Below are 67,473 nucleotides of genomic sequence, written 5' to 3'. Positions count from 1 at the left end.
TCAAAATTTTTATATAGAACAAGTGAAATTTTCTCATGTAAATTAAAAAAAAATTGAAGGGGGTGGGCAAGGTCCCTGCGACCCACCCCTTGGTTCCGGCCCTGCTTCCTTGGTACATAAAACGTTTCACCTTCCATCAAACATAGAACCAATCTCATCTTCATGGTGCTCAACCTCAAATTTCCTAACTTCCTTTTCGGTTTATTGTTGAAGAGATGATTGATGGGTAATCAGTATCCATTTAATCCATAAAAGTGCAGAATCAATATGCAAGTTGAAACATAAAGTGAGTGTCGCCTTCAAAGCATGCCTACTACCCTGAGAAATGGAGGAGAAGGGTGTTGATTTTCGTACCTTTCCTAACCAGTAAAGTGTTCTCTTCCATCCCTTGTTTGAGCAAAAACATTTGTTAAATGCTCTAACCGCTTTCACCATGAGTGATTCGATTACCATCAGTGACGGAAAAATTGATGGTAAAACAAGGTCAGTAGGGTGGTCAGATGCATCCGTTGATGACTTGCCTCAACAATGACAACTCTCTGTTGCCGATAATAAATTTGTCAACGGCAACGATCACTGTAACCTGCTTCCTCATTCATTACTAAGTCACGCGGATTCCGATACAGTAGATATGGTAACTTTAAAAATTGTAGCAACGGTGATACAGTAAAGTATATATATATATATATATATATATATATATATATATATATATATATATATATATATATATATATATATATATATATATATATATATATATATATATATATATATATATATAGTAATTCAAGGTATTCCTCGAGTGATGGAAACAACAGAGTAGGAAATTTGATTTGGTTGTTCAGAGAACAATGAATCAGAGCTCTTGATTATACAAGCAAGACAAACTTTGTGCTATGAATGCATTCCATGATCAAGTTGAATCATGAACCGCTGGACATATTTGGAACCATTCATTTAAGCACATGTTTGATAGCCTTGAATCTTATATTTGAGACAATAGCTTTGCAGATCTACAAGATGTGTTTGGGGCCTTAGATCCTTGGACTTGAGATCCATAGTCTATGTTTGCTAGTACTTAATGTAAAATCCACGGTTTGCTCCAACAGTGGACGTCATCCAATGCAGATTTGAGAACGGCCACAGGTAGGGTTGGCTCAAGTTGGGCCAGCTCGAGCTCGACTTGGCTCAGAAAACTTGAGCCCAGCTCAAATTCGACTCGATAATATAACATCGAGCTCGAACTCGACTTGTTTAATTCCTTCATGTTAAGCATGTCTCGTTTCTCTTTTAACTCATTTAGTTGCTATTAATTTAGTTATTTTCTTATTGTAATTCAACATTTAAGTTAACTCATACCTTGTTCGGCTCGAACTCGACTTGCTCATGCTTGAATCGTTTAAATTCGCCTACCAACTCCCTATTGGACCTAATCTCTTTCCTTCCTTTTAAGTTTTGAAAATTACAAAAACTAAAAATAACATAGATTAAAAGAACCTGCTCAAGTTTAATTGAGTCGAGTTCCTGTCTCAAACTCAACTCATTTATAAGCTCGAGTTTTCAGTTAAGTTTGAGCTCAACTCGAGTCTAACTTAATCAAACGAGTTTGAGTTGTGCTCAAGTTGGCTCAATCTTTTTCTTAAATTTCTTAAACTAACTACCCAAAAATGTGATAATATGATCTTAACCATTGGCACCTTAGTGTCAGACTGTTCTTCCCTAAATTTGTTTTCAGATGTCAAAAATGAACGGCTATATCTGAAGATCAAAAAGGAGGAGAAGGGAACTGCTTGTGTTCATAGAGATGGGGTTCTTTCTGAGCACGCAAGAAAGTAGGGGCAGGAAAGTTGATCCACCAGGGTCAGATCCAGGTTTGACAAAATTCACCTTCTGTAGGGACCAAGCGGCGTCAGAAAGCAAAGAGTCATGTCTGCATCTTGGCGAAGCAACACTGCCTTTTCTTCAAAAGTCCAACGGCCAGTCAACTCAGCCTACCATTCTTGTTGGTGTCTGCATCCAATTTGGATCCTTGACCCGATACAAAATCCATAAAAGCCCCAAAGAGATAGAGAATGGGCTTTCAGTCTGAATCAGATCCGAGAAAATCACAATCTGATATGTCCTAGCAGATCTGTGGAGCAAGAGGAATGGTGGATCGAATGAGCGGACCATGATTTTGGATCCAAAGCAACTAAATACAAGAATAATCGAAGGTCAAACTGTAGCAAAAATTTGGGATGCCTTCGTTTAGGATCTAAAGTCAAGGCTTTCCTGACTTTCCGACCTAACATCTAGACCAAGCTCTTCAACAGACAGACCACTTTATATGTGAGCATTTTTCCAACTTTTAAAAGAACAACTTAGTTTTTTTTATCTATAACTTAAATTTCATCATTTGATCTCTTTATAGCTGCCACCAACTTACATTATTCCCATTAAAATGTAATATATGAGGGCTAATATATATATATATAACTCTGTTTTTTTAAAGTCACTCAATCATCCAACTAAGTATCATGATGAACAATTAAAAGAAAAACAATGAGAAAGCTTGATGAGTATTTTCGTTATATAGTATTAGTTTCTATATTTTTTCCATGTTTTTCTTTCAATCATCTATTTATATCAGATAGATGACCTTGATCAGATGGTTGAATGACTTTGAATAACTAACAAAAAACCAAAAGACTGATTCGAAATATTATTTCGAACAAAATATTTCATGGTAACATGATTGTGACTACCAACTTGCGGTAAAATATGCTTCCATTCGATTTGTTTTTAGGAAAAGTGTTAATTTTTCTACTATTACCATTTTCACGTTATAAGGGCGGCTGATTTTTTTTTTATGACCAAAGAAACGCTTTTAAACTCGAAAAACAATGGACTTATTACATTTATATCGAACAACTCTTGAGATCATATTTATAAGATCAGATTGCACAAAAAAAAAAAAAAATGCATCGACAATATGTTAGAACGGATCGAGTTGTGCCGGTTGAGAAGAAAGGCCACAAGAGAGTTCGTTCCTTGATGATGAGCCTCAACGACCAAGGAGACATAAAATAGATTTAGGTGCTTAGGATCCAAAGTCCAAACCGTGGTCAGGTACCTGCTTAGGTACTTCCACCACACACAGAAGGCCATGTGTGAGCCTGCCGGGTCTGACACGCACATGGGGTTGGATACGGGCCTCATAGGATCCCACTTCATACCAGATGAGCCCAACCTTTATGCTGAGCTTTTTCTGCATTTAATATTGTCCTTCTGATCAATCTCTGCTTCCAGGCCATCCAGTTTTTCTCTTGCTTAGATGATGCAAAACGATGTCGACAGCAGCCAATTCATAGAACCCATGCTGCCCTTGTCTTCTTCTCCTCAACATGTCACAGGCTGCTGGTGCACCAACAATGGTCTAGAGACTCTAGACTACTGTTGCCAAGTGTTAGAGAATCCGGCTGCATCTGATCAAGTTGAATCCTGTGGTAGCTGGATCTAGATTCGTTTTTAAGAAAATGGTGCTTAAATCTCAATCTTGGTGCATGGGATCCGAGTAGGATGTGTCTGGAGAAGGCAGGATATAACCAGGCTATACACGAGCCAAGTCGAGCTCAAGCTCAGTCAGCTCAACTAGACTCGAGTCGACTCGATAGAATGAGTTTCAGCTTGAGTTTGCTCGTGTAGCAACTCCTCATTTGTCTTGATCTTTTTCGTTGGTTTTAAGTTTACAAATTACAAAAAAAGAAAAAAAAGATAACTTAGATTAGAAGAGTTTACACTTAGCTTAATTGAGACGAGTTCATTTGGCTCGAGCTCGACTCATGTATAAGTTCAAGTTCTCGTATGAGCTTGAACTTGACTCGTTTACAAAGAAGTCCAGCTCGAGTCGAACTTCATCGAGCCAGTTCGAGTTCAGCTCAAGTTGGATCGACCTATTATAGAGCCCTACGTCTATGTACCTAGTTGCAAATGGGGCGAGATTTGAATTAAAGGTATTGTCATTACCTATTATGTATATTGAATCTGATTTTAACTACGCTTTTAATGTATTCTGCACCTCCATTAAATTCACCCACGTTTGGATCTCAATTCCAGTAGGGGTCACGTTAATGGCAGTTCATCTTCACGAGCAGCAGATGAGGCAACCAACCTTTTCTCAGTTTTTGATCTGCAAACCAATGTTATCATTTCGGGGACGTGCCACATAACGTGAGCTATCTTATCATCACTTCATTCAACAAATTAATAGAATAAATGATCTGTTCTGCTAAAAGGGCCCCGATTCAGGCTGATTCGATACACCATACACGGGGAAGATGAATTCTCTGCAATATTGACTGCACTTCTGTGAGATGTTGGTAGGTCTGTCCCCTGAGAAAGGGAATTCCCAAAGATAAAAATGACAGGGGATTAGTGTCAAGCTAAGCAAATTATCTTCCAAATTTCGTCGCTTGCTTCCTTAGGATGATGGGACCGATGCTTCCAATAATTTGATTTGGACACAGTCGCTTCCTTTCTTTTCAAGAATTATTTGGTCTCTCCACTTTGTGTCTGACCCATTGTTGTTCAGCTCCCTTGTTATCTGCTCAGATTGATTTGTTTTCGAGCCACCGATTCACGTGGCATCACATGGGGCTCCCACCACGGTGAGCAATCATTCTTCTGTAATGATTTCCTTGTATTTCCTTTAACTCCTGCAATTGAATCCTAATCATTAAGCCAAAAAAAATGGCTGCCCATTGCCAGTTGAGTCCCATAACACAGTGTTGTCCCTCTCAATCTTGTACCTGATCAACATGCCACAGAGAAATTGCTATCAACATACCAACATCGGGAAAAAAATGTTCTTCCCCCCCACCGGAAGCCATCTCCCCCGAGACAGTCCGTCATTATTGTTACACTGCAATTAGCGGCACGATTTCTTTTTCCTTTTTGCCAAATGCAGATCATGTCGACCTGCTTGTAACTGATGTTCTAGGTTATGTTCGATTCCGGCGGATTCCGGCGGCACATCACATATCAGGTGTTGGAGATGTAGCGGGGAGGTGAGTGTTTTAAAGCATGGGTGGTGGGATCAGGGAAATAGCGTGAAGCTGGAAAAGGCGTCGACAGCAGAAAAAGCAAAATTTGGAAAAAAGGAGGCGCGTTAATTTCCTGGGACTTGTAGTGGGAACCCCAGATTTGCAGTTATGTAACAATACAATCTGAATTCGCTACTAAGGATTGGTACAATTGTTGGTGAACAATGGATCTCGTTTTCCAGATATCATACGGCGGTTTAACAGATTCTGGTTTGGAATGTTAGGCTCCAGTTTGCAGAAGATCTTGAGAAATTTCCAGTACCAACTCAAATTTTCATGTATGAACACTTAAGTTGATTTTGATCGTGACCGGTAGAAGTGAGTTGGGATCCATGACAGGTTAGAAGTGGGCGGCCTCATGAAACCAAAACTATTTATCATCCATGACGACGTTAGAAAGCCTTTGACATCAGCAGCAAGATTATGGTGGGTCACTGATAACTGTACAGAAAGCTGCATAAAGAGAATAAAGGGCCGCCCTTAGATTATAGATCCTCCAAAACCATCTTGTTTTTTTACATGTAATAGTGGGAATCAAACGAAAGGACTGACTTCTGTTCCTTCATTTGATGAGAGAACCTGATCAATCGAACCCATAGTTCTGGTACGATCAGAAATTTTTTTACATTCCTCTCTTTGGATGACACAGACCATGCTAAAGAAAAAATTGGGTAGGGGACAATGATTTCAAATTTGTAAGTCTGATACCTCTGGAGGCCGCCAAAAAGAAATCCACGACTAAAACCTAAGTTTTAACAGAAGTTATGAGTTTCGACCTAAGGATCATGCATGAAATCCTTTGCATTTTGCATGATTGAAATGCCTGAATATGATCAGTGGGAAGAGGATCTATCTCAAAAACGGAGTTCTTCAATTCAGTAACAACCAAAGGCAATCAAAGGCTCTTTTTATGTCAAAATAACCATCTGAAGTTGGTTTTGCTTACAAAAATCAGGTTACATGGTTTTGCATCGTCCACAAACGGGCCCTTTGAGTGTGTCTTCTGCTGTGACATGACAGACTATCCCATCTTGTCCGTCCATTTTCGCCGTCACTTCTGCAGGCATTCGTCTCAGAGACGGAAAACGGAGCTAAAAGGGCATGGTGGCAGATAGGTGGAGACTCATAGCTGGAGGCAGGAACTGGTTGTGCTGGACGGATGGCTGATCTTAGTTCAGCGAATCAGAAAAAAGAAAAAGAAAAGAAACAAAGGAAAGACGTATTCAGATCAAAGCGATTGAACATCAGCAGTGATAGTTTGTTTTTTCAGTATCACGTGACACTACAAAGGCCATGCGTGTCTGTTTTTCTTACATGTTCTTACAGAAACACAAGTGGGTTCCGCACCTTTGTGTTCTGGCCACCATGTCGAGGTGAGTTGCTGTCTCAGTGGGGAGAACGACATGGACAGCAACAGGATCCCTCCCCTGTCCGGATTCGATTCCCATCTTCCTTGCTTCGAGTTTCTGTTTCCACTTTACAGAGAGGAAACACCAACAACTCATTCAGAAATGGTGTTACTGTTAGAGGGTCAAGTATGTTTTACCTCTGTAATAATCACTTTAAAAAGTAAATAACAGTCCCCGCATCCTTACTTTTCTCCTGCAAGCAGACAGAAGCCATGATTTATACTCTATGAATCCCTGTATCTCTGTTTGAATGAATAATTTCCTTGTATTCAAGTTCCTCCTTCTTGTACTTCATTTAATAACCTTTTTTACCCACTTATCCTCTCTTTTTCCTTTATCTTTCTTCAAGTACATGGATGGATCTGTTGGTAAAATGCCAAGAACACATCCTGAGGAAATAATAAAAGAATACATGGAGATCAGTCGTCAGAAGTCCATGAAGTTTGCAGAACATGCTGCAACCAGGCAGAGGTTGCGTGGCCAGACTGGTTGGGTTGGTGGGGGTGTAATCGGTGAGATTAAGCAATCGTCTATGTTAAAGGGAGCTTTGACAATGCAAGAATATGATTGCCCATATAATGCTCCTTCCATAAAGAACTTTAGAAAGAATAATGATGTGCTGCATTATTTGTCATGTGGGTGACCCTCTGCTGCAACCAAATAAAGACAACGTCGAGGTAAGAAAAAGCTAACCATGCAGCATATGGACCACCATTGGCCATTTATGCTCATGCAAAAGTAAGTTGGAATTTTGGAGGGTGCCCAAATGATCTACTGTAATCCCATGGACGCCATTAATGACCATGTGCTCTGCAAAATATGTTTATTCATTTATGCTTTTGAAAATGATAACACTGTCTTCTTGCTAAGCTCAGGAGGCCGCAAATAGGCCAGATCTGGAACAAGGGCTTTGTCATTTTCAGCTGTAATCGATTCGATTCCAGGATTTAACCTGTTTGCGGCTGCAGTATAATGAGGAATTGGCTAGTGAGATTTGCAGGGGGGAACAAGAAGACAGCCTGCAGAGTGATCGAGTCAATGGAGTTTTCCTACATTCTGATAGAAAGCCACCTTTTTCTTGGATCCATTAATGAGGAAGACCAAGCAGAAAACGATGGAGGAAAGGGGAATCGGCTCGAGCGAGTGCTGTAGCCTAATTGATAATTTGAGTCAATTCAAAGACATGAGAGGGAAGACCAACTTATGCTGAGTCTCCATGATTCAGTGGTGGCAGCCATTAACGGCGTGTGGGTTCAAAGCGGGACATGCCATTTGACAAAACTGATGTAGCTGGACGACTTCTTGGCCTCTGCCATGTTGATGTGGAACTTCATTCATCCACTCAGCTGTGATGAAAGCGATTGACACCAACTTCATTTTATAGTCGCAAGCAATGGCACATGCATTTATATCGCCAGTAGGTCAAATATTCTCAAAACTTTTTATCTTGAAAACACTTCATGCTGCATTATTTGTCTAAAAAAAAAACTGTTGCTCTACAAGTTTTTCAAGAACCATCTTGTGGGAGAAGTTAAAGTTCAAATCAGAAAGTTAAGTTGCACTTTGACCATGGGTCATGTCAATAAATCAGATTTGAATAAGATGTACCCGAGATATTCATATATCTGGATTCGAATTCAGAATACAAATAAAAAAAATGTATGTAGTTAAGAACCAATTTCCAAAATAAATGGACACTGAATATAGATAGGATAATGTTTGAAATTGAATCTGAATTTAAATATATCAGAATTTTACTTAAAACTGAATCCGAGTATAATGGGGTATCATTTCTTAAATCTCAATCCATATCCAACTTCTTAATCCATTGAAATCCCTACCAGTGGTGTTAGAAACTTAGAAAACATGGATATTCTCAACAATCTAGACGACCCACTGAGCCTAATCTAAGGTTGAGGTGGGGAGAAGAGAACGGTCCACACCTATGAAATTATCATTGTTATTTATTTGCCCAGTCCACCTTGTCCGGACTCCAATGTCCGGGACTGCCAGAACGGGGACAGGGCCGATTTGGTAATTTCCTTGGAAAAAGAAGGGGCAGTTGCCATGGGTCGTCCCAAGAAAGGGAAAAGGAGGTGGGACTATGGGGAAGGCTTGGTGGCGGGGCTGGGCCGGAGCTGGAGCAGAGGCGGGGGGTGGCGTGGGCCGAGTGGGCCAAGCGCGCCTCTCTCAAAGGGAACCTCCCGTACGTGCAATTGAACCGCCGCCCTCCAGCCATTCCCTCCCCTCTCTGCTTTTTCCTTGTGTTGTCTTCCTTCACTAGATTTGAATCCGAGGCCTCCATTTTTTTTCCTCCCTTGTCTTGTCTCGTACGCTACTCGCCATCTCTCTCTCTCTCTCTCTCTCTCACTCTTGCGGTGGCAGGGGCAAATAACAGAGTCGTTTCCGCTGTGTCTCTTTCCTGCGCTTTGTCTCTCAAGAGGAGGCTCGTCGCCAACAGTCGCATGGAGTGTGTGTGAGGATTCGCGTTATCTGGTACAGTGAGCGTGTAAGGAGGGGGTTGTTGCAAGCGTTGTTCGGAGGACGGGAGTTTGAGAGCATGGCTACCGGAGGTTACAGGAACGGCGCTTTGAGGGGACAGATGAAGATCGATCGCCCCCTCTCCGTCAATAATGCCGCGAAGTCCGCCACCAAGTCCAGGCAGCCGCCCGCTGCCCTCCGGCGTAGTACCTCCGCTTCAATCGCCTCCTCCAAGGACGACTCCGGCGGTCCGTTTTCTCTCTCTTTCTCTGCGGGGGGAAGTTTGGTGCTTACTAGTGGAAGTGGGGAGTTAGGGTTTTGATTTTGAACTAGATGTTGGAAGAGACACATTGCTTTCAAAGATCTTCTACTTAGAGCCTTTGGTGGGTGAAACGCTTCTTCGGTGGAGAGAGAATGTGCCTTGGGGGTTTCCTGGTTCTTGAAGTTAGATCTATGTAGAGGGAGTTCGTTCGTCGTGGTTATGCTTGAATCCTGTTTCGCGTGCTCGAGCTTAGTTGTCGTGGTTGATGTCTAAGGGGTAATTTTTGCAATTTTTTGTTCGATACCTACACAATGTCAGTCTTGCCTTAGTTCTCTTAGTAACAGGTAGGTTGCGGATTTGATCTGGTTAGTGGCTTTGGTATGATATGTGCGTAGTGGGAACCACTACGTTTTACCTCCTTTCTTTGTTGACTTGTTTCCTTTGAAGTCACATATAGGTTTGTTAAGCTTCTCTTTCTAATGGGGAACTTCTAATCCAAATTACCCATTTGCGTTGCGTTACTTCTCAAGTTTTGCGAGTTACCTAACAATGTAACGTCGGGAATCAAGTGTATTTTTGTTTTGTGGCTTGTGTCTATCCAGTTCCGGGAAGAGTCAGAGTGGCTGTCCGGCTACGACCTCGCAATGCAGAGGAGTTGGTTGCAGATGCGGATTTTGCAGACTGTGTGGAGCTGCAACCTGAGGTTTGATTCTTATCATGTCCTTGATATATCAATCCAAATTAGGACTACAGGTCTGATGTTCGCCAATCTGGTGTTTCTGATCAACCTACTTCATTTGTTCATTGTCTTTTGATTCAGCTCAAAAGACTGAAGCTACGGAGGAACAACTGGGATTCTGACACTTATCAGTTTGATGAAGTTTTTACCGAGTTTGCTTCACAGAAGCGTGTTTATGAAGTTGTGGCGAAGCCTGTTGTGGAGGTACGCTTTGTAACTAATATCTGAAGTATGAAAACATGTTTTGAAGTAGAATGATTTTTGACTAGGTGTACCTAGTAGTTAAACAGTTAAGGTCAAAATCATATCAAATCTTTGACACTGTTGCAATGCCAAATATCTTCACTCTAGAATGTGCAACGATGACAAGGCCTTGTAGTCCATGGTGGGTAGTCATTGTAATCATCCAAGGATCTCATCTTTTAGCACCTATAGGGTGTGTCATATAGCTTTTGAAACAAGTAGACAAAGGCAAAGAAGATATACTAGGTAGGGATGTCAAAAAGTGGATGGTTTATGTCCCATTAGATTGGCAGAGGATAGAAAAAGCTTAAAATTCGAAGAAGAGAATTTTGAGAAGAAATAAGTAACATGGGAAAGATCTCGGAGTGAACACATTTATTTTTTGGCATAAATATAGGCACGAAACCTTATCCTAGGACCTAGAGTAAGCATTTTTAGCTAAATAAAGCATGGACGTCATTTGAAGGGTATATAAAATATATAAAACTGGCACATCAGCATATAATTGATATACTTTGTTAGAAGCAGGAGATACTGATCCAGGACAGAAGTTAAAAAATAATTTATGCTTACTTTGTAAGAAATTGTGGTGCTTTTGTTTTAGCAAAAAATTATGCATTTAAAACCTCAAAAAAGGGAGCTTTCTTTCTATTTACATGCATTTGATAGTAAGTAGTTTTGTGTGGTGCCACATACTTTGTTGATGAGTAGTTTCAACCTGCCTATAGACCAACTTCAGTAATCCAACTTTTCAGGAAGTATCTTTAGAAGACAACAAAAATAATGTAAAATATGAGGGTAACTTATAACTACTAGAATAAAGCAATGTGGTAAGCATCCTACATCAGGGGGTCATATCTAAAATACATATCCTAACTAAGTTGTACTTCTACAATATGATATACTCCCATAACTAGATATGGGGGTATATTTTACCTGTATTATGCAATATCTTACGTGTATCGTATGATACAATGCAATATTACCCATACATGATCAACTGAAAGAAAGGGCACCTGAATCATGATTTTTTACTTCTGGTTTTAAATTGCCCTCTTCATCTGACTCCTATACACTGTTAGGAGTTGATTATGAGAGTAAACTTGCTATTTTTGACTGAGAAAATGTCGATTTGATGTTAGACTTGCACATGGGATATCGATTTTTGTGGTTGAAGAAAGAGAAGTTTCCGACTTATTCTGATTTCTTGCGGTTGAAGACATTGATCATTTGTTATTTGCATTGAACAATTTCATCTTGTGATATACAAGGCTTTAAACTTATTTGTTCATGTGTTGACTTGTGAGATTATGATTATCTTATGTTAAATTGGAGAATATTCATCGGTATAAGCCTATATTTATGTATGACTTACTTTTCATAGAAAACATATTTTTCTGATTGTCCTGATCTTTTCTTTATTTTTTCTTATTTTTTTCTGCTTTTTATTTTGTAACATTAAAAAGTAAATAAAATTTTTCACGATAAGTTACAATATGGTGTAACCTATGTCACATAGGTACGGGTTCAGGTGCCGGTACGAGTGCTGGTACGGGTACTGGTTTGGCCTATTTTCAAAAAACTTGGGTACGGGGGTACGTATGTACATATATATATATATATATATATATATATATATATATATATATATATATATATATATATATATATATACACACACATATATGTGTATATATATATATATATACATATAACCTAAAATAGGAATTCAAAGAAAATAGCGCATTCATGATTCAAAATTTATAGTTTCTAAAGAAGAAACTATTGAAAAAAATATGAAAACACAGCTTTGTATGTGTTTCCTGAGTGTAAATGGTGTACAGTCCTGGGTACGTTGACCGTACCCGGTACTGTTTGACCGGTACCCAAGAGGTACCCAGGACAGTACCAGTACCAGCACCAGTGTCGTACCTGGCCGGTACGGGTACGCTGCCTTTACAGCAGTACCCATGTGACAAAGGGTGTAACTCTTGGCACGACTGATACACATTACAATATGCTTTTTACAGCATTCAAATACAGTATTTGTAAAAATAAAAATTGAAAAGGTTTGAATGTAAAATGGAAGTCCAAGGTAGGCAACTGGCAAATTCAAGCTTGGCAAACTTTCGGTTTTCAACTTCTTTATGGCATGTTCTCCTGCTAAGCCGTAACTGATATTGTCTTTTGAAAAAAATGTGTTACCTTCTGCCTAAGGTGTTATAAAACAAAAGTAAATGCATAATTCATATAGTTTTTGGTAAGGTCTTCTCCGGAACTTTCTATGTGGACTTTCTTGGGAAATTCTTGGAATTTTTTGAACTCGAAGAATACAAAGAACAAAAGGAAAAGTGTAAGATAATAAGGCTTTTAGTTTCTTGCAAAAATAAAGGAGCAAGTAGAAAAGCTTTTTGAAAACAAAAAACAGAAAAGAAACACAATGAAAGAAAATCACATGCTTGAAAATATGAAAAGACTTTTATAACGGACTTGGAAAAATACTAGGAATATCTTGTGGCAATCCATGATAATGTTGCAAGTTGCAACGGTTTGGTAATGTTAGGAACTTAGGATACTTTCGCGACTATGTCCATAATAGCAGGATATTTTCAAAGTATGGTGACTATGATTAAATGTTTGGCCTAGTGAATAATGATATCAAGTGATTCCGTGATCTGTCCTGCTGGTAGTTATTCTCTGAAGTGTCTTCTAGGACTGATTTTTTCATTAATCTAGTGTCAGTTTTCGTTGATGCTCATCTTGTGCTGGGTTGTGTTTAGCAATGGTAGGTATCATTTTAGCGTTGACAGGTCGAAGTATGTATGCACAAATGCTCATCTTGTGCTGGGTTGTGTTTAGCAATGGTAGGTATCATTTTAGCGTTGACAGGTCGAAGTATGTATGCACAATGTATAATAACATCTTGGCAGTGGTTTATTCTGTTTGCATATTGAATTATTAAGTGTGCTAATGTATCCTCAAATCCTCAAAATTGGCTACCTAGTAAATTTACGCCTGACCTTGTTTCATCCATTCTGTTTACATTCAGGATAGTACCTCTAATATTGGGTATAACTGCATTTTATCGACAAGTGTCTGTTTAGATGAAGTGTGTGAACTGCAATGGAGATGAGACAGACCAAGGGGATCTTATGGACCAACAAATGCACATAAAGTGTCTCTAGTTCCTGAGAAGACTTGTTAGATGTACAGCTCCTGAAGGCTAGTCGCACACTTGCATATCTGTTCCTACCATCAAAACCCAGTTCAGCCACCCTTTCATATAGTCCTAAGTCCAAATGTGTAAAACTGATATCATCTTTTTTAAAGAGAAGATTTGTGTTAAAGAGCCATTTTCTTGCAGAGTGTAATGGAGGGTTACAATGGAACAATCATGGCATATGGGCAGACCGGCACTGGAAAAACTTTCACTCTTGGGAGGCTTGGGGAGGAAGATACTGCAGCTCGTGGTATAATGGTTCGTTCCATGGAAGGCATTCTTGCTGATATTTCCCCTGAGACTGATTCTGTATCAATTTCCTACTTGCAGGTACTGTAACATATCCATTAAAGAGTCTTAAGACACTTGTTTTTTGTGAAAGACAAGGTTACTTAATACTTTATGTATTCTTGTCTGTACAAAGTGGTAGTTATTTTGTTTTCATTACTTTTGTATATGGATAAGTATACAATTGTCTTACTTTTGGCATGATTTGATTTGACTTGACAAGAATGGTTGCTTATGTTTCTGTTTGGTTGAAATTGCGCAGCTTTACATGGAGACGATCCAAGACCTCCTTGATCCTGGCAATGATAATATCTCTATCCTGGAAGATCCAAAGACGGGTGACGTTTCATTGCCTGGGGCTACTTTGGTAGAAGTAAAAGATCAGCAAAGTTTTCTGGAGCTGCTGCGGTTAGGGGAAGCACATAGATTTGCAGCCAATACTAAACTGAATACTGAATCTTCTCGTAGTCATGCCATTCTCATGGTGACTAACAAATTTACTTTAGATTTTTCTTCTTTTAGTTATTCAAAGATAGGTACAGGGGAAGGTTAAGGGAACCCCTTCACCTGACACTGTAATACCAATTTTTTTTGTTTCATTTATGTTTAGTAATGCAGTCATTTCTCAGAGGTTAATGCTATATGCATGGCATTTTGTAGGTACATATTAAGAGGGCTGTCAGAGGAAGGCATGACCAAGAAGGTTCTCTTCCTGGTGAAAATGGTAATAGTTCACTCGCACTCAAAGGTTTGCGGCCAATGCTGGTTAGGAAAAGCAAGTTAGTTGTTGTAGATTTGGCGGGTTCAGAACGCATTGACAAGTCAGGTACTGTTAAGCTGTCATGGATCTCTCTGTTTGATTGTTAAGAATTCAATTTTAAAGTATGCAGTTTATCTGTTATGTTCTTAGTCCTACAGTTTAAAAATCCATTCGCCTGAATTCGTCTGTTTTTGTCTTAGGACTTGGCTGGATCAACTTACTGAAATAGCTGCTATTAATAATTTCTACTTTATGCATAAAAATATCACACATTTTATTTGTATAAACAGATGGCATGTTTTTAAAAAGGAGTTCCATACATTATTTATGGTGTAAAAAATATTAACATTTCTCCTCACCACATCCACACCAAAAGTTTTTTGAAAATTGTTGCATCCACACCAGCACCCGTACCCATATGACATAGGGAACTGTGGAAGAAAACATCGAACACTTGCAATGAGACAGCGGCAAGTGGGTATGGACGGTTGCAATGTGCCCAAAATTATAAACAGAGAGATAGAACAAGGACTGATGAAACTGAAGAGAAATGTTAATATTTTTGACACCATAAATATTGTATGGAACTCCTTTTACATTATATATATATATATATATATATATATATATATATAAAGACTTTCCTTACAGGCTTACGCCAGACCTCAGCTGAGCATTTGCAAAAAAAAAAAAAACGAGGGGAGGACTTTCCCTGCTTCCCCCTTGTAGAGGGAGAAGGAGGCATGGGCCTCCCCTGCCGGTGCCCTCATTGTCGCCCGACTTGCCCCTCCTGCCCCGCTGATGAGGGAGGGGCAACAGGGAGGATGCCTCCCCTGCCCTCGAAAAAGGTTTGCTATGATTTATTATTATTTTTTTTTAGGGGCAGTCTCCCCTACTGCTGGTGGCTTCCAAACCGCCCCTTCAAAGAGAGGGGGTAGGGGGGTAGGGGATGGGAATGTTGCAGCAGCCCTCCTGAAAATAAGATAGAAGGAGGCTTGTTTTCTCCCCTTTTCCACTTCAAAGAAGGAGAGACCAGCGGAGGCCTGCTCTCCGCCCCTTCTCTTACCGGTGGGTCACCGCTGACCGGCCGGCCCTCCAGCGAGAGGCTGGAAGGCTTCCTCGTCCCTCATGACGAAGCGACAAGTTGCTCAACGCCTCATTTTTTTTTCCTTTTCTTTAAATGCAGGCTGTCCACATGAACAGCAAAGGGCAGCCGAGTTCTTGCTTGGTTGAGTCTCTGTGTAAGCAAAGGCCTTCTAAAGCGCTGCCACACCCGCATCGACACGAGCTGGGTGCTGGTACTAGTGCGGCTCCGGCATGGCATGTTTGCTGCAGCCAGCCGAACTAGGCCAAAACTGACCTTTTTAGATGCACACCTGACTAAATTAGTCCTAGAATAAATGCTTATAACGACGAAACAAAAGTGTAAAATATAGTTAAATAAGGTTATTAAACAGTTATATATATATATATATATATATATATAAATCTGTTATATAGTTAATTAACTGTTTATTAGCCTTATTTAACTATATTTTACATTTTAGTCATTATAAACATTTGTTCTAATCTAATTTAGTCAGGTGTGCATCTAAAAAGGTCAGTTTTGGGCCTTTGGCCTAGTTCGACTGACTGCAGCAAACGTGCCGTGTTGGAGCCGCACCAGTACCAGCACCCAGCTCGTGTCGATGTGGGTGTGGCAGCTCTTTAGGAGCGCCCATGTTATTAATTCCCTGCTATACACAATCTCTGCTTATGACTTTTTTGATCGCACGATATTTGCTGCACATAAACATTTCTTTCAGCAGCTATCTAGAAACTCCATTTTCAGTTGTACACTTGCAATTTGTTTATTAGCTTTTTAGATCTTTCCTTTTCTTAGCTGTAGAAAGTTATCCCACATATTCTGTTAGTAACTTAGTATATCTTCTTCAAGTTGATCATTTTGTCATTCAGTGGATTCTAAATATCATGCTAATAATAGTTGAATGTGGATCTTTTATTTTATGATATTTTGATTAGCTTCTACCTGAACTTGCATTTCCATCTAATTGGCTCATGGAAAGTTTTATTCTTTGTGTATCTTCCTTGTGTTATCTCCAATTTCTACCCTGTGAAGAATATACCTGAGAGGACTTCCTTTTTGGAAAAAAGCTGCCACTCTCCAAGTTTTTGAACGCTCACGGTTGAAATACCCACAAATATTCATTCTTACTGTAGTAAAATCTAATTATTGAAGTTGCCGTATTTGGATCTGTAGAAATACTATTAAAGTCTCTAGTTTTGCCATTGTCGCAGATATGGTTCTTGGGCTTTTATTGCATGGGGAGTTTGTCTTTTCTCGGGAAATGCTGGGGATTCAAAAAATTAAAAAATATAAAAAAGTAATTAGAAAAATCATGAAAATTTGAGTTTTCTAATATTTTTTTCTAGTCAAATTACAAAATAATTATTAAAATATTAAGATGAACATACAAATTTAAATATATGTAAAGCAAATTTTGTGGAAAGGGAAAAATACAAAGATGAGATAAAACTTCAAAGCATGTTCTTTTCATTTTGGTGTTTCTTTTCCAAAATATCATGCTTTCCCTTTTTCTGCATTTTTCTTTATTTCCCCTTTTCACATTTTTTGAGAAAAATGGGGAATATTTGAGAGTTGAGACTGGTTTTTTTTCCTTTTTCTTCTTTGACTTGTTTATAAGCATCGCCAAACTTGCATAGCTTGCACCTGGACATATTTATCTTTTCTAATTGAGTAACTTACAGAATCATGCGTAACATTTAAAATATTATCAAAATCGTATACTGACAATTAGGAGATTCACAAACGGATTCTTCTTAAATGGTGGTGGAAAGAGCATAACCCAAATAAATTCTTCTAAATTTATAGTTCTTAATTGAGTTCTCTTCCTGTATTTCTCCCACCAATAAAGGAAAGAGAATAACCCAGGCGTTGCTGTTTCCAAAGCATAGAATGTTGACAGTTCCTAACACTGTGCAAGCATGCCCAATGTGTTGACAGATACCACCATCATGAGGATGGTAAACAGGATTCATGCTTCATAGTAATTCAACACACTAAGGCTGGCAGTTCCTCTTGACTTGGTGCTTCTAATAAGCATTACCTACATTGAGCGTCAGGTTTTCTGTCTGATCACTACTAATAACTGGGTCAATAATGGGTTTACACTTTTATTGGCACCAGAAATCATGGTGGTGCTGTTGTTGGGGTTGTGCAAAATGATGGTGCACTGACCAGGGTTGCTGGCGAAGATGCTGTGGTCACTGGCATGGTGCAATGTTTTAGATTATGGCTTCAGATTTTATATATATATATATATATATATATATATATATATATATATATATATATATATATATATATATATATGAGAAAAGCAATATAATTTGAGATAAAGTATTAGAGTATCAAGGTCATTTTAATTTATTTACTCAACCCTATCCTTGGATAAGTAAATGACAGTTGCCAAAAGCAGTCGTTTGAGAATTAAGTGTGGAAGTCAGGTTGTCAAGCATAATTTTTCGAATGCTGGGCAGTTATTGGTAAATACATCTAATGTTGATCGGGCATTTATAAATTTCTCCTCCTTTATTTTGTTGCCAGTAGATTTTCCATGTTATGGATGATGTCCAGCTTTATGTTTTTCTCTGTCTTGTTTTCTATCTTATAATTCTTAAAAATCGACAAATAAATTTTCTTCTGTTTGCAACTAAAGGAGATAAATCTGCTTATTGCCTCTTATTTTACCTATCTTGATTGTATTTTGTACTAAGCTATGTCTGATCTTCATGTCATTGCTATGTCAAGGCCTGGGATGCTGGTCTCACATGGCCTGATTTACCATCTTTCAGTCTTTTTAATATATGCATAGTGGAGGTTTATACATTATCTTGTTTGAGTCTTAAAGCCCTTGATTTCATATTTTCAGTTTTGTAGTTGTGTTTGTCCCTTAATCATGATAACAAAGTTTGGTAAAATATGTTTTTGCAGGAAGTGAGGGGCATAACCTTGAAGAAGCAAAATCAATTAATCTGTCATTGAGTGCCTTGGGAAAGTGCATTAATGCACTTGCAGAAAATAGTCCACATGTACCTGTCCGAGATTCAAAATTAACAAGGCTTCTTCGAGATTCATTTGGAGGTTGAATATCTTTCACTTTAGAATCTTCATTTACTTGAAAGACAAGTTTGATGGGAACATCCTGCTATAATGTTGCTTGCCTTGATTGGGTGCTTTCCCCTATTTGTGGTGAACTGCTCACTTCAAAGTTCAAACTTCAAATTAGCCCTTGAATGGTAGATGGTCACCATTATTATTATTAATATTATCATGTGAATTTTCTGGGGAGAAGCTTTTTATCTTGTATGTCTATGAGGTGGATATATGAAGTTGTAATTTGAATGCTTAATTTCAAAGGTTAACAGTAACATGGAACATCCATGTGCAGACTTTATATCACTCCTATCTAGTGATTAGTTTCCTTGCTTTTTTCTTAGCAATGTTGAAATGTTTCAGGTACTGCAAGAACTTCCTTGGTTATAACTATAGGTCCATCTCCACGACATCGAGGAGAAACTGCAAGTACTATAATGTTTGGACAAAGAGTGAGTTTCTTGGATTCTAGCACTAATTATTTTTTTTGGCAATCTGCTAAGAAATAATGTTAGTTTAACTGCAGATTTAGAATAGCCTCCTATCTTGCTACAGTTTAACTTTCATAGTCTATCTATCAAAATAAGCTTTTTATAGTAAGTTGTAGATGTCTTAGACTTTTAGTTATGGAGGTTGGCAGATCATACCAGTAGGTGTTCCAGTGAGCAATAGTTGTCTTCCTCAATTTGGATGTGTGTTCCAGTGGACAAACATCGTCTTATTCAGTTTGAATAAGTGTATGGAAAATGAAACTTCTTATCTGTTGCCATTTACTGATATGGTAGGGATGAACCTATGTCTTATCTATCAAGTCTAGGGGCTTGGTGGAATTTATCAAAAAAATTGGGGTATGGGTGTGGCATCTACATATTTGAAGCAATGAAACGGTACCTTTTGCTTTCTGTTGCAACCTAGGAGGGATTATGGGATGGGACCAGGACCAACGAAACTGACGTTGAGCTGTTATCTACAAGGTAAACTGAAACAGAGAATGAAATTTGTGTTATGGTGGCATGTGGTTAAGAGGATTGGAATGAGGAAGGCTAACCTTAATAAGATCAGTTGGGATTCAGAATGTTTCCTGTAACCTATAGGCTCAAGACATAAAAGTGAAAGGAAAGTCTCAATAGTAACTTGTAATTGCACATTGTAGATTCATCTCTAATAATATTATGTCTATATATGATGTTCTTTTGTAACCTATGAGGCTTGAGACACGCAAGGGAAAGAAAAAGCATCATTAGTAATTGGAATTGCATAGCTTGTAGATTTACCTCTGGCTGTATTGTGTCAATGTGTGTGTATATATATATATATATATATATATATATATATATATATATATTGCTTGTGGAAATGATTTGATGGATCTATCACTTTCGGATTCATTTGACAGTACTTGTTGTATTTAATGCCCATAGTTGATTGTACCTGACGCGGCTGATGATTGAATTTGTTGAGTTGGAGTCACACAACACTTGCACTAGCACCTTCTGCGAGTGTGACATAGTTGCAGCAACCTCCATATTACTTAGAAGTGGAGGTTTATCAAACCATAAAGCTTGAAATTAAGGGGTGAATGCTATCATAACTTAATGGTAAGCTTGTGGAAGTTCAAGTAATTTCCTCTAAAGGATTCTAGAATGATGATGCCTTTTTGTATGATGATGAAGTGGGCAAAAAATTCAGTCTAGCATTTTCTTTATCTTGTTGTTTGGTCTTGTCTTTATTATGATTTTACGTATTCCGAGTAGACTTAGGATTTCGAGGAAATTAGCTTTTATGCATTGACTGGGATTCATCAGCACCTTCATAGTTTTCATGATTAGGGTATCTGCTTACTCTACCAGGATCAAGTTATTCAGTTTTTGATGCTTGAAGAAGTTGATTCTTGCTTATGAACTATTTTTCATGTTTTCTGGGTCACTGGATTTTCCTTTGTTGAAAATAATGGAGGTTAGAATATGCTTCCGATGACTATGTATGTTTGTATCAAGCCTTCCCTTGGTTTCTAACAATAAGGTTGCTTCCGGACATTAATTTTCCGATATTGAAACAATGGATAATTTTTTCCTTCTTATTGTTTATTTGAACTTTTTTTATGTGCTTATTCATATATGTGTTTTATGCCTTCTCTGAGTATAATGTGCTTTGATAGGCGATGAAAGTAGAGAACATGTTGAAGCTGAAGGAAGAATTTGATTACAAGAGTATGTGCAGAAGGCTAGAAATACAATTGGACAAAATCATTGCCGAACATGAGAGACAGCAGAAAGCTTTTGAAGACGAGGTTGAAAGAGTCAGTCTCGAGGCACAGACTCGTATTGCTGAGATTGAAAGTGAATATGCACATGCCTTGGAGGTTGGCCCCTCTTTGTGCTTCTGATTTCATTAGTATAGTGGCATCTAGATGTCTCTTCTTCGCTTTACATGAACTGGAAGGCGGACCACATACTTTTGATGGACCACAGAATTGATTTTCTGGCTCATTATTTTTGTGACAGCACATGTTTTTGTTCTCTTAAATGTATTACTTTGTATATTCACTCATTGAACTTATGTTTGAAATTCTCTTCATGTCAGTTATGCAAATTTTTGCGACAAGTAGACTGTTAAAACACCAAATTAAGCTGGAGAATCCTAACAACTACAATGCTAGGATATCAAATGAAGTCAAAATCGTTATTGGTGCTAAAAACTGAAAAGTAACATTTTTTCTGATCTTGTTGTGCTGTGCAGCTTTGGGTATAATTTTCCTCATTAATCTTTAACTTGAAATATCCTATCTGGTCTTCTGGTATTGGAGCTAAATAATCATATTACACAAAAATCATTAGCTTTAGCATGTATTTGTCCATTTTATCTGTGCCATACATAATGTGGTTTATTATCAGATACATTACATTGCATGAAATTTAAGAAAACTAATATATTGCACCTCTGAAACTAGTTTTAGTCTTTTAGAGTTATAACTATACTGTGTTGGGTATAACTTATATTTTACACTACAGTACGATGGAGGGTGTATCTAACATTACATCATCAAATTACAAACAGAAAGATGACAAAAAGGTTTTTTTTTTTAATTTTTTATTTTTAAAATGTAATGTTGCATACATTTCTTAGGGCTGAATATTAATTTTGACATGAATTGATGAAAGGCATTCTTAGTTTCTTAGATGTAAAGCCAAAAAAAAGGGACTGATTTTATGTCACAAAACTTGGGTTTTCCTATCTAAGCTTATTTCTATCCTCCAAAATAAAAAAATTCAAGCTGCTGATAAAAACATTCATGTGGTAGGTAGCATCTATGTCACATGGATGTGGGGTGTGGGTGCTAGTGGGGCTGCGGGTGTGGATGCCAGTGCCGGTGCTAGTGCAGCACATCCTAAAAAAATTGGGTGCGGGGGTCTGGCGAGGGTGTATATATATATATATATATATAATATTGTCATTGTACATATATAATTATATGGTTGTTTCTTAGCTTAATTTGTCCTTTTTTTTTTACTTTTATTACTGAGAGAGAGAGAGAGAGAGAGAAGAAAAAATAAGAAGGAAAAAAAAAATTAAAAGAAAAAACATGGGGTGCAAGTCGGAGCCGCACCGCATCCACACTCACGTCGCATCGACGCGGATGCTGCATCCTGTTTAAAGAGTCCGTACGACATAGGGTAGCATTTATTAGTACCTTGTTATGTTTATGCAGCTCACGGTTTTCTCTGAACAGTATCCCTTCGTATTTCCCATATTTCTCAAATTTTTTTTGTGTTTTCCTTTTCTAAAGTTTCACTTTTTTGTGATTTGTTAATATTAAAAGATTAAATTTGCAATTTCTTGCTTTATAGTTTTACTTCTCTAACTCTGGGCCTGACCAGTACATTTTCTGTTGTGCATTGTACAACAATGAATTTCACTTTCCATCTACTGTTTTTGTTATGTAGGCTTTCCATGTCTATAGGCTTTCCGTCTCCATGTTTATAAAAAACATCCATCTTCCAGTTAAAGCTCTCAATTTATATATGCATTGTTGGATTCTTTCTACTAGGAAAACTGCGTCAAACTCAAAGATCTGATAGTCATTTCTACTGTCTGACCATAGACAGCATTTTTCTTTGGCTTAAAGATGAGGAAATCCTCATAAGTTGAAATGAAATTTTAGAACCATTGAAAAGCCTGTGTATTGGTTGGTTGATTCGAGGCATGAACGTAATTTTTCTCCAAAAAGGAAGTTCTTTAGATGGTGCTTATTATAGCCATTGATGAAGTTTCTACTGCATGAATTAATAGAAAATATTTGTTTTTGGTAGAATGAGAAGCTAAAGTTTCAAAAGGATTATCTGGATGCAATTAGGAAGCTTGAAGAACAATGTGTGAAGAATCAACAAAAGTTAGCTGATGAACGAGCTGGAAATAAATGTCTGGACAAAGCATGCTCAAGCAAGGTTGGAACAAACATAAGATGTTTCCTATTCACGATAGTTTTTTGATGTGATGAATTTTTGTACAGATGGTCTTGGTTGTGTCGTGAAGTCAAAATAGCAACTTGGACAGCATCTATAATTTATGTTTAACATTCAATGAGATCTTTTAGTTGTTTATTTAGGAAGTTTTCCATTAGGTTGTTTCAGACATCTTTGTGTTGCATATTGCAGGGATCCTCATCTTCTTTATCTGAGGAATTGGCCCACATCAAGGAATTGCTGCAGAAAGAAAGCCAACAAAGGCATGCTGCAGAAGAAGAGGTCAAGGTCCTCAAAAATCAGCTTCTTCCATTGAGAAGGCCAGAGGTATGAACAACTGCCTTTTTTACTAGCACAATTATCAGCTCTTAGTGCTGATGGGAGTACTTTTAGAACAGGTTGCTGATAATAATGAGATTTCAATGCTACGGAAGATGTTGGAAGATGAATCAATTCAGAAGGAGAAACTTGAAGAAGAAATTGCAATGCTTAAGAATCAATTGTTGCAACTAAGTTTGGAAGCTGATGAGGTATGATAAGAGCTGTTTTTCCAAGTGCCTGAATCTTGTCTGTAAGTTGTATATGTCTATAATTGTTCTGGTCTATCTGATCTGCATGCATAAACGCTGCATGGTTTCAGATTCACATTTTATCTGACACAGTTCAATGTTTTCAGACAAGGAGAAGTCTTGATAGAGGAGCAGCTGGAAAAGTCCTTGCAGGAATGGATTCACTTATGGCTGCAATCAGGCGTCCCCATGCAGAAGAAGCAGGAGATGGCCAGAAAGCTTCAGTTGCCAAACTCTTTGAACAAGGTGAATTTCTGGGATACATAAAAATTAAATTTGATTTTGCCACCTATTCTTACGAGAATGAGGCTTATATTAGGGACATAAAGGGTATAGTATGGTTTTGAATTGGACTTACGTCCAACCTTGAATCCCTGAGTGAATTTGATGGAATATCAATTAATAATTGGGTTGGCTTAGCTGTGAAAAATTACCTTTTGTTTGCATTTTTCACCTGGGGTTGATCGACATATGCGAATCTGGTTGGACTCTGATTGCATCTGTAAGGTGTCTATGGTGCATTTAGAAAGGACTAGTGATGTGTATACACAAATGTTATTTCAGTAAGAAATTGGATGCTATTCATAAACATGTTCCTTATAAATGTATCCTGCTATGAAACATTACTTGTTAACTTAAGCATCATGCAATTGTTTCTTCAAATCTGTCTCAGGTTCAAACATGGTTGGTCTTTCATCAAGAGTTAGACTCGGATACAGTTTAAGCTATATTTAACATAAAGTTTATATCTAAGACAAACCTGATTGGGCTGGCCAAAGTGATCTGTCCATATTACTACTCTTCATTACCAGTGCATGTAAGCTTTCCGACTTCCTCATGGTTTTGTCTGTTCTTCTCTGATCTAGTTGGGTTGCAAAAGATATTATCGCTGCTGGAGTCGGAAGATGCAGACGTTCGTATTCATGCAGTTAAAGTGATTGCGAACCTAGCGGCTGAAGGTATTTTTATCAATCTGATGTATTGTTTTCTTAGTTTGGATTCTGATGAATTTCCTGGGACTGATTTTAATTTTGGAAGCTTCTATACATAGTGTGAAGGTTGATGGTGTCTCCTATTAGCTTTCTGTTTCATTTTCAGCCTTTAATTTCTTCTGGTTGCAAGTCTTCAACTTCATTGTTTTATCTTGAACAGAATCAAACCAGCAGAAGATTGTTGAAGCTGGCGGTCTGGCTTCTCTATTGGCACTTCTTAGAAGTTCGGAGGATGAGATAATACGGAGAGTAGCTGCTGGTGCAATTGCCAACCTTGCAATGAATGGTAACCTGGGCTTGGGCCATTTATTCTATATAGCATGTTTGGTTCTAATTGAACTGCTAAACTTTTTCTTTCTCTGTCATTCATAAGTATTTATTGCCATTAATTCCTTTCTACAGAAACCAACCAAGAGTTGATAATGGCACAAGGGGGTATTGGCTTGTTGTCACTGACATCTGCTGAAGCAGAGGACCCTCAGACACTTCGGATGGTTGCAGGAGCCATTGCCAATCTCTGTGGCAACGGTATGAAGCTTTTTCATATTCACTTTTGCTTTTCTGAATGGGTGTTCTTTCTTCTGAATGATTCAGGGTTCAAGTCTATGTAGATTTGCAAATTTTCCCATGTGATTCTGGAGTTAACTGCAACAAGGATTAGGTTTACTTGGTTGTTGATTTAACTAGTAAAATTTGGTCACTGAAATTGCTCGGTCACTATCATACAGATCATATGAGCCCATGTTATCCTTCAGGTACATGGGTTACTGTATGTTTTATTTGCCTATTATCTTTCTGGTTTCAGATTTGGGATTGGGATTAATTAAGATGGACCTGAGTCCTCTTTAGTCTGTTTTGGATTCATGGATCTGGATTAAGTTTTGTCCTTTTTTGTCGTCTTGTTGACATTTGGAATAACCCATTTGGTTTCTGAGCCGCTCAAGTCTCCTAGTCCCGAAGAATAGGGATAAAATTGATTTTTGGCTGACATATTTCTAAATTTAGAGAAAATGAGAAATGGGAAAACTGTGTAAATTTGTCTTCATGCAGTTGATGGGATTTGATGGTGTGACCATGGTAACTGAACTGCTTACAAATGACTACTGATTTTATTTGGATGTTCTTTTGGTTCTTTTGTGTTCTGCAGATAAACTACAGACGAAGTTGCGGAGTGAAGGTGGGATCAGGGCTTTACTTGGCATGGTCAGATGTGGACACCCCGATGTTCTTGCTCAAGTTGCACGTGGTATTGCAAATTTTGCAAAGTGTGAGTCTAGAGCAGTTAGTCAAGGTGAGTTGTTTATGATTTTGATGATATCATGTGTGTCTAATTGCTTGTGCTGTTTTTAGTTTTATTATGGCTTTTCATTTCTATCCCCAGAGACTATAGACTATTCCTTGTTGATGGGGACTTTTTGGATCATCTTCTGCAATTTGGGTTCTGCTTCTTCTATGGCAGTTCTGTTAGTTCGTGAGTGCAAGCCATCTTTCAGAGTGGAGTTTGGGTTCCTTGTAATTTTGAGGGTGTTCTTTTTCATATAGTAATTGTAGTACATACTTTAACCTTTTCTGTAGGTCTACTACACCCATGTTGATTGAAATCAAACATGTAGGACTTCAGATCTCGTTATATTAACCAACAATGGGTGCTTTGTCAATGAAGGTAGTAAAACTGGGCGTTCACTTCTGATTGACGACGGGGCTCTCCCATGGATTGTCCGTAATGCAAATAATGAAGCATCACCTATAAGGCGCCACATTGAGCTGGCATTGTGTCATTTGGCACAGCATGGTTAGTGGGTTCTCATCTTCATCACTTTCCTGGTAAAGTAGTCTAAAAGTTCTAATAACGAGATTTTATTGTTTTAGAAGTGAATGCCAAGGACTTAATTGGTGGAGGCGCATTGTACGAGCTGGTCCGCATTGCTCGTAATTGTTCACGGGAGGATATTAGGACGTTAGCACATAGGACTCTTGTTTCGAGCCCCATATTCCAGACAGAACTTCGAAGGCTAAAGATGGAATGCTGATGACACAGAAATAGTGTGCATGCATATATGATGAAACAGAAGGCCAGCTATTACGAGAGCTCAGATTTTTATAGAGTGGTGCTCGCCAGTGGCTTTCCATTCTTTTCCGTTTGATTCCTGCCATGCTTCCCGTGTCACAATGAGCTTTTTGATGCAAGCTGGTCGGGCAATGAGTTTTTGGATGGAGGCGGTAGATTATAGGGTGAGGGAATGGAAGTTGATGAAAAGCATGGGAGCACGAAGGGGATCGGTTGGTGGTGGGGAGTGTGGGGAATGTGGTATGCTGTTGCTGAATGACTTGCTGTAGTAGGCGCTTACATTTTTTGAGGGTGAAATTAGAATTTGATTCTCCCTCCAGTTGGTCTTGAGAAATGCGTTGTACATGTAAAAACTAAAAGGGATCTTTGTCAGTGTTGTAAGAAGTAACAGTTTGTAAAGGCAGTGAGATGGGTGGACTATGTTTTGGGTCTTGGCTGTTGCTGGGTACAGGAAAATCGTGAGCAACAGTCTCTTTGTACGGAGAAGAACGACAATATATAGAAAGTTCATGATAAATGTATCTCAATGCTTGTCATTCTTGTTCTTTCTCATGTGTACAATGTTATTGTTATACCCATCGCTGAAACTTTTGGGGAATACTGGATCGAAAGTCGTGAGATTGTTGTGCCTTGACTATTTCTCCTACCTAATTGCAGTAATCACTGTTTCCTATAATAATTTTCAATTCCTACAATGACTCGTACTTCTTCAATATTTACCTTTGGAGTAACTGACGCTGGGGTGATGTTAAGAAAGTACAGTGGTGTTGCCTCAAGGGCTGTTTTCTCCTTGCAGTCTGGGCGATAACTATAATCAGGTGTCCGTTTGATACCTATAATATGTGTTGAACGTAGGAGACGTGATGTGCTACTCATGAATGGCTGTATATGTAGGCATCACTATGATCGATTACGTGGTACCCCTCATAAAAGGCTGTATGTGTAAAACGTTTGATTACTTGACAAAGGTAAAATCAAGTACATGGTTAGGAAGTCGAGTTCCAACGCTTTGGTATGGGGAGAGAGGTCTAACTCCACTATTTTGGATTGCCAAAGATACTTTTGTTACAGTAGTTCCAACATTCAGGGGAAAGCTTTTGGCGCATGGTGTGCATGGTGACTAGAACTCTTGCATTTAATAATTGTTGCCCTTCTCTACCATTAAATTTTCTGCCATTGATTCTCCCTCGAGGATCGGCGATGTCATCCTCACGCTCTGCACGAATTGCACCACCTTCTGCGCATCTGGGAGCCAGCTCGAAGTGACAAAGTAAAGGAAGTCATGGCAGGCAGGATTTTTGACTGTCGTTATTCGAGTCCATGCTTTGAATCATGTTCAAGATCGCCATGGGACAGTATATCTATATATGCATTGAAGATCTTAAGGGTCTTCATGTTATTATTATTATTATTATTATTATTATTATTATTATTATTATTATTATTATTATTATTATTATTATTATTATTATGTCGACAACTGTCAAACAGCAATTCTTTGATAACCAGGCATGCCATCACTCGAATTTATTGAAGAGTGAGTGACGTAACTTTTGTAAAAGCAGGAGTGCTTTTTAATTTACAAAAAAGAATATTAAATTTCACATATTTCAAACATGCGCAGATTTTATAGTTAGCTTTGTATCAAGAGAAGCAGAACTCGAGGTCCCATCTAGATTCTAATGGAACTCTGGAGAATTCTGTCCTATGTCCATTATATCTCTCGTTAAACTTGCGATGTGTTCGAAAGAACTGCCAAGCTTTGGTTCGCATAAATGAAACAATGTTCAGTGTGAAAATGGTTCTGGAATTTAGTGGTCTCACTTAATAAGGTAACATTTGTAAATGAAACAAGAGCAACTGAATATTCTCTTCAACCGCATTGATCAAAGTGTGACAAAATTTCCTGAGACTAAGCTTCCTTTAAGTGGCTTAAATAATAATATCACAATACACTTTGCAAGAAGTGAAGCTATTCTTACCCTTGTTTATATGTTCTAGGCTGCTTTGGGACTTAAGTGGTCATACGGTATACCTTTCAACTTGAATGAATGTTGTACGTTGCCTAACACACATGAAAATCAAATTTAAAACATGCCATCAGTGTGACACTCAAACCAACCAGCTATGCTATACTATACCCTTCGGGACAAATGAACTTCCAGCATGTTCAAATATGGAGCGCAGGGTCCACATTGAACGTCATCTACCTCCATTCAAATAGCCACTCCTATAGATGTATTAAGACAAGCGATGACAAAAGCACCCTTGGCATAGTTAGGGAGCTATAAGATCGTAAACTTGGAGGAGGCCAATTTCAATACTTTGAGAAGCATTTCTGTGCATAATTCGGCATCTATCGAACTCTGGCTGAACATGGAGGAGGGAAAAAACAGATATGAAAGTGCCATTGGCAGAGATGGATCTTACCACACCTCTCAGTTTGAGTCTTCTTCTGTTCATGCCTCCTCCCTGGTGAATGATCTCTCACTCCCACGGAGAGGTCGCATTCATTTTCCATAGCCCTTTTTACCAGTGGGCAGTTGGGATCTCGTTGGCTATCCTCTTTAATAAATGAGAATTGAAAGTTGATGAATTTATGATGGAGTGTTGGAGATAATTACATAATACTATAGTTGAAATACTATAGTTGGGGTGGTAGAAATGCCTTTTTTGCCGATAAAACACAAAACCCAAAATGATTGTTTTTCATGAGAGAACAAGAAAAAATGATGTTTTCCTTTCTCTTTACCTTGACTAACGAATACAAGAAAGACGGAGCAAAAGTTATTAAATCGCCACTTAATTGCAAAAGATAAAGCAGGAAAAAAGTACGAATGAAGACGGTCAACATAAAGAAACAAACCCAATTTTGAGGCTATATTCATCATCTAAATTAACACTTCTTGGGTTTGAAACAGCCTATTAAACTGAACGGTACATTTCTGATTTAATTACCGGACAAAAACTTAAAGTCTGTTCTAATGATATTTTACAACCAGCAAGTCTGGCTTCGTTTTAATGATTTTCAGAAACTAAATTAAGTACGCTTTTCTTTCATAATCCCCCGTTATGGCATTTACTTTTTCCTAGGGAGAACGTTTTCTCATCGACATATCTTGGGTTTCACTTTCGTCAACATCTTTCTTGAAATTTTTGTCACTCCGCCAATTTCCCTTGAAGATGCTTATATTAGCACCAGCTTTTTCCTTTTCTTTAAAAATCACTTTTCTTGCTGGGTCTTGAAAAAAAGTCGTCTGAACATTCAATTCCAACGCATGCATGGCTTTTCCTGCAATTGGTGTCATGCCAGAGAGAGAGAGAGAGAGAGAGAGAGAGAGAGAGAGAGAGAGAGAGAGAGAGAGAGATATTTAAGGGTGTCTGCCTTGGATTAAAATTCACATCTGGTACAGTAGAAAGGAAGACTAAAGAAAATGACCTACAAATTCCGATGAAGGATAAAAAATTCTACAAAATAAATCTAATTACAAAAGAACATAACTTAATATAGAAAATAAAATATAGATATAAACAGAAAATAGCTTGACTACAGACACATGCATATTTTCCCAGCTTTAGTAGTGTTCTGGGACAAAAACAGGATGTTCCTTGTTAGAGTACAGTTTTGAGCAATCTATCTTGATTCTTTGTAGATGTGATCTTAAGGATGTTTTGATTGAAAACTTAAGTTAACTATTTTTTTGAGTTCAATCATATTTTTATAATAGTGAAAAATGGTACCTCAACATTTTGAAAATAGAAAACTCAATACTTTTACATGAAAACCTTCACATTAAGTTAGTCTTCATAAACATGTTCGAATATTAATGTTGTGTTTAAAATATTTTTTAATAATAATGTAAGATGTCTGGTTTTTATCCCTGACCAAAGTGGTCTTGAATATACCAATTTATACTATGTTTAGATATTCAAATATTGGATATGAATGCCAATTATAGCTATACATTTAACACGATGGGATGAGTAGCAGCAACTTGTCTATAAACAAAACTTAACGTCATCTTCAAGTTTGAAAAGTTATTCTACCCGTTGTATTTTGTGCCACATATATTTTGGAAGCCCTTAGATTCATTCCCGTTATAGTATGGCCTCCCTCTTATTTACACAAAATACTTAATAAAGGAACATTATTTCAACCTCTTTAGTTCGTTTCCCCGTGCATACGCCTATCTTCACTTATCCTGGTTACTCCCACTTACAACTATCAGTTTTCTCTCTATCCGCATACGCTTCAATAACTGAAGATGGATCGCCTCTGTGTCGTCATTCTCTTCTTGGCATGACTCTCCGATAGATTATTCATTCATGGTTATCTTCAAGGAAGCATCTCGTTTCCTTTTCACAATGGAACTTACTTTCCACCTTGTCATCCTCGCTGACGGGGACGATATTTTCTGCACGCGCTTGAAGATATCAAGTCTTGAACCCCAAACAGAAACTCAAGTATATTTTTTTGACAGATGCTTAGATCTTACAGAAACTTAGATCTCATATTTTGATTTTAATCAGATCTCTTGAGCGATCTGGTAAAAGAAATGGAGAAAGAAACATGCTGTTTACAAGATAGAGTCAGTAAATGTCTATTTCTGAGAATTCTTTATAGGTTTGCGATGTGAGTGAACTTGCAGTTGAGATATATAAACTTATAGGCCACTACTTGTTGTCAATCAAGTGAGATCTAATGGATGAGATTTTAAAAGTGGAAGATGAGAAAAAATGCATGTGCATTCAAACTTATAATGTATTTAAACAGCCCATATCTTTTATTATTTTACTCTTGAGATGAGGGACAGTTGAAGCAAACTACAAGATTGAAGGTTTGCACTTTTATTTTATCTCCCACTCTTGAAATCTCGTCCATCATATCTCACATGACAGAGATGAATATTTATATATGTTATCAGTTTTATATCGGTTTGCCCATCGGTCGCGGAGCTATGTGTAGGCTGATATGGCATTTGCCACAGCGCCCTCAATTTTTCATGATTTTGCATATACATCCCTCTAAAATATATTGACTGCACCCAAAACTTCTAGCTCCACGACTATCACTCATACGCCGGTGTGTACCATTGCATATCCGTCCATATTAATTGCACTCTTTTTTGAATGTTGAAAACAATTTTAAATGCATTTTAAAAAAGATATAAGGGAATTTCCTGTATCCGGTCAGCCTCCAATACAAAGCGTCTTCTACGACAGCTAGCGGGTCAACATATTTTTCAGTGTGCATATATAAAATATGAAGACAAAAGGATATAAACATTAAAGTGATTTATTCATGGGCGGTTGAATTATGATCAAGTCACCCCCAAGTTGAGTTGCCAAACGAAGTATATATGGTGACTTGACTAACTACAATCACCCAGCTTATTTTCGATACGGTTGAGAGAAAAAAAAAAAGTAAACTAATATTAAATGATGAAATGCCATCACATTTTTTTTATTATTTTTTCAATCATCCATCACTGAATTGAACTAACGTCATGAGTGAGTTGGGTAATTCTGAATAGCCAGAATTAACATTTAATTTCTCTATATTTGTAGATGATTTGTGATCATTCCTCTTTCACGTGCATGGAGTGCTCTGTAACTGTGTGCGTCCGTGTCGGCATATTGGTGGCTCCGGGCTTTAAATTTGTTAAACATCATGAATTGCCTGGAACTTGAGATATCTCTAGAATAATGAACTATGCACTGGAATAAGCAACCTTTTCGCATATGAATAATCTGAACCGTAGTGATCGGTTTGCAGGCACATAAAAGCAGTAGAGGTCGGAGTAGAAATTGATCTCTATTTCCTCATGGTTTGACAAGCAAGTATTGGATTTATACCGACGTGCCGTATAGGTCCATGCAAAGAAGTGAAGAATTCAAAAGATGTGGATCTAATCGACTGTGATCTCTTTCACACTGTGAGTCTGCAAATCTGCTTATTTTTCTTCTTTGAATTGAGGCCTGGCCCCCAGCCAGCCAAAAGAGTGAAAGAAGAAAAAGAAAAGAACAGAGAAAGAAGATTCAAAACAGGACCATGGTTGTCCATGTGAAAATCAGGTGCAAACACCAACCTTTGGCTAGGAAAGCCGGAACACTTTTTGTGAAGATGGACTTCCTCTGGGCCCATGTTTGGCTTCACAGGAGAAGATCTGCTTTTTGTGAGAACTGCTTCTGGTGGGTCAAAAGAAGCCAGACAAAGTGGAATACATCAAACTGATCAGGAAATGAGCTCCAATATTAAAAACTCCAATCACGTCAGAATTTCAAATTCCCCACAAGAAGTTCATCAAAGTGGCAGTCGATTTCGTTTGTCTCCGTCTAGGTGCCTTCTTCCAACTCTTTTTGTTAGATAAAATATAGTTGGTGTTCATCGATCCAACATCAGCAACCACCATAAAAGCTTCCTTAGTCTAGTGATTGATCCGCAAGAGATTTCTGGGAAGGCAATGACCTCATCTTTACTTGAAGCATTCATGGACAACTATCTGCTATCGAAAGTGAAAAACAGTAATTCGACCTTTAGTTTTTGATCTTTTTTTTTTTTACGTTGAAAAGTGTAAGCCGTCTACCAAGTTCATTCTGTGACCGGACCAAGTGCGAAGATTGGAACTAATCTAATGGCGCAAGTAGAAAACCTATAAGCAAAGTTCATCCGAAACATTACTATATATGCATCTGCTGTTGCAAGATTCGGCTCCAAACATAACGATGGAACAAGCTAGATCAGCAACATCCACAGCAATGGTACTCCACTTTGCACTGTCCTAAAGATATATATCCAGAGCTTGGTGGTGCGAAGAAATGCACGCATGGTTCTTCCTAACAAAGTAGCCAATCAATTGCCTGGAAGTTTATTACGGAATACTAACATCCGAATGCTCTACAACTGACCCATCTACAGATGAAATCAACTGGATTATTCTTCTCGCGGACAACAGGAAGCTAGTGAAGGTTCACAGCCGAAGTGGTAGTGAAAGGCTATTTGACTCAGTAATGAACAATTTATCAACGGCCATCTTGCTAGCTTGCTTGATTGATTGGGCAGACAAATTATCCGGAAGGCAGCCGAGAGTGCCAAACATGCCTTGACCGCACAATGCTCGTTAAAACACAAAACAATAATCCCTAAATATACTTCTAAAAGTTAAAATCCAAAGCATACGCTTTTATAGTCAGACTTTATGTTTTTTTTTTTGAGGGGACTATCAGACACGCCCTTGAATGCTGAAGATGCATGGACTCACAGGAAAGTAACTAATGATTCATTTCGGCAACTTGCACTCATTCTCAACTAAAAACAAGAAAGCGGTTGTTCTCATTATTGTTGAGGAGCCATTTTATCTGTAATTGTTTATTAAAACCAAATATGATCTGCCAAATTGGAGAGTCATGTCAATAATGCTTTCAATCAATCTATCAGACCAACTTCAAGGAGCAATGCATGAGGCTTCGGTGGACAAGAAAATGAATCATCTTTGAGAATTTTTAAAAATATTTAATAAGTTTGGAAACGACATCAGACCAAACCGCATAATGGAATTTAATAACTGAAAAGACACAAATTACTTTATTTATATCTTCAGTTAATCAACCGTGCATATTCATACCCCATTTAGCTGCCAGAGGGCATCTTTAGAAGCATTGCACTGAAACAAGGTTTGAGCACTTGTTGATGCAGGTTCTTTGCTGCCCATTCTTTCCACGTGAAAGACGATTATGCATTTTATTTCCAATGCATAAGAACTCGTTGCCCTTACTCATCTGCTTGTTTACCCGAACACAGAAAATAATATACTGCACACGAAAAGAGAGTTTAAGGCCTTTAAGATTCTAAATTTTAAGCATGATATGCAATCGTGTAATTTCATTATCTTTCAAGACAGAAACCAACCGGGTCGAGCTGTTCATTTGTTCACCCTTTATTCTATAAGACGCGCCTGTTTCCAGGTTGTTTCCTAAGTATCTGGGGATTCCAAGCATATACATCAGTAAGTATTTGGTCACGTCGTGGAGAAAGGATGTCTTCACCTTGCAAGCCTAATGGCCCAGGAAAAAAGACGGCCAAAGAACTCTTAAAGTTGCTGCTTGCAAAATCTTGTTAACACAGATCAGTTTCTTTTCTCTTCTGGTTTACTTTCGCCGAAACGGGCTATACTTATCCCCTCAGTGAAAATATAACATCACTAGAGACCAGACAAGATACTGAAGATTCTTCCTCCATGCATGGTATCTGACAGTTTGTGATGGTTTCGGATTTATATTTCTAAATGACGCACAGATGCCACGAGAAAATCTAGAATGGAATACAAAGAGAAGCATGTTCCTCGACGGCATGGAACATGCGGACGTTTCTTGCGTCTTCGCCTAAAAGTCCCGAAAAGATACACCACCGAACGAAAGCCAGCACGGCCTTCGCCCGTTTTCTCACTCCTAAAATGCACATCAGGAAGCTGAAAGAAAGAATAATTCCTACACCCTTCACCAGCATAACAGTAGCTCTAAGCATGCACCCTAAACGACAATGTCGATACACAGAGCGAAATGGAAAGAGCAGAAAGCATGAAGCGTAGAAGAAGCTCGCGGTAGCGAACTAACAGGAGGATAATCCTCACCGTTAATGGTCGTGCAGCTGTTCCACATTTCAACTCCTCGAAGACCGAGAAGCTAGGGAAAAGAGGGAAGGGAACAGAAAACGTAAAAGAAAAGAGAGCAGAAAGCTGGTGCAACGCATACTCAGGAATCAAGGGATGGATATGGACGGTGAGGCAGAGTCTTTTACTTTTTATCCTTTGTATATATATAATTCCGCTGCCATTTTCTTCTTTTCATCAGGTTTCTTGAAAAAGAACGAGTTCAGACACCAGACATGTGCACGTGTAAGGAAAGTCTTCATGGTCATACCTGTTACCTATTCAGACCATATTATGAGAACAGTAGAAAGTGTTCTACCTAAGGAAAGGGTGCATACCAACAAGTTTTCTGCTCAGAAAGGGAGAAGAGAGAACCACGGGAAGGAGACAAGTAGACACCCTATGGATACTGTTGGCCTATTTCTTTCACCTCCTTCTCTCAAACGACGGTTATGGAAACTAAAGTTGGTCTCTCTGAAACATTAACTGCTCGTTTGACAACACTTACACAACCTTCTCCCTCACTGAAGCAACAGTACCAACCTGTGTCAGTGGCCGAATGGATTCAATAAAGGTAATCATATGAAAGAATAATGAGCTTTTGAATTTACTTCCTAGACTTAACAGGCTGCTATGATGCATGGGAGGGAAGGTCCAGAAAATCCCAACGAAGATGGAAAACTGCTTGCATTAAGAAATTATTTGTTTTTGGAAACCGTAACCAAAAGCAAGGAACTCTGAGTGGAAAGGGTCACGCAAACAGAGAAAACCGTGTTGTTTATGTGCCTGTGACTCTCTGTGGATGAGAACAAAGCACTGAAAAGAAATGGAGTAAGGACAACCTACCGATAGAAGATCAGGATCTTCTTCTCTCACTGCAGCTTCTCCGGCTGTGCCTTGCAGAGTTGTCAATGTCAATTTATCTGCTGATCTTCATTCTGGAATATAGTTCATTCTTCGCCGCCGTTTTTACCAATTTCTCAAAATTAGCATCAGTCAAAGCCGAGAAATACCACCACCCGCACCAGTGATCAAGAATTTGCACAAATGGTGACCAACCAAAAGATGGCAATTTATTTGACAAACAATAGCCAACGCAGACAAAAGATTCAAAACTAGAACTGATCATTTCTCATCACCATTTTCATCCATACACACACATCCACCTCCAGCAACCTATCTGGCTTGAAAATTAACCAAGGACCAACAAAGGTAGAAAGGGAAAAAAAGAGAAGAAAAGGGAAGGAACCTGGGAGAAAAGGGTTAGAAAGAGAGAGAGAGATGAGAAAAGAAGGTCAATACGGGGGTCGAGCGCTAGCCCAGGCATAAACATCGGGAGGTAATTGACAACTATTGAGAAGGTTAGGCGGCAGGCTATGGAACAGTGGCGTGTTCGGATCTGGTAAGAGTTGGTGTTGCTGCTGTTGCTGCTGTTGCTGCTGCTGTTGTTGCTGCTGTTGCTGCTCAGATCCGATGCCGGGCGGCGAACCCAGACCGGAGGAACCACCGCCAGTGGAGCTGCCGGGAGCCTGGATTTGGAGCGGCTCCTCGTCGTCAAGGGGGAGGCGTTCGTAGGCAGCGTTACCGAACGAAGCGGCCATGATCACCACAGGCCCGGAGGCGAGGAGAGCCCCGACGACGCTCCCACCGACGACCTGTCCCTGGCCACCGGCGAGGTAGATGGTGAGGCCGGTGGCCGCGGGAGGGGCAGGAGGAGGGAGGAAGGAGCCGGAGAGAGAGAGGATCTCGAAGCGGCCATGAAGGGTGACGACTGCACCGGGGGCGGCGGGCTGCCGGAGAGTCACGTTGGCGACGGTGCCGCTGCCGCTGAGGATGCAGACACCGCGTTGGCGCCGCCTGGCGAAGGTGGCAACGCTTTCGCCGACGTCGCAGCCGCTGGCGATCTCCATGACGTGGGATCGAAGGGCGTTGGCGCTGTCGCGGGTGATGATGATGGGGGGTTTCGGCTTGTTCTTAGAACCCGCCGGACGGCCTCTCGGCCGCCTTGTGATCTCCCCTTCAGCCAATTCCTTGCTTTGCCCTCCCCCATCGCTGTTCGATTCTCTCTCTCTCTTCTTCCCTCTGTTTAATCCGCTGCTGCCGCTTTGCTCGTCTTCTGAATTCTGCTGCTGCTGCTGCTGCTGCAGTTGCTGTTGTTGTTCCTGCTGCTGCTGAAGGTGCTGTTGCAGTTGTAGATGATGGTGGGAGTGGAAACCTCTGCTGTGGAAGGGAGGAGGAAGTGAATGGCCTGCTGCCACTGGATCCATCTTATTCCTTCTTCTTCTTCTTCTTCTTCTTCTTCTTCTTCTTCTTCTTCTTCTTCTATTACTTGCACATGAAATTACAAGGAATGATAAGTAAAGAAAAGGAAAACCAAAAGTGGTACTATCCGTGGGAAATCCATCTCCATATTCTGATATCTACAGGAAGCGATAGATTTGTCTGAGGAATTCAAGAGAAGCAAGAAGGATTGTTTGTGGTTCTTCTCCCCTTCTATGGACGCTTGAAATGGAATGAAAGAAGAGATGACCCTTGGTTTTCTCTCTCTTCCTTTCTTTATGTCCTTCCTTCCACCCTCCCCCTCCCTTTTTTCTCTCCTTTTGTTGGGGGTGGGGGTTGTGTTTGTCTCGTTTGTTTCTGGGTTAGGGTTGGGTTAGGGTTAGGTCAAAGATGTGGGTTGACAATGGGTTTGGTTCGGGTTAAGACAGCGCACCGCGTGGGCGGTGGTCTACCCACTCCAAACTCTTCTTCTCTCTCCTCCTTCTCTCTCTCACCCTAATTAAGTAGTACTCCTAAGCCTTCATCATGTACTTCTACACACACTTTCTTTGATCTGCCTCTCAGTTGTTTCTGTCATTCATAACTCCTTCATCCGTCTTCTTCTTCCTCTAGTTGCCTTGGATTCTTCTCCCCAAAGACCTGTCTAGCTACTGTGTGAAAGTCAGGTTCGAATTCATGGTAGGTGCGAGGAGACGCCCTTTCGATTTCTTGATGAAAACTACAGGAGTAGCACCCACTTGGTCATTTGTTAAACATCTCTGACATGTTCTTGGTATAACCACGAGATGCGAGAAATTGTCCCTTTTCTTTGTTACACGGCAAGCAGCGTTTTCGACGGTAATGCGACCATAAGCTTCGATTGTCTATCTTTCCTACCGCCTTTCACACGTTAAGCATCTTACTCTCTCTCGAAATCTATTTCATGTTGGAAAGCACAAGGCCTTTCCTGTTCCTTTCTTTGTACTCGACAGAACCAAGTTTAAAAAAAAAAGAAGACAAGACATATTATAAGTTGATGGATTTAGCTCCGTCTTGTTTTAGAGCGGTCATTCTTTGCATAATGAGAAGAGAAGAAAGGGAGGCGCAGAAAGCGCGTCTTGATGTATACGAGCTGCAAATTAATTTGATTTTCACTGTGTGGGGAGGAAGCAGAGATCCATGCTATGTAACAGTTCATGAAAAAGGAGATGACCAAGGAATAAAAAAATCACGCTGGCTTTTCCTCGAAAATGTAATGGGGGGAGGGGCTTGTTTAAAGAAATGAATGAAACATAATTGTGCATAAATGCATATGGTGTGCTTAACTCAGCAGCAGTTAACAATGTCTACAATTTATTAGCAGTTGAATCTGGTGACCTTCTCTTCGACTGCGCAGATGCATTTACGCTTGTAAAAGATGATGCAAACAGTATATATATATATATATATATATATATATATATATATATATATAGTGAGAGAGAGGGAGAGAGAGAGAGAGAGAGAGAAGCGGGGGTTGCATGTGGGTCTTGGGAAACCGGAACGGACGATAATAACAAGGTCAGTCCCTGTCTAATACTGGCTCGAATCTCGGATTCTCTTTCCATGTATGTCTCTATGGGCTTCACTCTCTTTCTCTCTCTAAAATATCTTGGCAGACGGCCCACAAGTACGTGTTGTTGATCATCTTATCCACTGACCATTGCCATCTCTATCGCTTCCCTGTTCTAAGATTTCTTAAAGAGCGAGCAAAAAGGCCAAAGTTCTTGTTCAGATCGATGCTTTGCTTAGTACCAATGAAGAACAATTAACACCACTCGTGTAAAATAGATCATCAACAAATAATCTTCAGTCTTCGCCGTTCTAAATACAAACGAAGAAGAAATTCAAAGGTTCAGGCTTTGTAACGGCGGTCAAGATTGAACGACCGAACAATTTGTTTCGCCATCCAAGAAGAGTGCGAGGCGGCGGCGAGGCATCGGAGCAAAATTTCTTGCCGTTTTGGGAAGCCTCTCCTGGTAAGCCTTTCCACATTGGGAAAGTAGTCGAGGAGTCGCCGCCGCGGAGCTGCCCACAGAAGAAGCGGAAGCCTCAGCTCAGCCGCTGGTGCGGACTCGGAGCCCCTCCCTGGGGCTTTTAGTAATTTAGCTTTCTCGGGGCAGGTCCAGAACTTCAGCGCCCCAGATTTTGGAGTCAAGTAAGAAAAAGAGGTGCCGGTCTGCCTGCCCAATGACCGATATGCCCCTGATCGAAGTTCCGGACGGGACAAGGAGAGAAAGTGCCAAAGCCCAAAATGACAAAGCGCGTTCGGAAAGGGGTGTCATCTCGGGCGGTCATTTGGCTAAAAGTCTACGTACTTTTTGGTACTTGGCCGGCAGAGCATCAACAATCTCCCCAACTTTCTGCCCCCCGTGATATCCTCGCCCGCGGTGTGACCGTTGACCTAAGCCAAAAGACCATAACACCCTCTGTTAAGTCTGAAAAGACGGGAAACCATTTAAGAAAAAAAAAAAAAAAATAACGACAGATGAGGCGGAGGAGGAGGTACATGCTCTCCCACCAACCCCGTAACGCCTTTCCTATCTTATCTTATCGCCGCAGTCTCATGGCATCATCATCGACGTCCATTTTCATCCCTCCCCGACTCTTTTCCGGTCAACTCGATTCTTGCTCCAAACTTGGACCTTCTTCCCATTTTGAAACCGAAGAAAGAAAAGAATTCGCTGATCAAATCTTAAGAGATTATGAGAAAAAAACACTCAAATTTAACCCCTTCTGCTATGCAACCTGATAATGGGAGATGAAACTCTTTCTTTCTTCTTTTTCTCATTTTCTTTTGGCTTGAGGGAGAGAAGATGAAGATCATTATAATTAGTGGTAGTCTCTATTTGTAGCTTAGAACAGAGGAACAAGAAGGCGCCCCCATAAAATGGTCCAACAACGTTGGAGACGCACATCTAAATTGATGAAATATTTGGCAGATCCATTTCCGAACGGATGAAGGGGAGTTTTCATGGCAGCAGGGCCCAGAAGGGGGACATAATTGTCACCACGGCGCTGGCGGGAGGAGGTACGGGATGGTCATTATTAGAAAAAGTGGGGGCCATGCCCGAAATGGCGTCTTCTGCCGGAGGGGGCCGGCATGGGCCATGGAAGGATGAGAAAAAGGGGGATTTGACCGGATGTCACCGGCCTCCATGAAAGGGAAGGGAAGGGGGTGAGAAGAGAGGGATGCCAACGAAGCAGCGTGATGGTGACTTCAACAGGCCCCCACCGGCAGCGGCAGCGCCACCACCCACGGCCACCCTGCCTTTGCATTGAAGTTGAGACTCCCGAGGAGGAGGGGAGGTGGAGAGCAGGACGCGTGGGGCGCGCTGACACCTTGTGTCCGGTACAGTAAATCCCGGCACGTGCAATCTTTACCACTTCTTCCCCCTCCCTACTGACTGCCAGTTCCACTGCCCTTTTCCTCAGAACTGTGCTCAGTCTCAGTCATCTGTTAGTACCGGTCAGATCTTCAATACCATGAAAGCAGAGACTCTTCTCTCTCTCTCTTGAGGGAGAGAAGGACAGGAAGACAGCGTGTGAGGCCAAAAGAATTCGACAGAAATCTTGTATGGAAAGAAAAGGAGTTGGGGATGAGCATGGCGTTGGGAGGGGGGAGAGAAGGGCGGGGTTTAGGGTTTTGGAGCGGGTTTGAGTGAAGCCCACGAGTGGGTTTCAGGAAACCCATGGAGAAAGATGCTCTTTGTCGGGCATTGAAGTCTTCAAAACTGGTAATGCATAGGGAAGGGTGGTGGATGGGTTGGTCCAGAGAGAGAAAGAGAGAGGGGAGTAGAATCAAGCCTGCAGGAGGGCAGGAGGGGGGAGGGAGAAGGGCACATGCATCGAGGAGCCACCTTCTTCCTCCGGCCGGCTGGCCGGCCTTGCTGCTTCTGCCTCCTATCCGACCCGACCAACCCACACCAATACGGGCCACCCAACTTCCTGACCTGACCCACTGCACCACCGGACCTGATCTTCCTCTTCCCCCCTCTCTCTCCATGTGTGAACTGAACTGGGTGTTTCTATCAGCGTTTGCAAAGTACAGGACATTTGATTCCCTGACATTTGATTCACCCTGTCTTTCGTATGGGGAGCAAGATTAACCTTCATGGGATTCGACCGCCATTAATTGTAATCGCATTTCTTGAGTCTGTATCTGGCTAGCTAACTAGTTTACAGTTTTACTCCGTTCCCCCGTCCTCCTAGCTCGATAAATTTACCAAAAAGAAGGTGCAGGCCCACCAGGAAAACAACTCTAACAAGTCTCCTCCAAATATTGCGTCATTTTGAAGCGACTGCTCCTGGTCACAGACTCGGACTACTACTGTAGCAGGTGAAGGTAAGAAAAGTTTAACAGGATGAAAGAACAGGCGGTGGAAGACTGAAAAATAACTTTATGACAAGTTTTTTGGTGATCTTTGGAAGGAAAACTAAACACAAAAGCTTGTTTCTTGACACAACTCTAAGTAAAATCGATCGATACACATGGCGAGCAAAGCAACAAAAGAGCACCATGCGGAAACCCACTTGATCTTTTTATTTTATGCAGCTAGCTTTTTCTTCGTTTTATATGAAGGCATTTTATGTGTTTTCTCGAACAGCTTCCATGATTGATCTCAGAAGAATCTCTCCATAAGGGCAGTTCCAATTTCTCTCCCTCCCTCTCCCCTGCACGTTCCTCCGCCCTCCCCACCAAAGCCATGTTAACGTAATATGCTGCAAAACGTCCAAATCTGGACTTTGCTCCTCCTCGTCTTCTTTCAGAAACGCCAGTCAAGTCAAACCGGCAAAGTACTGAAAACCATGTCATCCCACACGCTGTTCTTACATCACCTTTTTATCTCATTCATATATTAAATCTTTGTCATCATCTACAATCCCCACTTTACAACTATTGAGTCATCCTGTGAACCGACCTCTTCTTCTCTCAATCTGGCCAGGCCTCACATCTCGAAAGCTCCTTTATCTCTCACACCCTCTCCTGATCTCTAATACACAGATATAATATAAACATCTCCACACTGCGATATTAATACAATCTGATGTACAGGTTCATCAATCTCTGCTCGTATGTCTCGATTCTATTCCCAAGTTTTTCAGTGTTCAATCATCAACTCACACGCATTAATGGGTCGTCTTTCATTATTTGCACAGCGATATGGCTACCAGCATCAATCTGGATACTCGTGATTTCATGAGATTTGGGTTGGTCAAGCCCCATCTGTGAAAGGGGGGCCTAACCCTAGCCCCAAGGATACAGACAAAAAAGCAACTTCATTGAAAGCGACAAAAAAAAACACACATATATATATATATATATATATGTTATGTTAGTTGTATGGTTTATGTATGCTTAAAAAATGATGGTGTAAGGACCACTAGAAACAATTATGTGCATGTGATGGGCACCAAGGACCTGGATGCTGTGGAACTGTTCACACCCTGTATGGCTCCACTTCCTGAGAAGTCCACTTTCCGTGCAAACGATCCGCAATGGGCGCTGCACATATGTTTTATCTTGAGAAAGCTACCAGCTCAGTGCATCGTTTTATAGCTTAATTAATTAGCGATGTGTCGGGCTTACGCGCGATTCTATGCGCGGAAAAACCGACCATCCTTGTGTTGCCATGTGACGGATGGCGATTGATTTGGAGCCATCGCCGAGGCCGTCACCGTGACATCTCTGATCACGATCCACAGTAGCTTAAGAAATATCTTATCGATCAATCATAATTGGATTAGTTCCTGCTTTGGTTGCCGTCTCTTGCCGTTGCTGTACTGTGATGTGAAAACTCCGCATTAGATCGACGTTTGATGTGATCGGTATCAACAACAACTGGTTGGTGTGAGAGTGACTTCTCATGGCGGAAGGCAGCATCGCCCTGTTTGAAAGGGGCACGATGAAGAAGCTGTTCTTTTGCAAAATGTTTTCTTAAGTATCAATGATGTATATAAAAGCTTTACGCTGATCATTTTCCTGTCTCTCGATGGAGAACATTAAGGCTCATCTGGGCAAGCGTGAAGTGGGGAGCAACATAGCTTCCTGCAATCCGCGGAGACAAAAGATATCGACGTTTGGGAGCTTTAATCGATGGGCTGAGAGTGCATCTCCGAACAATGATAAAGGTGAAATATATGTAATCGGATGGTTCTTTCTTAATGTCCATTTAATACGTGGTTATCATTATCATTCAATAACATATATATACATATAACAAAGCAGAGAAGCATTGTAAGCTCAAATGCGGAAGTCAGTGTTAATGATTTTCAAAATTCGAGCTTATATATATGCATCTGTTCTACATATTTGAAATGTAAAGTCACCCTACATATCATCCAACTGTAGATTACTAGGGTGGATTAAGTTTTCAAAGATGTTCAAATATTCATTACAAGTTTCGTAAAAAGTGCATGCTGCAAATGTCAATTCGTAGCAAATATACTACCCATGCAGAACACATATGTGGGGTCGCTTGTGCAAAATAATCAGCTAGTGAATATGGCAATTATTAATTGTACCTCTTTGTAGGCCTCCAATTCATACCTATATGCATTTTGTCTTTATCTCCACGCGTCATATATATGTATATATATACCCCAAACTACATGCATACCTACTTGCATATAATTCATATATACATATATATATACACACACACACATACATAGTATATGCACGTAGGTATTTATGTAGTTTGGTAGGAACCATTAATTTGATGACCCAACTGCAATATATGGCTGGCTGGTTATTTGATAAGTCTGGAAATCGAGTGTAAAATTATCATCATCAAGCAATAAAGCCACATTTTCCTCCAAAAATGCATGTTAGAAAGGCAATATCGCGGAAACGTTTTGGTGGGTATAACCCCCAAAACTGAACACAAGTACTCACTTTGCACTTAATGTTCACCGACAGCGTATGTGCCACAATGTATTTTAACAAAGCCTTCAGAGGAGGATCTTTTTACGATTCCCATTGCCACAAGGTATTTCTAGATCACTACTTTTTCCAGGAAACAAAAGCTATAATAATATACAATTGGGAATATGATACATATATCTACATCTATGTATATATATAGTTTATGATCGGTATCATATTTCATCATCAGAGTATATTTTTATCAAATCAAAGTACACTTAACCGAGTTAAAAGAAATTGAGGAAGCAGAGGCAGGGAGATGACCTTTTGAAACATATTATATAAACATCGACTATGGGACTGAGTAAGAGATGAGAAGGAAACGGTGCATAAAGTGATTGCAGGCATTTGTATGGAACCAGTTTATTTCTGGTCAAAGTAATGAAGAACTGAGCTTTTCAAAGAGAAACGCAAGCACCGCCAATCTCTAGAAAAGTGGAAAAAGTAAACAACTATTTTTTTTTCTTCCTTGCTTTGAAGAAAGGAGGGGAGGATATGGAACATTGATGAAGACAAAGCTGCAACTGCGCTTATAAAATCCATATACTAATCCTACTTATCTGCATGCACAAAAGAATTCGATGATTTATAATATCAAGAAATAGCATCCAAAGGAATTTTAATGACGTACTTTAAGATTCTTAGATTTGTTAATACAAGCACCTTAAGATGATGGACGCCATGAACATGAGAAATTGGATAAAGTTTGTCCTTAGTCCCAGAAAATCTGCTTGGTTTTCCTTGGTAATAATTTAATATTGTTGCTCGCAATGACCTACGAGTAGGGAAATGCACAACTGAGCTGAAAAGTGTTGGCCAAATTGTATCAGATTTGATTAAATTTCACATTGAAGATGTGGATGCTGAATAAAATAGCTCCAAAGCTTAATTTTTAATTGGAGATTATATGATCTTCCTGCTGAATGGTAAGTTTTAGTTAGTACGAAACTCTTAATTAATAAGTCACATATGTAGTTGCATAATAAAATCGTAAGTATATAGTAACTCCACTTGCAATCATTAGCAATACCATTGTAGTGCTTTCATAAAAGGAAAGTAACATATACAAAGAGTAGCAGGAAACATCAAAAGAAATCATAAGATCCGTAAGCACAAAGCAGATCGAGCTGAAAAAGGGTAGATTTTAAAAGATAAAAAGGCAAAAAGATTAGTTGAATTCGACAAGAAAGAAATGCTGATCTAGAATGTGTTGGGATTGGTTAATTATTTGAAACATGTCTATATGTCGAGCAAGTTAGTTGGAAGATGAAGAAAAGGGAACACTTTTTTAAACTCTTTGGTATGTTTATTAGTCTATTAACTATTTCCTGTGAGCATAAAATATAAACAAATGGGGATCCAAACTGACTTCTTCGTTGGTTTCCACGGTATATTCACTTTGGATTGAAGCCATACTCCACCTTAGCCGACCAAAGTATGTACATGGTATTCGCTTGCATATAAAATATATATATTTTTTAAAACAATTAGAAGATTTAAAAATATCCATTTCTTTACAAAACTTGCAGCATTTGAGAATAAAGAATTGATCACAAACAAAGATTGGCTTCTGTGACAAAACAAAACCAATGACTGTCCTTCCCAAGTGTCGCAAGACCAAGATCGACTGATTAACTTTTGTGTGTGCTGTACGTACGTAGACTACCAAAATGCTTGGAGAATTTCGAAGTTTGAGTTGATGCATGGGAAAAACTGCTACGTAGCTACTGTGTTTGAAATCTGATCTACGAAATTCTAACTTATGCATAAATGTTGGGGACACTTTGTCCGAACCAAGTGATCCTCCCAACGTTTCGGACAATTTTTTTTATGTTCAGTTAATTATATGCTTCTCATTTTAATCGAAATTGCTTTCATCAGCCTGGAGAGTTCGTGTTTTGTGTAAATCCTTTCGAGCTGCGATGTTCACGTAGGAGATTAAAATAGCTAGATTAGTTTTCTCTTACATCTTTGGTTTTAGCCATTGATAAGTTGAGAAGTGTTGAAGATATATAGAAAACATTGCCCCGTGGGAGGGAGATCATGAACCAGCTTCGCTAGAGAGAGTGAGTTGCATGCACCATGTATGCACTGAAAAAAAATGGAGTATTTTGTAGACTTTTCAAAAAAAAAAGTTCTTTTAAGACTTTTTAACTTTTTCACAACCTTTTTTTAGAAGATCAAAACTGATATATAGGTACTCGAGAGGGAACTTTTCTTGGGTTCTTATTCCCTATCCGTCTGAATCCCCTCACATCTCAAGCTTGTGAATTTATCAATCCAATCTAATTTGGTCCATTTATTTAAGGCCAGACTCCAAATCACTAGAAATATAATGCGTAAAATACCAAATTTAGAATAAGCATAGAAACTGGACGGTCATAAAACTTGAAAACAGAAACTTCTTTTCAAATAAATTATGATTTAGAAATTGATTAATAAGGAATTGATCTTAGTGGTAGGATCAACAGAATGTGAGGAGCATGAGTAGATGACTCTAGATCAAGTTCCAGAACTATAATTCTGTTGTGGTCAGAGTTAACCTGCCCTATTAAAAGGAAGAAAAGGGACTAATAACTAAAGCCAAAATTGACGTTTGTTTCCATTCAAACGCTCCTCTAGTAGGAGTAACAAGGCGTAAATGGATCAGATTAAATTGGATGTACATCTTAACCACATCTGCATTTTCACATGTTTCCATATTTAGGTTCGAATTCTGATTCAATTGTGAACGAAGAAAAAGTCTTACTGAATCTGAATCCAATCCAAATATGATATTTGAATTCACATCCGAATCTGAGTTTAAACGAATTCAACTGACTTTCAAAATGTAAATATGTTGGATGTAGAGTATTTTTTTAAAACTAAGTCTAATCCAAATCCGATTATAATGGTTATGCTATATGAATCTGAATTATCTGAGCCCAAAGATATTAGATTCTTTTGAAACGGTTAACTTGTATCGGATCCAAATCAGATATATTGTTATCCCTTGGAGTAATTGCTTTTGGGCATGAGAGGATCTATCCTTAACCTTCCATCGGATGACTATATAGCATGCTCTGGAGTTTTGTCTTTCTAATAGAACACTGAGGGGTCCGACCAAAACTAGCTTGTTGTGCAATCGGATCCCATGTATGGTAGAAAAAGTTGGCTTATAAGTAAGTAAATTGAGTTTCCCCATCTTTGCATCATAAAACTGCAGGACCTAACATGGGTCCTAAATGCAATTCAGCAACATGCCCAACATAAAATGGTTCTATGTTGGTCCTTTATTTTTCTCAAAAGATTTGTAAACCTGAGTATTAAATATATGTAACATTCCTTAGCTCGCTAAATTAAGAATACAATTTCCCCAAACATGAGAATGTTAGTCCAGAAGATAACGAGTTGAACGGTTCTCTCTAGGGTTGCGTTTGATGTCTCAAATCTAAAATATTACATTCCAAGATTTTATATTCTTGATTTCCTAACAAAGATATGAGGTCCCTTCTTTGAAGGATGCATGAACTACATCAAGTCATTGCATTTTGTGACTTGAGATCCATGAATCTGAGAAATATTGAAGGAATTCTGCTGTTCGCTAAAACTGCAAGTTTAAGATGAGCCTCAAGTTGGATCAGAACCTCGAATCTAGGGTTCAGGGTAATGAAATGCTCCTTAAGTATTAGATCTGCTGGAGCTGTGGCCGTGTTTGAGTGGAGGTGATATTCAGCAATTATGGCCATTTGGTGAGTAGCATTTTTCTGTTATCTTTATGAAGGCACTCTCCCTTATGGGCATTTTGTAGGAAATTTTCATGCACATGTAGACCACGCAGAAACTTTGTGGACCAATAAATTGAAGGTTTCAACAACCATAAAAGACAAAATCATAAAAAAAAACTTGCTTCAGCAACACCATAAAACTTTGAGGCACATTCGAAATTCAAATTGGGTCAGAAAATCATTTTAATTTTTATTATTGTTGCAGCAGAATACTTGGGTATCAGAGAGTACTGTTGGTCGGTAGTCTTAATGCATGATGCGAGTAAGTAATCACAGAGAAGTCTCATTCGTTGTCCTTAAAGAATTCAAACTTAATCCTTTTGAAGCATGTTTCCTGGATGTCCACTCCTCACTTAATGGTATATGAATATCTAATTTTCCATACTAACATCTTACCTTGCAACTGTGATAAGATAAGCATCAATCAAAAGTGTCGACATAGAAATACTTGTCGGACTGTAATAAAGAGCTTCAATAGCTTGCTATGAAAATTCAATTGCATAACATGATTGCAGCTTGCAAGGTGAAACCATTTGTGCAAATTAATCGAAGACCACATTGTAGTTTTGGCATCTGATGGCTTAGTTGATGACTCCCAATCTCCAGAAATAATTCTCAGATCCTGAAGTAACTAAAAAAGCGAAGTGAGAGAATTACATTAAAGAAGAGGAGGGCCTAGGCTGATTAGTTGCAGTGGCTCAATCAGACCTGAGTAGGAGGTCAGATAAAAGTTTTGACATGAGGGAAGGGAAGTTCAAGCCTGGACTCTGATTTGACCTGGTTATATTTCTTAGGCTTAACTAGAATGGATCAGTTTCGATCTAAGAAGTAACCAAGAGTGTCGAAATACCCATTTTGGATACGGGTACAGTGGCACGGGTACCTAGACCTTATTGAAGTACCCGTATGACTTAGGTTCTAACTATAGTCTTATCAAGGTTTCAATATGTAGTTTAGGGTGGGGCAAACTCTAACAAGAAATGGGTGAAGCCAAGCATGACTTTGGGGTGAATCCAGCAACAGGCTCATGTGGCTAAGCGAATGAAATGCCAAAAGTTTTTCATCTTTCATGATCTTTGATATATACGAGAGAGATTGAAACTTTTTGAAAGGTTTGTTAGTTTTTGGTATACTTAAGAACTCTCCCTTGACATGGTGTATTTATTGTGAACTTATATGTTAGGTCTGGTAAATCCAAATAATACAGATTTTTCTCAAATGTGATGCAATCATATTTCTTAGTAGAAGCTGCCTATCTTGGAATTGGTTTGTAGCTCCCACAGAATTGGTGTGATCGGCTCAGCTTAAAAATTGCAGGATATGATGATGGAGAAAACCATCCTGACAAAAATCCCTTGCGACAGTGCGCCATCTACCGACCAAGCTTTAGCTTACAAACCGGGTTGGTGGGCTGGTGAAAACCCGGTTCTCAGTTCAATTCCATGGGTGCTACTTTTTTGGACGGCAAAAACGAATTGAAGGTAGTAACCTTAAATTCACTCAAGTTTCGAAGCAGTTCTGAAACCTGAGAGTAGGGGGAAGGGGCAGAGGCATTTGATGAGGTTTACAAATATCAGATCAACTTATGTATCGAGTACCCAACCAATTTTGAATCCATTTTAGCGAGTTCATAAAAACAGTTCGATCTGATTAATAATAGGATTCAGATATGGCATGCGGTTTCATTACTGAACCCAAATCCGATTTTGATGTAATTTAGACTGGGATCCGAACAAAGATCTAAAACAATCAACAGATAAGCGTTGGATCTTATGTTTATCAGATTCCCATTCAATCTTAAGAAAAATAGGATCCAAATCCAAACCTGAATTCGTTAGCATAGAACCCAATTAATTGAATATGGCAAAAGCAGGATCCAACCTAAAATCCAGACCGTTTATATCCCAGGTAAGAACGCTTGAGTTGCAGTTGCTTTCTAGAGCTTTCATGTCAGCAGCAAAAGGATGAGCCTTCAATGACATTTTCAAGTTGTTCAATTTGTTTGTATATCCTTATGAGAAGCTAAAACAGTAATAGGCTTCGAGTTCTAAAGAATGAAGTCAATCAAAACAACTGCAGTAATCACCTCCATGTTTCAAATCCATGTGATCGGTGGCATTCGATCCTTCAGCTTCATGTTTTCTCTTTCTCGCTCTTCTTGTAATATCTGATGCGATAGAAAAAGGAACTCTCTCTCTCTCCCCCCTCTTGCTTCTTATCTTCTTCTTTTGATTCTGTCTTTCTTTTTGTTTTCAAATTTGAGTGCTTCTGCCATCTCCTCCTTTGCTTGTATTAGTTTTCTTCTTCCAGACATTCCCTTTTTCAACCTCACTTTTTCCTTTTACTTTCTTTTTCGTTTTCTTTGTTATCCACCAACATTTGTTTTTTCTTTTGAGGTATATCCACAGAAGGGGCTTTGCTTTCTTGCCAGATCGGGCTAAAGTTAAAGCTTAATGTCGTTAAGATAAAACAAGCCGCCAACTGTCAAAATATTATTAACCTACAATGTGGTAGAGATTTACAGACAATATATATCTGCTATATAAAGAAATTGAATTCTGTGACTGCAGAGTCTTGCCAGAAGGGGTTTTTTTTTTTAATTTTCCATTGCTTAAAATATCCAAACCCGCAACTAAAAGCCTTTAAAAACCATCCCAATGCACCTATTGCGATAGTTTTTAGTAACAGAAAATCGAAAAGTTAAGCCGGCAAGGCTAGGCAACTGGCAGATTTCTTTCAGTTCCTCCTGCTATATAGACTCTGTGAGAGATTATTGGTATGAGAGAAGAACCATGATCCTTCACAAAGGGCTTGACAAGTCCTTAAAATCTGACAATGTGTTGATCAGCTTATTTATCTTCTAGATATGGCTGTGAAGAGTGATGCGTGCAAATTCCTGGTTCCATTGAATCTCAATAACCACCTGCTCCCAAAACAACTCATCATTTCTCTAAGATAAAGCTCATCAGATAGCTCTCCACTAAAAAATTATCCACTACATTAAGTATGGACGAAATCTCTCTCTCTCTCTCTCTCTCTCTCTCACACACACACACACACACACACACACACACACAAGGTCCTGATTGCGCTTCTACCAGGCTCATATTGGTCGAGACCGAGTTCGAAAGCTTTTGAAGACATGAAGAAGAAAGATCCCCTGAAGAACTTATCACCACAGGAATCACATCGTGGGGCCACGACTACCATAAAACTGGTGCGCTCGCGCAATTTGGAGGGTCTAGCCACTGGCAAAAAGCACAATCCCAATAATCAGGTTGTCAGCTTAAGTGTGATCTGATGCAGGCTCATCATTCTCTGAGTACAGAGAGGGAGAAAGAGAGCTGAAAAGGAATTCATTAGAGATAAGATGGGGAGCCAAAAAGCATTAACAATGGATGTGACGTCTGCCCGGAGATTGAAAAGCAAAACTTAAAATCATAGAATTCTTTCTGTCAACCGCTCTAGTGAATGACAACATTGCACTAACATATAATACAACACTTACATCAAGGGCATGGAGGAAAGGCCTATACCTCTTTTCTCAGATACAGAAGAACCACCTCTTAATTACAAAAATGAACTCGGGCTCATAACTTCTGAAGACCTGCTCATTTTTCTACCACACATTCATCTCCTACATGTGAATTACATAATTATGTTATGATGATCGCTTCAGTTTTTCCCGATGCCCAACTCTTGCCTGATGCAGGAAACCTCAACCCAAGAGGTTGATGCATAAATTCAGCAAATCTCTTCTACCCAAATTAACCTCTTTCAGGCATTTCCACAAACAAGTATTCTTCCCCTCCACCAAGACTGATTCCTCAAACCAATCTTCCCTGCTCTGTTTGCCAATCGCTCAAAAGGAGCACCTCATCATCATTTCCCTGAACTCTTCAAAATCGACCTGTCCATCACCATCCTTGTCGACTCCCTTGATCATAAGCAAGCAATCGTGGAGTGTGCAGCCAGCATCCCCTAAACTAATCATCACCCTCTGCAACTCAGTAGCAGATATGTACCCGTCCCTGTCGGAATCGAAGATGAGGAAAGCCTCTCTCAGATCATCATGGCTGCCGAACCCGCCCTCGCCGCGGCTGCCATTCACCACCACCTCCATGAACTCTTGAAGACCGATGAGCCCATCCCCATCGTAGTCCATCTCCTTCACCATCTCCTCCGCGACCTCCACGGCGGCGACCCTCTCGTGGCCGAGGCGCCTCAGCAGGTGCCCGAGCTCCAAGCAAGAGATCTTCCCGTCCCCGTTCTCATCAATGAGCTTGAACACCTGCTCCAACTGGTGTGTCACCTTCATCGAGCTCGCTGCAGCAGGCAGCCACTCGAGCCTCTTCCGCCATGACTTGGGGCGTCTCCCCCGAAGCAGGTCGGCCAAGGTTCGACTCATTCGAACCCACTTCGACAGGAAGCCCAAGCCTGTATTCCATGACGAACTCATGATGCTCGATTGCTCGTGCAGAGAGAGCGAGAGAGATGGAAGACGGTAGACGAGCCACTTGTTATAAAAATCCGGCATCTCGTTGCCCTGACGGAAAATGACAAACCTGCGAAAAAATGTCACACCAGTGTTGCATGTAAATGCCATTTAAACTAATAAAGCTGCTGCTGAAAGTAAATATAACATGGTACATCGTCGTCATGCCATTACGACCAAGGATTCAACTGGCCATTTCGATGATAAGTTTGAAACTATCTTGGGATTTGGACAAGAAGTGAGACACCTGTTAATTTTGTTCGTAATTCAAAAAAACAATATTCACGAGAATCTAACTGACAATCGGCTTTTTATTTGTAGATAAAAATATCTACCATTTGTAATATAGAAAAACAGTTTCCACTATAATCAAATTGATGAATTGATGAGGCTTTTATCAATCAGCCAATTCGACTAAACATGCTACACCTAAAAGCATGAATTCAAACGGAACAGGCAGCCCAGTCAACTGCACATTTAATGACTAGAACAACTGGGCAACATGCAATGAAAGGATGGTGAAGCTGTCAAGTCGAATTACTTTTAAAGTACCTTTAACCTTTCTACAGAGGTTAGAGATTTCATTTTACAGGCCCTTACTCACATTGTCTATTTCATTTATTATCTCACAATTACCATATATAAGAAGAAGCCAAGACGCTAATGTTCATATAACAGACTATTAGAAGTTAGAACGCTTTCAAATTGAAATTTTTTGAAAACAAACTCAATCTTTGATGGAATAACAAAATCATGCTTAAGTTTAGATTTCATTCATCTAACTGACTGTTTCAAATGTATTTTTAAGCGGTGGAATGAGAGAAAAAAAATAGTTGACAGTGTTTTTCTCATATTTACCAAACCTTAAGCGTGAGAATCTTCGTTTAAAAATTTACTACCCCACGCAGGTTGTCTAGTGAGTTCCTTAGGCACCGACACATCATTGCGGCCAAAACTGCTGCAGAATATGGAAAGGAGCGTGCGGCCGCTTAGAAAAAACGAACAGTAGAATACCAATAGCTTGTCGCATATGAAAGGCAACAGGATAATGCATCGAGACCCTTGCTGAGTACTCGCGTTCAATCCGCAAATCTTGTCCAAACGCTACAGGAAACGGGTTGTGGCTTCCATTGAGCAGATCATGCATCATAAGACAGTAGCAGAAAGAGATATCAGAGAAGAAGAAAAAACCGCTCCATGGGTTCTATATGACAGTTACAAAGAAGCCATGCAGTCAAACGAGATGAACTAACAACAGAATCTGGGAGCTCTGACGGTGAGCGGCAAAACCCAGTTTTATCTGGAGTACCATGTTCATCCACAAATGCTAGATTTAATGGCTTCAACTTTTCGAATTCAAGCAGCTAGATTTCATTTTCAGGCAGCAGGATTTGAACTCTGCTGTAAATTTGAGATAAAAGGAAACAGTAGGTGGAGGCGGCAGATCATGGAAGCTGTGCACATGGGGAGGCGAAAAAGAGCAGGAGGATTAATTGTTAGCTTCTGAATGGAGATCTGAATCAGGAGTTGGGAAGGTGAGGGGAAGGAGCATGTGACCATGCACGTTAGTTTGCTTGGGTTTCGTCACTCTGCAATAATTTCGTGGGGCTCTCCGATGCGTCCCTACCATTTACCTGACCTTTTCCCTCCTTTTCGTCGATTGCTAGATGGTGGGACTGCCGTAGCATCAGAATGTGGACGAATTCAAAAGCAAGAATTACGCCACTCCATCCAAGCATGATTCAAGCCCCGATGTTTATTGAACGCAGAGATACGTCGCATCAAATGATCCAAGATGAGCATTGAAAAGTAGAGTTCATTTTATATCTTTCGAGTTTATAATTTTTTTCATTTTATAGTGTGGAGTTGAGCTCCATCTAAATTTTAGGATTAATAAGAGGTTTATGCATCGTTTAAGTGAGTGAGAGCAGAAATCCTTCCCACTTGCCTCTAAGGTTATCAACAGTTAGCTGTTCATGCACTTCAACTTGCTCATAAAGACCTATTTCCTTTTTGGTATAGGAGCATTACCACTCACGGTACGGGTCGAACAAGAGATACCACCCTCCCTTACCTCTAGGGTTTAGAGTTGTGTCGGTTCTAGGTAGTGAGATATTCATGTGCTTCAATTTACTCATAGAGATCTACTTTCCCTTTTGGTATAGGAGCATAACCCACTCCTCCTGCCCTCTTGGGTCGAATGGGAGATGCCTCCTCTCCTCAACCCGTTTGAGCTATTCACTCAGAGTCGGGACCAGCTCCAGGGTCATTAGGTTAGGGAGCGCTTGGAATTGCTCTGGTTTGAGAGTAAAAGTGGCTTGGAGTTATGAGATTTAAGATTTTGAATTCCATGGTTTATAACATGATGCTTTTTTTAATTCATTGATCTGAAGTCAGCTCCATTTCCTTTTAATATCGACCATCTACGAATTTGTGAGATAACGATGATCTTAAATTCATAGTTTAGTAACTTTTTTGTGTTTAGCCTTATAGGTGGACTCTTGCATTTTAAGCAGCAGGACAGATTTATAATCTTGTATTAACACCCAGCCGCGTGCCAGCGTCCAAAAGTATGACTCTTTTTGCATTTAGATTTAGGCATCTGGTTGTAATTTGCGAGCATTCACATGGTTATGCTACAATATATAAAAATTGGCTTCGTTTTCGTGGTTGTGTTGGGGAAATTTTCACTAAAGGCCCGCTTTTTAGTTATAATTTTGAAACGCCGCTCCCATTTGTGTTTTTTTAGATTTGGGCGTTTGCTATGTCTGCAGCGTGGGCGGATTACGCCATTTTTTTGCCGTTCCTTTTACTACATCGTTTATTGGGATTTTTTTTTTCTGCTACATCTTCGTCTCTCTCTCTCTGTCGCTCTCTTGCGTTACATAGATCAGGCCACCAATTCAGTTGTTGGTCTTAGGCGTCAAGTCTTTTGTTCTTTGCTTTCTTCTTCTGTTTTTGTTACTTTGTACTTATGTTTATGCTGCTGAGTCTTTGTTTACGAGCATTGAAAGGCTGTGCTAAAATTATTTTCTATGAATGGATGTGTTGCTCACCATGTGTTTGGTGATATTTCTTAGTTTCTTCTATATTTTAGACTGTGCTTATGTTTCTATTGAATCGTTGTGCAGAAACATTGAGAAGCTGTCCTAAAGGCTAGCTAAAGCCATTTTCTTGGCATAGCTGTGATGCTCACCAAATGTTTGGTGATATTGCTAGACAGCAAACCTACACATGGTTGTCAAACACTTCAACTCTCGACGACCATCTCTGCCATGCAAATTGCAAAAGCCCCTGCATAAATATATATATATCTTTACATGCTATAGCAAAATTTCCAACTCAAATAGCTAGTGCCCTCCCACAACTCAAATTTATATATTTTTGCCTCCACAAAATTTCTAACTCCACTATTGACCATTCCTAATCGGGTGCAGTTCTGAACCACCAGTTTTTAATGAAATTTCTGTGGCAACATCTCATTACGAGACTTTAACTTTTCTAAAGCGGGTCGATGTCATGCATCACCATAACAATTTCTTTGCCCAAGGTACGTTTTAAACTGTAAGTAGTGAACCTGCCTAAGGGTTTTAGCAAGTACGCGGATGTGGTCAATCAGTTTAAGAGCCTTATAATGCCAAATAGTTACAAGACTTTGATGCTTGGGATGCATGTTTCATGTTATAAAGCAAATCATTTTTATGGCTGGTAGGAGAAGTGTATGAGATTTTTCACCCCAGAAGAGATTATCATCCTTGAAAAATGGATGAGTTAAAAAGTCTAGCACTATAAGATCACCCTTATAAAATCAAGGCACCATGGGACATCTTCTCAACACTTCAAGCTTGACTCCGAAAACATCAAGGTGAAGAACATGCTCTAAGAGTAATTTTGAATGTCAAATGAACTCTCGTTCAAGTCTCTAACCTACTCCTCAGCTTTATCATGTTTTGTCAGACCCACCAAAGGCTGTTTGCCTCTTATATAGCATGCCCACTAACCGCGGTCTGGTCTTTAAAAGGTTTCTCTTAACTACAAACCACTGGTAAAGTTGTGTGTGTGTGTGAGTGAGTGAGTGAGTGAGAGAGAGAGAGGGGGGGACAACCAACAATGTTGTCCACTTGAACTAGTGAAATGCCCATTTGCCAACTATTAACACCATCAGGAGAGTAGCACCTATAGAAACCGAACAAGAAACATGCTTGATTAGTTGTCAATACATCTAATTTGGATTGGAAATTTGACCCAATCGTTCCCAAAAAAATGGACATGGGAAAAAAAATATCTGATTAAGAAATCAGATTGGACTTGGATTTAACAAATAACATCCAATCACATCCTGGTGCACATAAATATCTGATTGGATTCAGATACAGACTCGGATCGGATTCATTTTTTGAGTCAATATCTTATATCCAATGCTCTTACATTTTAAAAATCTGCCAAATTTGGTTCAAAACTCATATTCAGATATGAATGTAAAAATCATATTCAGAATGTTAAATTGGATTTTGGGTTCAGATTTGAATGCCTTTTTCATTTTGTTCGAATTCAAATATGAATATATGAATATTCGAAAAAACAGATACAGTTAAGGGTATATCCGATTTGAATTGGATTTGTTGACATCCCTAAGTTTGATACACACCTCCTACCCAACCAACTACACTCTACCCCTTTTGACTAGAAGAGAGAGAGAGAGAGAGAGAGAGAGAGAGAGAGAGAGATGAGGGGAGGAACTGGTCTACTTAGTCTCCATAATGGCACCTTTAATCCAAAGCTCAGCATTTCTCCATACCATCAAGATAGCATCCTCCAAGAATTGAACTAAGTGTGGCTATAACACGCCACCCAACTCAACTGTTGAAAGAAAGTGAGAGAGATTGTCGATTATGTGAGGTTGAAAGAGGTAAGATTACTTTGGCTGGGCCAAATATTGAGTGTATTTGAATCATTTCACATGGTCGCACCCAAAACGTAAGGGGATACCATCTATTTGATTTGCTCGTTACTCTTAAAAAGCTAGAATGTGAGTGGAGCATCAAATTGTTTTAGATAGAAGCTGTATGCCGTAGATTCGTATCTGCTGGTCCAATGAACCTTTAGCTTTCTAAAAGCGCCGAATCGCTTTGCCCTCGGAAGACAAAGCTTGCCAGGTTGGGGCAACCTAATTATTCTCCTACTTGAGCCATCTTGCATCTTACTAATTAACCATTCAAAAAGTTGAGAAGATCATATCTTCCTCCAAATCATATCCTCATTGACAACTGCAGATGTTCTCGTCGTCTATTTGGGCAGTGAATGGATGTATTAATATACAGTTCTTATTATGAACATCTATCTATTTATCGTAACGGCAGGTTTGTTTCACTGTGGATCTTCAGACTATAGTTATTTGGATATCAAATTCATGGATTTAACGTCGGACCTCCTCCATACGACCTTAAATTCATGGTTTTTTTACATATATCATGAATTTAAGATCCATGTTAGTCAGTTTAAATTGAGGATCTTCCAACACACACCTTTTAATGTATTTTCATCTACATACCCCCAACAAAAGAGAGACAGAGAAACAGAGATTAAAGTGGAATGTCAATTACAAGGTAGTGGAAAAACACTAATACAGTAGAGCAAAGAGCAATAGATTTGTACAAGAGCAAACATGAAGGCCAATAACATGAGGCCCTTTTATAAGAGTTCATCCAATCGGAAGGTCTGATAGGATCTTGCAAAGTTAGTTGATGGGACAAGAGTCAGCGATTTGGGTACCGCCATTATCAGGCGCATGCACGTATTCAAGCTTGGAAATGAGGCACAACAGCTATCTGACTGGTTGCATGAACAGGAAGAATGGCCAGACTGAACCCATTTCTTGGCCGTCTTAAGCTGTAGAGTGGCTTACTCCGTCCTTCTGTGCAACACAGGCGAGGTCCTGCGCCTTCCCGGCCTGACCAACCCAATCTACCCTTAGCACCAACAACACCAAGAAGAAGGTGCAGGCCCCAACTCCAATCAAGAACCCCAGGAGCAGTCCGACCAGGCCCAGCCCGACCTTGAAGGCCAGCACCACGCCCACCGGCAACGCTAAGAAGTAGAACCCACCAATATCTGCATACACTGCCCAAGTGGGCTTCGCCGTCCCCTCAAAACCCCGCCGGAGACCGCCATCGGGAAATTCACAACCTCCATAGCTCCCACGAACACCATCATCCTCTTCACTCCTTCCACAACGCCGGGGTCGCTGCTGAACACCCTCCCCCACACTGGCCTGATGGCCACCAGCAGAGACCCGCCAAGGCAACCCAGAAACGCGCTGGACGCCATGGCGACAACCGCGGCCTCGTACGCTCCCTGAGGCCGGTTGGCCCCCAGTTCGTTCGCGACCCTCGTCGACGCCGACGTTGCCAACGACATCATCACCGAGTACAGCAAGTTGTCTGCGTTCAGCACGATGGCCAGCACGGAGACTGCCCACTGGGCGTCCGGCAGCCGTCCGGTCAGCAGCACCAGCATCTCGTAGCACCACCACTCCAAGCACGTCGTCAAGCAGCAAGGGGCACACAGGCGCAAGAGCTGCACCCAGTCGCGGATAGACTGCCCCCACAAGCACCACCACCATGGCTCACCGCACTCGTCCCGTCGCCCCTCCGCCCTTGTGAAGATATAGAGTAACAGGAGCACTACCATGTTGAGATCCGTCCAGCAGATGGATAGCGCAATGGATGGAATGCCTCCTAGGTAGTGGGAGAGGAAGATGTTGATAGGTATGTGCAGGGAGACGGAGAGTACAGAGCAGAGGAACACCGGAAAGATGATCCACTGAGCACTCAAATAAGCCTTCAGAGGATTGAGAAATGCGGTGGCCACCAGGTCTGGTATTAGGTAAAGAAGATAGCGCTGGGCTGTTCTTGAGATTTCTCTGTCCTGGCCAAAACAGAGGAGGATCTTCTCCACGTTGAGCCACAGGACGGCAATTGGGATGCTTGCCAGTAGTAGAAGAACGAAAGCCATAAAGAGAGTCTTGTGGAGTAGTTTGAAGTTCTTGGCACCAAAGGCCTGGCCACAGATGGGCTCCATTGCGCTAGCCAGGCCAGCTAGCACCGAGAAACCGGTAACGTTGGCAAAGGTTAGAGCAAGAGCTCCACCGGCTAGGTGAAGCCTACCGAGCCGGCCGAGGAACGCCGTCGATATGGTTAGCTTCGCCAGACAGACCAAGTTCATAGCTGACATGGGCAAGGCGAGCTGTAAAAATTTCCGTTGCTCCCTAGAAATCGTCTTCTTCAGGTCCTTGGGCCATCTTAAAATCCGAGCTGAAGGAGGTGGAGAAGCAGGAAGCGGGTCCTGACGCTCAGTTTCTGCTTCTTCAGAGCTGGGCTTCATTGCCAGAGACATATTTTTCTTCTTACCGTTCTCCCTGAGAGACAAGGGAGGACGCAATTAATGCAGAAACTCGTGAGTCTTTTTGTATCATGAATGCATGAAGAAAGGTGAGGATATATTGTACAAGCACTGGTTGCTTTAGGAGCTTGAGTGGGAGGAGCAATGAAATCTGTTACGGCATGTGCATGGTTTTCATGGAGAAGGTACCGTGTGTAAGTGGTGGTGGCGACGGTTAAAGGTGCAGTTTGATGGCACACTTCGTTTCTTTTGGAAGTGGCGCTAATAGAGGTTAATGGACGCATCTTTTTCAGTTTCATCAGGGATGCATGATGGTGTGAAGTGGACTTGATTTTGGTTAGAGGTGGGTGATGAGGAGGAAGGCAACGGTTACTTGAAAAGAGAAAAGCCACAGTTAGGATGACGCATTCGCCCATAATTGTCGCTCCCAAAGAAAGATTAAAATGATTAAGACACCAACTTTGTTTCCATCATCTATCCCCTTTACCTAAAAAATTGACGTCTCCATTCCCCCTTTTAATTAAAGCACGGATGTCTTTTCTCGTTTCAGCGACTCCCCATATCTATTATTAGAGAGAGAGAGAGAGAGGGAGGGAGAGGTCCACATCTTGGCTTAATTACAGATATGTGACAGAAAGTGATGTATATGAAACATTGTGACACCAGCGGCGCTCGGCGTCAACGGATTGCATTCTCACAAACAGAATATTAGTTTGATTCATGCAGAGTTGCAGACGTGGATCAGTAATCCTGAAACGGATTCATGTTCAAATAAGCTCGGAGTCACAATGTTTTATAGGCTAGGATTTCAAGAAAATGATACATATCAATCTTCTCGAAAGTAGAAACCTCCCAAATACAACAACAGCGAACAGCGTGGAAGCATGAGGGCGTAGTACCTTACTCAGGCGCGAGACTAGTATCATAAAAGAATATGAACATTGGCAACAATCAAATAAAAGTAGCTGAATGTTGAGCAAATATAAATGGTACACACGAAGGCCGAAGAATTTTGTAATAAACACGATAAATTTTGATTCTGACAAGTAAACTATGCTTCTACAATTACTTTGAAAATGACAAGTCTCTCTCCCTCGCTCGCTCTCGCTCTCTTCTCTCTCTCTCCACATGCTATCGATCTACAGACCAACAAACAATCATGTAAAATGAAAAAGGAATACCTAGAGGGGAATATCATACATTGAAAAGAAGCTGGGTCAACACGATTTAAGCAAAATTGGACCCACCCATGTGTTCAACATGTCACTGAGTGCCACCTGAACTTCTCCTGATCCATGCTCACAGCTAATCAAGCCACAGAGCAATGGGAAGAATTGAGCTAGGTTCTTCTCAAATGAAGACTCCTCCAATCCAGTGACGGCCTGAAGAGTAGCAACAATAAGTGGTGCACGTGCAGCCAACTCTCTTCGTCGTGCTGAGCCTAGCGGAATTAACCACTGAGGCCGAACATTAGCTACATCAGCCAGTGGAAAATACTGTGCAGTGTCGAGGTAAACCTGTAATACTTCTTTGCACAGGTCAATGAGGAAATCTTCAGCTTCAACATCTCCATAATTGACAGGTTTGTCAAGTATTAGGTTCTGCAACAATGTTAGGCATATTTGGTATGATTCATTCTCAAGGCGCAGCAAGGGGGGATCCTGCATCTGTGTCATCGAACCTAGGTCTTGCAACTTAGACCGTAGTACAGCATCACTGTTTATTTTGTGGGCATGAGATGCTATGACATGCAAGGCATCAAAGAGTACCACTGTGTTCTTTGCAGAAAGATGGCCCCTGTACATGTTATAGATCTCCATAATAGCCTGTAATCAGGACAGAAAGAAATAGACCTGAGATTGTCCAGTTATATCATGGAGCCTTCGTTGCAACAAGTTACTTTGGCCTATGAACATTATGAATTGTCCTTGGTGTTGAAGACCAACGAACGAATAACAGACTATGAAAAAAGGACACACCAATTGCATCCCAACCAGGAAAGAAAAAAAAAAGTAAAAAAATAGTGGCACATTGCATGGCTAACTCTTCTGCAAGCATATTTTCTAAGAAGAATCAGAATCGGGTAGCCCAATTTATGTACACCAAAAGGACGGACACACAGAACTTCAGGACTAGACTTCAAAAAATGGTTAGAATAGACACTCGCATCAACATCCCCCTGCTTTTTCACTATAGCTTCAGGAGTCAACAATAATTAGGAAGAAAAAGGCTTAAAGAGCTATGGGAAAGAAGGAATATTTGTGTATACTCCTGCAAGGAAAGGGAACAAAGCAAAAAATATAGTTCTGAACTCCAATGTTTAAACTCAATTAGGACGATATGTTAAAATTGCCATACTCTGATGCAGATTTTCCCATAAGCTCCAAAAGGACACCTAAAGTTTTGTTGATAGAAAAACACACATAACTTAGCATTTAGCAATGTTGTTCAAACACATCTAAGGTTTTCTGTGGTCAATCAAAAAGGTTTATTTCTGTCAAACCATCTCTAGAATTTTGTGCTCTCTAAACAATTACATGAAAATGATAGTTCGATGCAGCTAGTTTAGACTTTAGCTATCGGGGAAGCAGTCAGGAGTCAAATCTTATAAGCATTTGCACAAGCCTAAACAGGTGCAAGCCTTAGAAGCGAGGATGCCAGACACGATGTTTTATGCCACATAGCAATGTTATAAAAGGCGTAGCATATCGCGTATCGGTCGGGCCGACCTATACGCCGTATCGTAACGTATCGCAAACGTAGCGTAGCGTATCGTAAAATTAATTGTTTAATTTTAAAAAATATTTAAAAATCATAAAAAAATAGAAAAAAAATCATTAAAAATCTGAAAAAATGAACAAAAAATCAGAAATTAAGAAACATGTATTCAAATATAAAAAAGATCAGCATACATAAGGAACATTCATGTGTATCAACGACACATTCAAAAATAAGAAATCAAATCTTCAAGAATAACATATAAGCATCCATCACGATTTTAAACTTGAAAATTTTATAGAATTGTAGGACTTAGAGTCTTAGGACTTGGAGTTTTAGGACTTAGATTACATCACAATTTTATGAGTTCAAAACATATAGTTATCATCTTTCCTGATTCAACGATAATATCTCACAAATTGATGAATCCTTGGTTATTTTTAATGAAAATGGGCAAAATCTCTCCCACCTACATCTATTGGAGTCTTTAAATACAAGAAGAGAGAGGGGGAGGAGTGTTTAAACTTTTAAAAAATAAAGAAATATGTGTTTTCTCCCGTATCGTACGATACGGGCGTGTATCGCCCGTATCGTACGATACGGGCCCCGTATCGCACGATACGGCCCCCGTATCGCACGATACGGGCGATACGCGTACGATACGGACGCGTATCGTGTTTCAAACACGTATCGTATAGGTTTTCTTGACCTATACGATACGCGTCCGTATCGTACGATACGGATAACATTGCCACATAGTATGCAACTAGGTCTCATGTCTCAGGCATGGTTTCCTTGTGTTAGAAACTGAAAAACTTGGTCAACACACCTAAGTTTCTCATGGTTAACTTTCTAGCATTTAGGGGAAAAAGTAACCAGCTAATTTAGACATTAATAAACAAATCTAATTAAATGGGATATTATGTATCAAAATTAAGGAGTATAGTTTAAGAAGTAATAATTACAAACTAACGAACATGATGGGGTTTCCCCTGTTGTTCTGGAAGTCCCTGGCCGAAAATATGTTCTGATCACCGACAGTGTTTCCTTTTTTGTTTTTGCCGTAAATCTTGTACATTTCCACTTTTTGCTGAACAAAAGGTCCGCGAAGGACATCCCTAGCAGGTTTGCATAAAAAAACTAATGAAATGAAATTTGTCAGTATTGAAGGTATTTTGGTGAATTTAACTCATTAGGCCCCCAACTTAGTCACCATTTAGGTTTAATTGTCAGAGGCCTTGGAGAAAAAAGCAAAAAGCTTCTTCTGCAGATTCTTCATTTTTTTGTACAATTTGCTAGGCATGCTCAAGCTTCTCCAACTATAGGATGAAATACTGAAATGGGAACCCTATCAGAAAGAACAGTTACCTGGATAAGTAAAAGTTGAACAGCAGTCCGGCACTTGACATCAGCAATGGCAAGGTACAAGCTCTGCCCTTTAGAGTTCTCCATGTCATCGTCAGGCACAGTAGAAGTAGAAGACTCACCTTGTTTGCTGGATGAGTCTTCTGCACTACTAATGACAGAAGCTCTATTCATTTCATCAAGAACCTTTGAGAAATCAGGAAGTGTGGCAGTAGTTGCTTCTTTAAGTGATGAAACCACTTCTAGCCACTTATCCTCAGAAAACAAACCCCCTGCATGGCTCATAAGACGGACAAAAGCTGCAATGCCAATGCCAGCAAGGCTCTGATGAGGTCGTTTAATGAAACTTATCAGCAGCATTAGCACCTTCTTGAGTAATGGATTAACAGAATTGTAGAACTTAACAAAGAGGTCCACAACAAGTTGTAGAGCCAATGTGCATGTCTCATAGAGCCAAGCATCTTGGTCCAGCTCGCTTCCATCAACATCTAATCCATGCCCTTGCAACATGTCACCTGATGGATCAATTGCATGGCGAACATAATCAAAAATAGGGAAAAGAACAGAATCAAAAACTCGCTCCCAGAGTGGCAGTGAGAACAGATGACCATGGTTCCGTAGTGTATCAAAAAGAACTTGCAGGGCACTTTTCCTGATCTCCGGTCTAGGATCAAAGCTAAGTTCTGATAACCCTGCAGAGAGATCCAAAGACATATTTAGTTTGAGTTGAGTATCTTTTCTCCAAAGAAAAGAAAGAGTTTCAAATTCCAAAAAGATAAGGTAACTGGAAATGATCAACCACATCAACCAGAAAATAATACAGTCAGTGGGCTGTTCACTTACCAGCCAACAAAGGAAACCAAAAGTACAAGTGATCATCTTTATCAGTAAATTGTGGGCTGTCAATTTTTCCATCTTTTCCTGCACGGGGTGACAGGGAAGCAGGTTTGCTGGCAGTTTCTTTGTTCCTCATCGAGGAACCAAGATCTCCCTCTGCAAGCTTGGCAGCACAAAACCGCAGAAAACCAATTGCATTGAGGCTAATATCTTTGTTGAATCTGCTGTTTGTAAATGCAATCAAGCAGTTGACACAATCTGTAAAAGTTGTTGTTTCAGTTTCAGTTATATAAGGGAAATATTCTCGAACAATCTTCTCAATGATTTCAAAAGCCAACAGCACTATGTTTTTGTGGTCATCATAGGCAGCAGTGGTAAAAACCTGCATTTGTCATATCTCAGAATTGTCAAGAGTCTTCCACAAAAAGAGAAAAAGAAAACTAATAGACAAGAGGGCATCCATATTACCAGTAGAATGGCATAATGGGTAAAAATTCTAATCCTTTACTATCTAAAGCCTAAAACAATGATAAAAGGAGCCATTCAAATTGTGTATACCATGAACATGCTTTTCCAGCCTGATTTAACATTGTTGACACGGGCCAGCACCATTTGTGACACGCATCTGATTATCAGTTCTCTAATTTCAACTGCACTACTTTTCCGCATAACAATGACAAAAGGTTTCATGAACTCATTTTGGAAATTGTAATTTGCCAGTTCTTCCCTCTCTAGAAACTTCATCGCCAATTGCCGCAAGGAATCCATGGCAAAAATTGCAATAGAGAGGTTTTCAGAACAACCAATATTCACAAAAAATTCACCAAGTACATGCCAGATGCTTGACCATACAAGCCTGATACGGTTCATATTATAATGCCTGCAAAACAGACAGGTTCGAACATAAAAGTAAGAATATAGAACTATCAAAGCAAATAAGCAGCAAAATGCAGTCAGGGACAAGTATACCAGTGAGTTGATCAATAAACAAAGCAGATAGAAAGAAGAGATGAGAGATCCTTACGCAATCTCAACAATCTTTGTCAGGCTGAAAACCCGAGGATTAGATGCAGATCGAAGCTCTTCCATGGATACTTTACAAAGTGCCTTCACAAAATCTACTATTGCTTCACTGTTCAATTTCTGACTTCGTATAAAAATTCGATTCATTTCTCCTACTTGCTCCAGTAAGTTCAAATTGGACACTAAATTATTCATCTGTTCACTTGTCACTACACCAAAGGCATCTCCACCAACACCAGCACTGTCATACGAACCTCTTCTGGCAGCTGCAGCTGGATACTGCGGCCGTCCAGGTCCCTTCTTCTTAAGGACAGGAAGCATAGTCGATTTTGACTGTTTAGATTTATCCAGATCATTCTGAGGCACCGCAAAGAAGGTAGCATCAGGCGGAGCACCTTCACCTAGAAGGTGTAAGTGTTCAAATCTTGAAACACATGTCAAAATATGTTCCCATGCTTCTTGTAAATAATTACCATCTTCATCAGCAATTGTCACAATCGTCTGTTGAATTAAAAAGGTCAGCTTGTATATCTGAATATTTAAATTTTAAACCAAGCATATCCAGACTTATAAAGAGAAATTGTGTACAAGCAGCATAACACACATTTTTTTACACCAAATTTTCAGGAGAGCAAGAAGGATACTCAAACTTGTTGTGTGTGTAATATATATACAGATATATATATATATATATACCAATTGAGTGACTCTTTTTTAACAAGTTTTTGAATTTTAGCCATCCAGCACACAAAACATTAAACTGTCATATACATACAATATATATATATATATATATATTGAGATTAACCGGATGGTTTTTTTTATATTTTTTAATGCTAAAAACCATTGCAAATGGTGCATTCCATGCAAAAAACCATGGACAATCAAACACCGTCATGGAATGCATCATTCATGACAGTTTTTAGTGTTGGAAAATGTAAAAAAAGCCATCCGTCCATCAATGTTGGCTGATGTATATAATATAAAATTATAAATATATATTTAGAGAAATAAACTTGGATCTGAGCACCCAATGGATTTTCGCTGTTTTTTCTAGAAAACCGATTATCTTCTCTCATGTCCATTTGCATACTTCCTCAAGCATTTGGTAGCAGCTGTATGGCTGTTGTAACTTGAAAGAGAAAAAGAAAGAAAGAAAGAGGTGATCCAGCTCCATATAGACAAAAGAATATCCAGTATAATAACTTGAAGGATTAAACTAAGTTGTCGATGAACAA

The 67,473-nt window shown here is 39.8% G+C and overlaps 5 protein-coding genes across 6 annotated transcripts in view; 1 reads left to right on the top strand and 4 right to left on the bottom strand.

Annotated features, from left to right (window-relative positions):
* The first annotated feature begins 8,619 nt into the window (after positions 1-8,619).
* LOC116262436 (kinesin-like protein KIN-UB) lies at positions 8,620-27,300 on the top strand. The gene is made up of 19 exons (XM_031641801.2): positions 8,620-9,222; positions 9,839-9,939; positions 10,057-10,179; positions 13,583-13,768; positions 13,989-14,210; positions 14,387-14,552; positions 18,502-18,651; positions 19,027-19,115; positions 20,822-21,025; positions 22,974-23,108; positions 23,319-23,453; positions 23,525-23,656; positions 23,803-23,941; positions 24,562-24,654; positions 24,848-24,973; positions 25,090-25,215; positions 25,835-25,978; positions 26,351-26,479; positions 26,557-27,300. The coding sequence occupies exons 1-19, from the start codon at positions 9,054-9,056 to the stop codon at positions 26,715-26,717; spliced, it is 2,730 nt and encodes a 909-aa protein (XP_031497661.1). The 5' UTR covers positions 8,620-9,053; the 3' UTR covers positions 26,718-27,300.
* Positions 27,301-36,511: 9,211 nt separating this feature from the next.
* Positions 36,512-37,989, bottom strand: LOC116261954 (AT-hook motif nuclear-localized protein 26-like). The gene has a single exon (XM_031640910.2). It carries the CDS (start codon positions 37,668-37,670, stop codon positions 36,699-36,701), a length of 972 nt encoding a protein of 323 aa, XP_031496770.1. The 5' UTR covers positions 37,671-37,989; the 3' UTR covers positions 36,512-36,698.
* A 13,500-nt stretch (positions 37,990-51,489) lies between these two features.
* Positions 51,490-53,056, bottom strand: LOC116262749 (probable calcium-binding protein CML18). 2 transcript variants are annotated; one of them, XR_007574491.1, is made up of 2 exons: positions 51,933-53,056; positions 51,490-51,644 (listed from the first exon to the last, which is right to left on the bottom strand). XR_007574491.1 is itself a non-coding variant. In XM_050080156.1 (1 exon), exon 1 carries the CDS (start codon positions 53,000-53,002, stop codon positions 52,259-52,261), a length of 744 nt encoding a protein of 247 aa, XP_049936113.1. In that variant the 5' UTR covers positions 53,003-53,056; the 3' UTR covers positions 51,815-52,258. The 2 variants fall into 2 exon arrangements, 1 of the variants encoding a protein (XP_049936113.1); XM_050080156.1 differs by lacking the exon at positions 51,490-51,644 and having other exon boundaries at positions 51,815-53,056.
* A 5,415-nt stretch (positions 53,057-58,471) lies between these two features.
* On the bottom strand, positions 58,472-60,689 carry LOC116261698 (protein DETOXIFICATION 56). The gene is given in 2 exon segments (XM_031640499.2): positions 58,472-59,038; positions 59,041-60,689. Coding segments are annotated over 2 exon segments (1,509 nt in total). The 5' UTR covers positions 60,287-60,689; the 3' UTR covers positions 58,472-58,775.
* A 523-nt stretch (positions 60,690-61,212) lies between these two features.
* The window catches only part of LOC116263347 (brefeldin A-inhibited guanine nucleotide-exchange protein 2-like), a 13,390-nt gene continuing 7,129 nt past the window's right edge, over positions 61,213-67,473 (bottom strand). Inside the window, 5 exon segments of the mRNA XM_031643045.2 lie at positions 61,213-62,118; positions 64,379-65,067; positions 65,219-65,594; positions 65,771-66,092; positions 66,237-66,736. Coding sequence (XP_031498905.1) covers positions 61,510-62,118; positions 64,379-65,067; positions 65,219-65,594; positions 65,771-66,092; positions 66,237-66,736 — 2,496 coding nt within the window. The 3' untranslated portion in view covers positions 61,213-61,509.

This window comes from Nymphaea colorata, chromosome 10 (genome assembly GCF_008831285.2).
Source record: "Nymphaea colorata isolate Beijing-Zhang1983 chromosome 10, ASM883128v2, whole genome shotgun sequence".
Lineage (NCBI taxonomy): Eukaryota > Viridiplantae > Streptophyta > Magnoliopsida > Nymphaeales > Nymphaeaceae > Nymphaea > Nymphaea colorata.
The sequence above is the reverse complement of the archived record's forward strand: the minus strand, read 5'-3'. Positions and strand labels throughout refer to the sequence as shown.

Excerpts from the sequence above, each read along its gene's own strand:
- LOC116261954 (XM_031640910.2), bottom strand. The coding sequence starts at position 37,670 with ATGGATCCAGTGGCAGCAGGCCATTCACTTCCTCCTCCCTTCCACAGC.
- LOC116262436 (XM_031641801.2), top strand. The coding sequence starts at position 9,054 with ATGGCTACCGGAGGTTACAGGAACGGCGCTTTGAGGGGACAGATGAAG. Across the intron at positions 18,652-19,026 it reads TCTTCGAGATTCATTTGGAG|GTACTGCAAGAACTTCCTTG; the intron begins GTTGAATATCTT and ends GAAATGTTTCAG. Across the intron at positions 26,480-26,556 it reads GTGTCATTTGGCACAGCATG|AAGTGAATGCCAAGGACTTA; the intron begins GTTAGTGGGTTC and ends TTATTGTTTTAG.
- LOC116262749 (XM_050080156.1), bottom strand. The coding sequence starts at position 53,002 with ATGGCATTTACATGCAACACTGGTGTGACATTTTTTCGCAGGTTTGTC.